This window comes from Xenopus laevis, chromosome 7S, assembly GCF_017654675.1.
Source record: "Xenopus laevis strain J_2021 chromosome 7S, Xenopus_laevis_v10.1, whole genome shotgun sequence".
NCBI classification, from domain to species: Eukaryota; Metazoa; Chordata; class Amphibia; order Anura; family Pipidae; genus Xenopus; species Xenopus laevis.
The window spans coordinates 2,807,421-2,879,509 of record NC_054384.1 but is presented as its reverse complement, the minus strand read 5'-3'; the positions used below and the strand labels follow the sequence as shown (position 1 = coordinate 2,879,509).

Sequence of the window (72,089 nt, the reverse complement as noted above, 5' to 3'; positions counted from 1 at the left end):
ACTGAGACTAAATTGCTCTTCCAGTCAGAAGCTTCTCAGCGTCACACGAGGAACGGCACCAGGAGGCGTCTTGACTTTCTCACCAAACCTGTGGGACGTGGGGAGGCTGGAGGGCTCCAACCGGGGAACTAGAGGTGGACGTGGTCTGGAAGCTGCTAAACACTAACTAGTTAATACTGTGGCTCTACAATCACTGGATAGCAGGGGTCCTCGACCTTTTTTACTCATGAGCCACATTCAAGTGTAAAATTCAAGTGTAAAAGTTGTACTTTATGTTTTGTGCTTCTGTACCAGCCCAAGGCAACCACAGTCCTTTAGCAGTAAAGATCTGTGTCTCCAAAGATGCCCCAGTAGCTCCCCATCTTCTTTTCTGCTGATTCACTGATTCACATGCTCTGTGCTGCTGTCACTTACTGAGCTTAGGGAGCCACTCACAATATACAGTACACATAGAATAGAAATGTCACAATATAAGGCTGATTAGTAATTAATACACATAATTACTACATGGCAGCACAGAAACCAGTGCAATTAGCATCAGAATTGAATAATCAGCAAACCTGTAGCATCAGCTTATATTACAGCCAGGGAAGCTCATTTTCTGCTGGATAATTAGTGACGAGCCCTAAGCTTAGCTTCTCAACAGCCAATCAGAGCCCACTGAGCATGTGAGTGTCACAGACACTTTCCAAGATGGTGACCCCCTGTGACAAGTTTGAAGTCCTGGATCATTGCTGCTATTGACAAGCTTTAGCCTCGTGCAATAAGTTCACTATATAAAATAGGCCTTTTTTAGCCACATTAATTTTTATGGTTTAGTTCTCCTTTAAGGTGGCCCCACATATTAGCTTGGGCACTCTGGAAGTGAGGCTTAGCTAAAAGTAGTCCCTGCATGTTCATGCCCCAGACCCAACTCTTTATATCAAAACCCCGTCCATGGTCCAAATCCCACCAACTTTCCTCCTCTATGACCCATAAATTGCACCTCCACATTTCTTGGGACCTTCCTCTGCCACAGGGTCTCTAAAACCACCAATGATGGTTCTGGTCATGAGCTCTTCAACATAAAAACATAAAGACCAAACCCTGTACCAGAGGCACCACAAGCTGTTACCCCTTAAATGAGCCCCCCTCTCCGTATTCTGTATCCCAACTGAACATGATGGCGAACCTACAAGTCCTCTGACCCCCTGCAAATTTTTGGGGTGACACTGCCAACAAGGGTAAAGGGTATTGGCAGCCCCGTCTAAACATTGTGCCCCAAATCCTGGGTAAAGTCATTGCCCTGGTACCCCCTGTAGTTATTGCCCATGTCTCTTGGCAAAGTATCCGCCATAGGGCAGCCCAGTTCTACATTCCTCTACCTGAATGAGTTTCGGAGAGAATTCATCGGCCTTTCAATCTATTTCTTCTCTTTGACAAACGAGCAAATTGCCGTCAGATCAGAAACAAAACCACCAATCGATTGTGGAATTAGAGAGGCATTTCTGTGCCCGGCAGTTGTGCTACAAAGTCGGCTCGGAAGTTCCCCTTTAATCTCCAGGCCGAGCTTCTGATTATGGGTCCAAATGAAAGGAACGTGAGGCTGAATATATACAGGGGGGCTTAAGAAACGGAACGGGTGGGTTGGTAATAACTGGCAGAGGGAACGTCAAGAGAAAGGGGATATAAAATAAAAACAAATTATAAAAAGGAAATAATCACCCACAAGGAAAGGGTGAAAGAACCCTCTGTTGTGTTTCGCCTGGAAAAGTCATGTGAGATCCTCTCGAGAGGAATGTTCATGTTCAACTGCAAATCCCATGCCCACAGCATGCCAGGCCCCATTGGGCACTTCCACTAAATGAGTCTCAGAGGGGTTGGGGCACCCGAGGAACAGGCTCTTACTTATTGCCTCTGAGTAAATGCAGAAATATAAAGGATTCCCAGTAATGTCCAACAATGACAGTGAAGGAAAGAATTGGACATATTATTATTTAATATAAAATACTCAACATATTTACTGTCAGAGGCAGCGGCTCTTTGGTTTCTCGATGGGATAAGGGGAAAAGCCCCTGATAAACGGATTCATTGGTTCCGCCTTCGTGTTCGTGACTCCATTCTATTGTGCAATTTGGGAGAATAAACACAGAATGATTGGCAGGTTCCAGGGATTGAAAGGAATAAACAGATATGAGAATAAAAGGGAAAATTCTACAGGTGTCGCTGAATCACAACCTAGAACCAGAGTCCGCTCATTGGGTGGGTTGGGGTAAAACAGAGGGGCCCTTTTTCCTGGGCCTTCACACACCAAAGGGGCCCTTGGGATTAATAATGTGGATACAAATACAAAGGGCCTTGTGTAAGTATTGATATTCTCAGTAGATGCGTGAAACGGTTGGCACCCTAAATCTGGAATGGATGCCAAGCACCCTGGTCCTGGCTCGTACTTCTGCCTGTAGTAGCCGCCTTTGGCCTCGGGAGGAGCCCTCAGCTACTCAGATGCCGCCAGGTCTTATAACGAGAGGTGCAAGCGAGGGGTTCTAAACAGGCTGAGGGGCACAACTGTAGGCTGAGTCTTTGGGCTGAAGGTCACAGTACAAGGCGTTAGGCAGAATCATAGTCAGATCAGGCCGGGTCAGGGCAGGCGGATAATAATTGTAGTCAGACAGGCAAGGGTCAAACCAGGTAGTCAATCAGAGGGTTAAGCAGAATCGGAGTTGGTAATCAGGCAAGGGTCAGGTTTCAGAAGGTAGAATAGTCAAAGCCAGACAGGGTCAAAAACAGATATGAAACAGGAACAGGAACAGGATCAGAATGGAATAGCTTAAGCTCAAAACACCACAAGGATAAACCTATCACGGGCAAAGTCTGGAAGCCCAAAATAGCTATTTATACAATTCAAATTACGTGCCATTGTGCCCTGGTGTCATCAAACCCACGCGCCTGCGCCTTTAAATATTGCAGAAGCCTGCTGTGCGCGCCCTAAAGACCAGGCGCCTGAGGCCTAACAGTGGAGCGGCCAGAACAACGCGGAGGGGGTCCCTCCCGTCCCCCCCACTAGACCACCAGGTACGATTGTTACAATGCGTCAGAGAAGTTCAACCTTTGAACAGGTCAAGGGAAGAACATCTATTATGAAAGGGGCTGTTTGCCTTTGTGTCAGATTTGAGTATGATGTAGAGAGGGATATTCTGATGTCATCAGTAAATATTGTATTATTTGTGGCTTTTGCTTTATTTAACTTTTTATTCAGCAGCTCTCCAGTTTGGAAGAGAACCCCCCTTACTCAGTCTGACCTCCTAAAACGACTGTGTCTCAATAGCCTCCCCCCCCCGACTCACTCCCACCCACATAAAGGCAATTTCCTATCCCCGGCACTCAAGAGCTGACAGTCAAGTAACTCATCAATACAGCAAGAAGCCAGTAATGGAATAAATACAAGGAGACCATCTAGTGGTCACACTTATAACTACACCCTGTGGCCAATTCATAATTAAACAAATTTTATTTTAAGGAGAAACTCTGTACAGGGGCTCATTTATCAACACTGGGCAAATTTGCCCACGGGAAGTTACCTATAGCAACCAATCAGCGATTAGCTTTTGAAAGCCAGCTGCAAGTAGAACAATGAATGCAGCAATCTGATTGGTTGCCATGGGTTACTGCCCATGGGCAAATTTGCCCAGTGTTGATAAATGAGCCCCACACGTGTGACTGACAGGGCCGCCATTGGGGGGGACAAGCGTACCGGGCCCGAGCCGTACGTCTTGCCTCTTGCATTGCCGAATGCGGAAGTGCCGAAAAGCCGAAGCCGATGCGCCGAAAAGACCCGAAGTCACGGAAAAAGCCGAAGTCACGAAGCGCCGAAAAGACCCGAAGTCACGAAAACAGCCGAAATTGAAGTCCTGAAGCGGTGAAAAGACCCGAAGTCACGAAAGGAAGTGAAGTTGAAGTCCTGAAGCCATGGGTTCAATTCTACTGAACACCAGTTTGTGTGGTTTTTTTTTTTAAATCCCCTGGCCACCAATGTATTATTTTAATATTCTATAGGCCCCTGCCACCAATCTTTTATTTAAAACATTTTTTTTGGGGCCCCAATTTGTTTTTAACTTATAAGGGGGCCCCTGCCACCAATGTTTGTTTTTTTTAGTTTTTTTTTTTTTTTTTGTAGGGGCCCCAAGTTTTTTTTTTAACTTATAAGGGGGCCCCTGCCACCAATGTTTTTTAAAAAAAAAAAAAAATTTACATTTTTTTTTGGGGTCCCAATTTTTTATAAGGGGGCCCTGACCATCAATAGCTTTTTATAACTTGTGTGTGTGGGGGGTTACTTATTAGCGCTAATGTCTGTGTGGTCTTTTAACTGCGATGTGGAGTGGGCGGGATATGGGGTGGAGCTTGGTCGTCAGTGTGGGCGGGGCCCAGGGGGCCCCAAAAATTTTGTTGTATGGGGCCCTGTGATTTCTAATGGCGGCCCTGGTGACTGATATTTATCTGCCTTTTCCAGGGAACCTGCTTCCCATGTCCCGAGGGCGGATGAAGTCTCACGGGGCACTTTTCCCCACTTGCCTCCTGCACTAACAAGCCAAAGCCAAAACATTTTATTTGAACACCGGTGGAAATATCTCCCACTTCTCCCATTAGTTTCCATGTTAGAGTCGACAGGGCATTAGAAAACAATAACTCTGTGTTAATAGTCAGGGAATTGCAGGAAATAAATAAAGTTTCAGCCACTTGAACAAAAACATTCAGGGGAAAGTTCAATACAGTTGTACCTGCTGCCGGAGGGGCCACTCAGGAATTTCAGATTTTAAGATAAGGGGCCCCCAAATTCATCCAATTTGTGTCTCTCAACTCCCTCTTCTTTGGGAAACATAACAGTGGGTTTTCCAGAATGGCCCTTATTATACATCACAGGTTCTAGTGAATATGATCCAATTGTGGGTCCAAATGACACTTTGAGCCAGAGATCTGCACTTGCCTCAGCCTTTAGTTACATCCCATTAGTTCTGCTCATTCCATTCCAACACCAGAACATGGGCCGACACAAAATCATCTCATTTATTGTAATATCTGCTGAATAAAATGAACGTAACCTCCCACTGCCTCAATAAAACTTACATCTGCAAACCATGGCTACTGAAGCATGCTGGGATTTGTAGTTCTCCAACCTGTATCCTGGGTTTCTCCCCATCATTCCTTCACCTTTTCTCTATCCCTGTGTAGAGGAATATTCCCTCCCCTGGAAATACCTTTTCTGGATTCACTGACCTGGAATTGGCGCTGAGCAGGATGAACTATGCGTCTTGCAAGTGGTCGCCGACCCGCTTTAACTTATTATGGCATCAGTTTGGGGGGCACAGTGGATAGAGATAAAGGGGAAATGACGGGAAGGTGAGAAACTTGGCTTTATATTGTCCAACAAGCATTTAGTGATGGGCTCCAATTAAAGGGGAAATAAATACTATAAAAATGCTGAAAAATAGGCCCACAGCTCTCTATGATCATCTGGCACAATCCTACTATATATTGTTTTCTGGAGTTCACTATATGAGGCATTACTTGCCCTTTATTTTGTTTTCTTGCAGCTCTGCATTCTGTGGCAGTGGAACAATGACAGAACAAGTTCTACAGAAGCTGGTACCGTGCTGAGACCCTACAGTCACTTACAGTATAAGCCCCATGCTGGACTCACTATGGCACCTACAGTGGTGCACCCCACTCTTCTCTATTATGTCTGCATGATGCCCACACCCCAGGAACCTCACCCAGCTTTCCATCTTTCTTTGCACCGGGAAGCTATGAGGGACTTCAACCTGCTCCCAAATGCACCAACATTCAAGATTCCCAGATTTCAGAATTAGACCTGCATTAGTTACTGATCTGCAGATCACTTGGATTTAGTTCCCCTTTAATGCAGAAGCAGTAAAGGAGATCTTATAATAAAATAACTGCCATTAACCAGATGTAGGGATATTGCATTGCTGCTCTGACAGCTGTTAGGAGTGTAATGGGCTTTGTTGTTGCTGGGCCCCCCAAATTCCACAGTGCTATGGAATATGGGGGGCCCAGTGGAATCGAAGGGACCATAGAGCAAACACATAGTTACACCGATACAGTGGGAACCTGCTCGGAGCTGGTCACAGTTGTCAAATACAAAAGGAGGCCCGGATATTTTTTCTGTATCATATCCCATAGACCAAAGTAGGTTTTTTGGGGGGATTCAAAAGTCATTTTTAGAAAATATTACTTCCTAGAAGTGGACACTAGAGGGCACCATCTCACCACATATGCCCAGTCGCAACCAAACTGCTGTTATATGTAACATATGTTAGAGCAACACTGCAAAACCTTTTCATCAGTCTTCCCCTGCAGAGCTCACAATCTAATTTCTTTATTACCGAAAAGAACGCCAAATATGCCCCTCCGTGTTGAGTTTTAGCACTGGAGGGCAGAGTTTTGTGATTAATGGATATTTTATCTGTAGAAAGAAAAGGTCAGCTGTACCAGAAAGAGAAAGGGTTGAGGGGAACAGACGTGTGGAGCAAAACTTTCCAGGATTCCATCAGTTTTCCATACAAATGATTTATGAAATAAAAACTCCATCATGATACAGAACCTTGAACTTGGGATCAGTCCACAGTAAAGATATATAAAGTGGCAGAGATGAGGCCGCACTCGCAGGTCTTATGAAGAGGAATCAGATTTTATGAGGCACGACTGACGTTTCTCACTTTGAGAAAGTTCCTAACAGGGACCGAAACGTTGGACATTGATGCAACAGAAATAAATGAGAATTTATTATAAGGGAGTGCTGGTTCTCTTGAATATTACATTATATATATCCTAACCACGCACCCCGGCTATATAAGCCGGAACAGTGTGTGACTTGGAGTGCGTATACTCACTGGACTGTGATATACAGTATATATATATATATATATATACAGTATATATACATACAGTATATATGATTTATATCAATGGGAAAAAATATGAAATAATATGTGTGTTTTATTTCATTCTTCTCTTAGAAGGTACTTATAAGGTCAAAGTGTCAGACTGGCCTACTGGGATCCCAAGAAAAGTAATGGAGGGCCCAGGTTTTCTGTACAACAAACGCGACCCTATGAGCAAGGTTCAACTCCAACTAGGTTTTAGCTTGTTCTCTCCACTCTGGTGGGTTTTTCCATCACCTTCTCTACCAAACATAACAAAAAGGTGAACCTAATTGTAGCACCCCCATGTCACCAAGGAAACCCCCATTGATGCCTAGACCAATAGGATGTGTCCATTGATATAGTCTAAACAGCCTTCCTGGTGTTTCCCTGCCCACACACAAAGGTGAACAAATTATCATGGGAAAAAAAGATGGAGGACTAAGTTAGTTCTTGTGCCTTAATGTCTTTAAGAATTGTAATAGAAAACGACTGAAATAAAATGTCCTGTTGTATCAAATCGATTTAATAGAAAAATAAGATTTGGGGGTTACGCTGGAGAATTACATTTGAAATTTTGCCACAAATCATGGAACTGAACATTCTTTCTTGTTCTGCTAGAAAGAGCTCAAGTAGCCGCTTCCAAAGTGCATGTTATTGGGCACAGTCTCGGGGCACACGCAGCGGGGGAGGCCGGGAAGAGGCATTTGGAGGAATTCGGAGAATCACCGTTATGTGATGGTTCTGTCAGTCCTTCAAGAAGCCCCAACCCCCCACTGCCCTTGTTGAGTTTCTATTTAATATTTCAATTCAGATTGATTCGGAGAAGGCCCCACCCTGTGGTCAATATTCTGTAGGATTTGGAGCAGCCTGGATGGTTTCCATACGGTCAGATAAAGCCTTGTGTTTTAACAAGTGTTTCCTGGTGAAAGTTCAGACATTGTGGTTCATCTCCAGTGAACGCTGAGCCCCCCGGGGGCAGTTTGATGGACAGGGGAACACAGCGCATGAGTGGAAACGTGTGTCTCTCTGTGTCTATGTGAACCCCTCAAACACACACAAACCCTCATTACCCCCAAAACACACCAACTTTCTGTGTAAAACTCCCATTCTGGTTTGCAAGAGAAGAACCTGGACTGGGCTTAAGTTGGATGTAGATAAAATGACCTTTCCCTTCTCAATTTTAATGGTGTATTACCCCCTATGGGGTCAAACTCAAACATTATTGACAAGGTTAAAGTACATAGACATTGTGTTTTACTTCCATTCTACCATGTTGTATTTGAATTCTGCTCAACAAGAATTGGTTTGCTCGGTTGCACAAAATATACCCAACTGCACTAGGGGCCATATTGCAGCCCATTGAAGTACAGACCAAAAATGTTACTTTGCCAGTTCTTTAATTCTCTTTCTAAATGATGTTCTTAGCCCACCCTACTCTTCATCAGTTCCATTGCTGCATTATAACCACATATTTTCTGGTAAACAACCATCAGGTATAAGGGTGCAGTGCGTGCCATTGACTTCATATGAGACACATTCATATGTCATATTCATTGGTAGCCAATCCATATTGCGGTGGGACATAGATTAAGGCAACACAGATGACAAACCCCTTGAGATTGTTAGTAGTGGAACTTGTAACATTAGAATTCTTATTAAAGGCTTAGATCCCGTGAGACAGTTCTTTGAAGACTCTCCACCGGAGGTCAGGCTGGACCCATCAGACGCAACTTTGTTGACGAGATACATGGACATACTCTCTCCTCTAGATAATGACACATCTCAAAAACTCTTCAAGGACTTGTTTAAATTTATTAAGACTGTGTTTCCTTTTGTACCTTGGAGCAAAACAATAGTCTAATTCCATATGGAGGTCATTTTACTATGGCCGTCCAGCTGTTCTTGTGTTGATCTGGCTCCTGCTATTCACTGAAGGGAGTTACAGGATAGACATCTCTATTTTATTCTGCCAAATCACTTCTTCCCATGAACCTCACCCATTGCATTGTGATCTGTAGGAGCCGGTATTGCAAAGCCTATTGGTCACTTCCATTTTTACTCCAACGGTGGAAAGCAAATGACTAGCTGAAGGAAACTAGCGATGAATGTGTTAAATTATGACTTGCACCCATTTCTAAACTTCCCTCGTGTTTTGATCTAAGGTTTAGCAACAAGGTGTAGTCTTTGGAACAATGGTGGGGGATAAAAAAAAAATGTACGGAATAAGTGGAGGACAGATGGTCGGGAGGAAGAGGTAGGGTGCCCTTCATCTTCACCACCAATACTGCCCAGTGAATGTTTCTTTGCCTTCATTTCAAAGGTAGATTTTGCACTCAACTGAACCGAAATCCTTGAGCTCTACCTTTGAGATAAGGACCAAAAAGCAGGCTCATTACTAAGGTGGCAGGTTCAGGCTAAAGGCCACCTCTCCAAACGTAAGACAGGAGCACAGTGTTGAACAATAAACCCAACCTGGCAATAAAGTGGTTCCTGTTTGGGGAGAACCTGAATATCCTGTATATACTCACAGCAGAACTCTTACTCCAAGAAGCTCTAAATTTCAGACAAAGCCGACTGGAAGAAAAAACACTAACAATCAGAGTAGAATTTATGGCGGGCCCAGGCTCACTGCTCCATTCTCAGTCCTACTCCTTGTTCAACCACTCACTTGCCTCTCATGCGCCTTTCCACTCCACAAAGTCATCGAGTGGGACAGAGTCAACAGCTCCAGTGATGGAGAGGGTTAAGTGGTGGGAGGCAAGAACCCGAGGCAAGGATACCTGGAAAATTAAGAGGGTTTTTTTTTTGTTAGAAAAGCAATAAAAATCTCAGCTACAAAAACATTTTTCGAAATGAAGGAACCTTTGTTGTCGGTGGTGGTAGTGAATGAGAATTGGATTCTGCTGGGAGAATAATGAGGAGCTCGACTGAGCTATTATCACTCTGATGTCGAATTGGTGAGTCCGTGACCCTCTCATATGGCCTCCCCAGGTAATGCTCCTAATAAAAACAGACTAAACAAAAGCTGCGAGCTGCTCCCTATTGTGCGGCAGCTGCTTTCAAAGAGCTCTGTGTTTACCTTGAAGTACCTCACCTTGCCCCTCAGAGACCCCATTATGAGTGGGCCAAGGGCCAAAATTCACACAACGAGCAGAGGAATTCGTTTAACATTCTGCTTTATAGTGAATATGTGTGTCTGTTACTCCCTGCGGTACAACTCACAGCTCCCAGTCCTCTAAGTCTGTCAGCCTTTTAGTTTATATGGAGATGAGAGGCTGGAGCTTTACATTCCCACCATAGATGTGTTTTCTGTATTATTGTCCATTGCTGTCCACTTCTCATTATACATTCATGGCTGGTGCATAGAGGGGGAACATGTGTTTAAACTAGCAGGGGTGCTGCCCTAATTAGGAACCCACAACCCATTTGCTAGGGAAGGACTTGTGGCTATTTGCTAAAGTGTGAACAGAACAATAATAATTGGAAACAAGAAACAGTGAAGCCACTAAGGGGTGGCCATTCTACTTATTGGGGCATTTTTGATATTATTCGGCAAAAATCCTTCTGGCACTACTTATTTCCCCACCGCAATGCAGTTAAGCACAGGAGGTTCCATCTTGAGACCTGTAGACACCAAGTTGTCATTGGACCTTATTGTCACAATATACCCCTTCTATACCCCCAATCATCAAAGGTTTCTTCATCCCTCCCTTCTTCCCACCCATGTCCTGTTCATCTGTGGTGTAAGAGTCAACTGATTTGTGCCCTTGAGCCCACTTAGGGCCTACAGCCAGATGAAGAGCAGAAGACAAACTGTAGTCAAGTTCTAAGTTCATAGTGTTGTTTTGGGATGCAGACAAAATGCAATTATGGACTAACACACCCTAATAGGATCCCATTTTCCCAGCATACTAAACGGGTCACTAAGTAAGTTCGTTACTGTAAGATTGCAAGCAAATGTAGAGGTGCATTGTGCCAGTTTTCTGAACTTGGGCAGATCACTTTGCAATTTATTCATATATTATGACTTGAGGCCAATTCAGTCTCCTACATGGATAGGTCTGCTGAACCTTAGAGGATTGCAGGTTACTCAGTAACTCTGGTACAAGAAGCCCCTGATTTGTTACCCATGGTGATATCCTTTGTGCTTTACAGGAATCCTAACGTTTTAAAGTAAAGGGCCCATGATCACCACCAATTTTCGATTCAGGCGAATTTATTCACCCATCACTAACCACCATCACTTACTCCCAGGCACAGTCTTTGGATGTACATAAAGGAAATTCAGTTATTAGGACCTATTGGATTCTTTGCCAGTGATCACTGTAAAGGTCTTTACAAATCTGTTTTTCTTCTAATGAACACCAAACCTAATTCAGTCTTTATAGACAACTAAAATTGTTAGTGTAGTAAAAGAACTTGGATGCCCTATTCCCTAATTCCTGGGTTAATTATATAGTGCAGTCTGGGGAATTCTATGATGGATTGTTTAAGTGGAGGGGCATGATGTTATTGTTGTTATAATTAGGTCAGAAATTCGTCAGACCAGTTGAAACCAGGCCCGGACTGGCAATCTGTGGGTTCTGGCAAATGCCAGAGGGGCTGCTATAAGGTGCCATAGAAAGTCACTATTTAGTTGGCTGGTGGGGGCTGTTTGGGTCTCTGTGTACCTGAAATGTCAGGGCCTATTTTAATTCTCAGTCCAGACCTGGTTGAAAGGTACAATTAGATACAAAGATAGATAACATATGTACCATCACTATGATTGATGCTGTTCTGGTCCCCGAACATACCGGGGGACTTATGAAACAGAGGATGTAGCCACTATTTCTGGTTTAGTAGTCTAAGATGATAACAGTAGGGTAAGAAGGTGACAGAGGTGACACAATGGAGACAGTGGGACAAGATGAAGAAAGTAGGATAAGATGTAGTCAGTAGGGCAAGCTGGAGACCGTAGGGCAAGATAGAGAAAGTAAAAGCAAGATGGAGACAGTATGGCAAGACAGAGACAGTAGTGCAAGATGGAGACAGTAGGGCAAGATGGAGAAAGTAGGATGAGATGGAGACAGTAGGACAAGATGGAGACAGTAGGACAAGATGGAGAAAGTAGGATGAGGTGGAGACAGTAGGACAAGATAGAGACAGTAGGGCAAGATGGAGACATTAGGGCAAGATGGAGACATTAGGGCAAGATGGAGACAGTAGTGCAAGATGGAGACAGTAGGGCAAGATGGAGATAGTAGAATGAGATGGAAACAGTAGGACAAGGTGGAGGCAGTAGGACAAGATGGAGACAGTAGGGCAAGATGGAAACATTAGGACAAGAGGGAGACAGTAGGGCAAGATGGAGACATTAGGGCAAGATGGAGACAGTAGGACAAGATGGAGACAGTAGGACAAGATGGAGACATTAGGACAAGATAGAGACAGTAGGGCAAGATGGACACATTAGGGCAAGATGGAAACATTAGGGCAAGATGGAGACAGTAGTGCAAGATGGAGACAGTAGGGCAAGATGGAGATAGTAGAATGAGATGGAAACAGTAGGACAAGGTGGAGACAGTAGGACAAAGTGGAGACAGTAGGGCAAGATGGAAACAATAGGACAAGAGGGAGACAGTAGGGCAAGATGGAGACATTAGGGCAAGATGGAGACAGTAGGACAAGATGGAGACAGTAGGGCAAGGTGGAGACAGTGGGGCAAGATGGAGACAGTAGGGCAAAATGGAGACAGTAGGGCAAGATGGAGACAGTAGGAGAGGATAGAGACAGTAGGATAAAATAGAGACAGTAGGGCAAGATAGAGACAAAAGGATATGTTTGAGACCACCAATGGTTTCTTCTGAACACCAGGTCTGCTGCAAAGTTCTAGTTCTTACACCCACAAATCTCTCTTCCCATTACTTTTAGAGTCTAGGAAGATGAAAGTAGGGACGGTTGGTAAGGGTGACAGTTAATTCAAGTGATTCCCAACTTGAGGTTATTTGGTAAAGTTGGCAAGGTACAACTCCCCCCACCCACTGGGGCTTTTCTAGAAGTTCTAGTTCAATCAACAGAACTAGAAACTGACCTTTTTGAAACAGTGCCAAGTTCCAACAGTTACAGATAACCCTGTGTGCACCTCTCTGGCCTCAGTAAATGAAACCAAGGACCCAGCCGAAGAAGCCAAAACGGATCACTGATATTTTGACAGAATCACAGGAAAGCAGAGGGTTCAACATCAATCTGTGTTTTTATTGGTTTGCAGAGAAAGGAATCGCAGCAGCAAATGTCAAGTTCACAGGCACAATGTGGTCTCAATTTGTTGTAACAAACAGAAAAAAGGGAATATTTTGTATCGGAAGCCCAGGCTGTATTGTTAGTTATATAACTGTACAAATCAGTAAAACTACAATGACGGTTAATTAGCAGCAACCTATGGAAAAGTGGATACGTTTGTAACATAAAGAGTTAAACATGTAATAAAGAGATATCTTTTATAAATCATCCTGTGGTCCTTGGATTAACCACTTAGCGAAAGACAAACAATCTTGTCCCATCTGTATTAGCCCTCACCTGGGTATATGGATCTAATCTCTACCTCAGCACTTGCGCAGTATATATAGTATAGTAGTCTCTGCTTAATATTTCCGGACTGCTCTCTTTCCCATGGTCAGGCAAAGGGCAGGGCTCAGAGATTGGGGATCTGCACTGATTTCTGTAATTCTGAACAAGAAGTGTCTCCCTCTAGTGGTTAAAGCTCTAGATTGCAATTGGAACATCCTCCAGTCAGCTCTTAAACTCCACCCCTTTTTCCTAACCATGGGAAAGAGAGCAGCCCCGGAACAGGAAATATTGAAAATCAAAGCTCTATACCTGGGTTTGTACTGGGTGAGACTGGATTCACCTAATCAGGGGTAGGTGCTATTATAAACAGGTGGAATGAGGTCTTCAAAGATATCTCCTTATTTTACTATTTACCATTTGTTATTAACTGTATCCACGTTGTGTATTAAAGCTTGATTGGTCAGACCCATTTCCTTGTTCCTTTGGCTCCATCATTTGCTAATAAAGTGAAAATAAAATGTAGGATCTTTCTATTATTGTTTCCAGGGAGTCAGTATCAGTTCTGGGGTATTATTTTCAATATAAGTTGTCCTAAAGGAGCCCAGAATGTTATTATAGGCACAGACTAACCTAGTCATTAGGTTTTTACCATTGGGGGGTATTACTCCCCCAATACTCAGCACAACTCAGGAATAAACTTTTAAAGCTTGATTTGCTGGTGTCACTTTAAAGGAGCAACTTGTATTATTTTTACATCTTTCCCTCACCCCAAGCTGTAAACGGAAAATGATATTGCGAGAATAATCCAAAAGAGAGACGGCAAAGCAATTTACTGCTGTGAATGCAAATAAACGGATAACGAAAAGCCTTCCCCAATCAGATAAATACGCAGACATGAGGAATACAAAAACAAACCGTTTTATACAACAAAGTAAACGTCTGTACAATATTAAATATTGTGTATATACAAAAATTATATTTATATAATGCCCAAAAATATGGAAGGCAAACCCAATGGAAAAAGCAGCTGGTCCCATGGACGGTGCAAAGAATCAACATTCTGGTGATGATATTCAGCCCATAATAAAAATGCAATGGGGGCTTGAGAAAAAAAACAAAATTAAAAAAAAACTCCAAATGCAAAATACATTTTTTCTAAAACAAAAAAAAGTTTCTAGGTTAAAAAATAAGAGCCTGGTATGGTTTCATCCATTAAAAATTAATTGAACTAATAACCACATACCGAATACTCCACCAAGTTTTGAGGAAACGTTTAGGGGCAGATGTATTAAGGGTCGAATATTGAAGGTTAATTAGCCCTCGATATTCGACTGGGGAATTAAAATCCTTCGACTTCGAATATCGAAGTCAAAGGATTTTGTGCAAATAGTTCGATTAAATCCTTCGAATCGTACGATTTTAATCCATCGATCGAAGGATTATCCTTCGACCAAAAAAAGATAGCCAAGCCTATGTGGACCTTCCCCATAGGCTAACGTTGAGTTCGGTAGCTTTTAGGTGGCAAACTAGGGGGTCGAAGTTTTTTCTTAAAGAGACAGTATTTCGACTATCGAATGGTTGAATAGTCAAACGATTTTTAGTTCGAATCATTCGATTCAAAGTCGAATTCGTAGTCGAAGTAGCCCATTCGATGGTTGACGTACCCAAAAAAACACTTCGAAATTCGAAGTATTTTTTATTTTATTCCTTCACTCGAACTTAGTGAATGGGCCCCTCAATCTTTACAGAAAGTGTTGACTCATTGAAATCTTTCGTGTGGCATTCGGTTTGGTCAAACTCTTATGATTTCAGCCAACTGGGATCGTTCAAAAAAATCATTTTGGTTTGGCTGAATCCCAAAATAAATCTTAATTTGATGCATCCCTTGTTTTTTTTAAATAGCACCCCTACTTTTTACCATTGATTTTTCATAAAATTTGGTGATGTTTAATTTATTTTTTGAAACTTTTCATACTTAACTTCCTTAATTTTTTTCTGTTTTTTTTCAAAATCACCAAAAATCACCTTTTTTAAAAAAAATCCTGGGATTTGGTCAAACTCCAAAACAAATCCTGAATTTGGTGTGGCCCTGGGTTTTTAATAACACTCCTACTTTTTTGCCGTAACTTTTTAAACTAAAGGGAAGTTTTAATTGATTTGGTTGAACATACACATTCAACCACTAGAACTCGGTTTTATTTCTGTATTTTGGGAATGTGCAGAAAATAATTAGTTTTTTGGTTTGCTGCAATAAAAAGGGACTGGGGATGAATAAGGAGACGTGTGAGTTATGGTGAGTTGAAGCGGGTCGGGTAATGTGCACAAGCACAGCAGTCTCTTCCTGGGGGTCTTCTTCTGTGGGTCTGGAGCCTTGACTTGGGATACTATGTGGAACCAAGAGCTCAGTGCGTATAGAAATGGTTGAGTGCATATTGGGTTGGGGGTCAGTGCCATGCTTATACTACAGCGGTCGATTGTGGTCAGATGGCCAAACATGCATGTGGCGTGTGCACTGTGACTACTACACGCTAAGATCAGCTCCTACCGAAGTCCATTCTGTTCTAGAAACTCTGTCCATCATCATAGGAATGTCTACAGTTGCTGAAATTCCACCAAATTAAAATATTTCAATTCTGCCTCACTCCTTCCAGTTGGTTGCTATGGTCCCGCTTCCATAACGACATATCAGCAGACAAATTCTGGCTACAAACTATAATACTGAGAGTTGACGAAAGAGGCACCAAAATATATCGCCACCCTCATCAAGTTTATCTTTTAAAATGGATGAAAAAAAATTCACATAAATCTCATTCATTTCACTAAGTGCACTTGGCTCGGAAACGGGACGACACAGTCGCACCCCAAACACCCTCATACCTGAGTGTTGTTCATTCAGTTTTGTTTTAAAACAGGGGTACTAATCGCAGGGAAACCAGCACTTAATAACTCAAAATATTTTATAAATTCGGCAAAATAAAAATTTATTTGAAATATTTTGTAAAGCAGCAGAAATTTTTCGTTTGTAAGACGCAGTAGAATCTTACAAAGACATTGTGTAATTGCTGGTTTACAAAAAAGCGAGTTCTTTTTTGGATTCCTCTGGGAAGTTCTAGTTACGACTAAATATACAAATTTAAAATTTGGGGGATTTATGTTTAAATGGGTGATATTGACACCTGCAGCTTTGTCAACATATTGACTTATTTTAGGAGAGACTTTTTGTTTGTTTGTGAGTCAAATATCTGGCAATGTTTCCTCATAGATTATAAACATGAATGTAATTTTTTTCCTGGCCTTTGTGTAAATTTCGCGTATGAAAAATCTGCAAAAACTGCTGCCTGTTTAAAAATATGCAGATTAGGAGAAAAAATGTGAGGCCCAATCCCTTTCAAAAAGAATTGTCAATTTCATTAATGAAAGCTCTAGGGGCAGATTTATCAAGGGTCGAATTTCTAAGTACAAAAAACTTCGAAATTCGACCATCAAATTAAAAAACTTCGAATTTGAATCTCGAATTTGAAGTTTTTTCAACAAATTTGGCAATCCTGCGGTCGAATAAAAATTCGAATGGTCGAATAGTCGAACGATTTTTACTTAGATTTTTAATAGTTCAAATCGAAGTCGAATATAGCCTATTCAATGGTCGAAGTACTCAAAAATTTACTTAGAAATTCGAACTTTTTGACATTCGAACCATTCACTCGAGCTTAGTAAATCTACCCCTTGTATCAGTAAATGATATTCCTTTGTGTCTTGTGTATTTTTTTAAAAATTTAAGCTCCTCCCAAAATATTTCAAACATTTTGCCCATCATCATGAATTAGCTAAAGGAGAACCTTGATATAAAGATGAAATTTTATCTATCAGAACCTGGTTTAACAGGATCATTAATGGGATCCTATATGGCACCAAATCCACCAAAAACAGAAAGACAACATTACTGAAGTTTTTTTTTTAGATGTCAATTGATGAAGTCCATATGAAACATGGGGAGGCCCATTTATCAAAGGTCGAATTTGAATTCATGTTAATTTTTAAAAAATTCGAATATACTCACAATTCGACTGGTAGGTTATTTAAGGAAAAAATTGAAAATTTGAATACAGGTATGGGACCTGTTATCCAGAAGGCTCGGGACCTGGGGTTTTCCGGATAACGGATCTTTCTGTAATTTGGGTCTTCATGCCTTAAGTCTACTAGAAATTTATTTAAACATTAAATTAACCCAATAGGCTGGTTTTGCCTCCAATAAGGATTAATTATATCTTAATTGGGATCAAGTACAAGCGACTGTTTTATTATTACACAGAAAAAGGAAATCATTTTTAAAAATTTGGATTATTTGGATAAAATGGAGTCTATGGGAGACAACCATTCCATAATTCGGAGCTTTCTGGATATTGGGTTTCCAGATAAGGGATCCTATACATGTATATTGAAAAAATTCGTATTCGATTCATACAAATTTTTCTCCCAAAAAAACCCATGAATGTCAAGGCTATTACCATCTCCAAATGGCTCACCAGACCTCTACCGTTGACTTGTACATGAATTCGGCAGGTTTTAGGTTGTGAATATTCGAATTAGGACTGTTTCCATGGTTGAGGTGTGATAAATCTCACATTCGAATTTACATTTGAATCGGGGGATTAAAATTTGAATGTGTGAATTTTTAAACTCTCAATTTCAAATTCGAATTGACTATTCAACCTTTGATAAATCTGCCCCTTAAAGTTTGATACCACTCATGAAACTAGGCATTAGGTAACTGAATTTGTTTCCAACAATTTTTTGAGAAATTTCAAATGAAGATCAATTCAATGTGAACCTGCGTTTGTAAGCTTCCAGATGAACATTCTGTTGACCAACTACATTTCTTGTGTACAAGACACATAATTAAGGATTGGGGCCGAGAGCTTCCCACTTTGAACTTGACCATAAACTGGCACTGCAATGTACAGGACAGAGTCCCAAAACGGAGTAATGGTGGCCATAGACGCACCGACAATATCGTATGAAACAAATTTCCGTATGATATTCGGGGTGTAAGGTGGGAGACAAGCCAACTGATCGGCAGAAGACTTGGATATCGGTTGGCTCGTCTATTGGGCTGGTCGTTAGAGCTAATGAGATACAGGAAAATACTGGAGAATTTTGATGGCGGAAATCACTTTCACACTTAAAGAAGGAATTCAGTTTTCCCTGGAAGAATTTTTTTTTTGGACTAAGATTTCTTTGGATCACATTTGTAATAAAGATCAAGGAATTTACACGTGCAAGTTCCACTTTTTTTAGGTGAGCTCATTGGATTTGATGTAAGTGAAGGTTACATTTTCTTTTAGGTATCGGCCCTATACTGACACTACAATGTACAGCTTATGGCTCAATAAAACAGGACAGGACTCCAGGTCCCAGAGCTGAGTTAGCGTAATGGGAGGGGATAGAGCAAATGAAATACAGGAGAATTAGGGAGAGCTGGAGGAACTTCTAATTGAGGAAATCAATGCTGACTTTCACATTTTTAGAAGTTGCTACATCTATTGCCGTTGCTTTAACCTCAGTGTCCCCAAACTGCATAACGGTCTGTATCTCCCTGCGGCTCGGAACGGGGGTTTTTTCCACGCCGGTCAGATCCAGCCTCAAGGTTCCGCACTTTCTGACTCCAGAATCAGTGATGAAATGAACGTCATCCTGCTCTGAGCTGTAGATATTAATGATGATGACAAGCTGGGATTGTTTGGCCGGCGTGTAGCTGCGTTTCACCGTCTCCCCCAGGGCCACCGATTGGTCGGAGAGAATGAATTTATCGAAGACGTCGGTGCACCACCGGGTGCCATCTTTCAGAAGCAACTTTTCAGGTGGGTGTTTGCCTTCCACGTAGCGATTTAAAACTCCTACTCCATAGGTCAGGGGGGAACGTCGGACCTTGATCAGAGCCGGATCCAACCCAAATAACACGGCTCCTTTAAGGATCGTTAATCCAACATCATGTGGGATAATAACGCGGCATTGATCACCAAACGCTCGCTGGACGGCCTGCTGGAGCAAAGGGGACTCGGCAAATCCACCCACCAAGAAAAGGAATTTTACTCCAGTGACCTCTGGCTTTTGGAAAAGATTTGCTGCGGAAAAGACGGGACAAAAAGGGACAAGTGGGTCAAAATGCATTTGTGGCTTAAAAATGTTGTGTATAATCAAGAACAGATTGACAAAAGATAGACAAGGTATAAATGACCCATATAGGCAGATGATAGGGCAGTTGAAGGATAGATAGATATATTATAGATAAAATGTGCTGAACTAGAGCCTTTTGGTCAGGGCCCCTTTTATCTCATAACAAGGTTAAATACATACGTAGGGGAACATTGGAGAACCCTCCTAGATACACCTGAAAGACCAGCCTCGGGGTCCTAATCCCACTACTTCTCCTCATTGGAGCCACATCACTAGCTACCCTGTGCTGACTCTCACTCCTAGAGTCACTATTATCATATTCACTATCACTAAATAACTCTTATCGAGCTTTCCACCGGCAGACCTGGACCTGTAATACCTCCCAGTGAGGCAAGGTCCCAGGACAGACCTTCAGCACATGGAGCTAAACCCCTTTAAACTACTGTCACCTAGTGGAGAACCCTTTGGACTAATATAGACCCAGGAAAAGGGACAAAGCTGCCGAGTTAACTAAAGGACCTTTAGGTCTCCTATTACCAAGGGGCTGTAAAATACACCCAAATCTCAGAGTCCCTACATTAGGCTTTCAGGTGTATCGAGGAAACAATTCAACCCATATCTGGCATTCATGATATTGATGTAGACAGATATTGAAAGAGAGAAAATGAAAGACTTCTGAAAACAGACAGTATTCCTATGCCTCGTGCTACACGTTTGCGGTACATTAGTATCTTCTCAAGGAATTATGGGTAGAGAGATGCAAATGACTTTATGTCCATAATTCATTAAGTGAGGGTTAAAGTCATGTTTGCCTCTAAGGCAGTGCTGTGTGTGTAGCATGAGACATGTCTGTATTAAGACTATTTCTGCATGTCTTGCATTGTGATGGGCTCTTCAGCACCTTTGAGTCCTTCTTGCCCTCACCTTGATACTTATTCTGTATATAGATAAGGCAGGTGATGGGCGGCTACAGCTGGAGGCCAAACAAAGATACAATGAGACCAAAGAGAATGGGAAAGTAAATACCATGTGGGAAGGACACAGGGATATTAAGGAGTCCGAGGGTCGCTAAAGGCACAAAAGCCTGACACTTACTTAAATGTTCAATTATGTGGTCAATGGTGGACTTGAATAGAGCGTTCATTGCGTCTGGATTCATCCGTAACATCCCCTGGGAGGACCACTTCACAAAGTCCACACTGAAGGAGATTCAAATAGCAGCAGCCCATTAGCACTCAAGGCAACATTTCATTACAAACCATATTTAATATTAATACACATCGTGCGGCTGATCAAACTCACTTGCTCTTGCGCAAGGCGTGTTCCACGCTGTGACCCCGGAATTTTTTGTAGTAATCAATGAAGGAAAACGGCAACGTGATGTTTAAGGGGTTGGTTCTGTCTGGGGTGGCTGCTCTCTTGCGCGACTCGAAGGCGATCATTAAGTCGACCCAGGCCGCCGGACGCTTCACTTTGAACGTGTCAATGAAATCATCTCCGAATATTTTGCATAGAAGCTTCTCAAACTCATAGTCAACACCAAGAGATCCATATGGTCCCCCTACATTGGGAATTGAGAAATCTTATTAGAACATACAAAGCCTAACCAATCACTAAGTAGCACTAATGAAGGGCGAGATAATATAAGCCATCATCTACCTGGGGACTCTAAATATATAATGTTATATAATGTATAATAAAGGTATGATAAAAATATCACTGAGGGATAATGTACCCCCTACTGTAAATGATAAGGATATTAGAAGTCACTGAGGGGTTGTTCTGTGACCATATAAAGGCACAAGGCTGCAGGCTGAGTTATACAGGGAACTCTGAGTATCACTCATGTATTATAAGGGATAATGTACCCCCTACTGTAAATGATAAGGATATTAGAAGTCACTGAGGGGTTGTTCTGTGACCATATAAAGGCACAAGGCTGCAGGCTGAGTTATACAGGGAACTCTGAGTATAACTCATGTATTATAAGGGATAATGTACCCCCTACTGTAAATGATAAGGATATTAGAAGTCACTGAGGGGTTGTTCTGTGACCATATAAAGGCACAAGGCTGCAGGCTGAGTTATACAGGGAACTCTGAGTATCACTCATGTATTATAAGGGATAATGTACCCCCTACTGTAAATGATAAGGATATCAGAAGTCATTAAGGAGCACTAACCGGATGCTTTGTAAAGTTCTTTCAAATGACCCTCTGGCAACCTGATCTGATGAACTGTCAGGTCTACTGTTCCTCCTCCACAGTCAACCACGACATATCGATCTCCTATATGAGCAAAACACAGACTAGATAAGTTCATTCATGTACAGCTTGTGTTACACTATACTGTGCCCAGAACATTCCTTCTCGGTAGATTTGTATTTATATACATGTGAGGAGGTGCCATATTGATTCCCCATTTACCATTATTCATGTAAGGGTTACAGAGGTACCTGGTATTTTAGTATCTGATCAGGAGCTGATTTAAGGGTAACCAAAACCACATCATGTTTGCAGCCATACCATCTTCAGCCACTGGGTGACAGTGTGTAACCAATCCATTTGGTACAAGGAACAGCTCTTTGTATCCAGTTAAAAGAATATTGTTTGTTTCCGTTTATTCTGTATATAATCAATAAGATATTGGAATCTCCCCAGTTCTCCAGCCCCCCCCTTGCTTGTTCCTTTCTTATGCAATAAAGTTAATTTATACCGACTTGTTGTCTGATTGTTACATACCAAAGGGGGCTTTCCCCAAGGGGAGGAGAGTTATTGGTGTTTTTTAATGTATAAGATTTAGAAGGGGGTCGGCTGAGTGAATGTAACTGACAGTTCCTGGAGCAAAAGATACTTATGGGGCATAATGAATTTTCTAAAGAGGCCACAAGGGGGCATTTGCACTCGTACACCCATGGAATGCTACTACCAAATTACCCCTAAATTAAAATCTGGAGTGAATAGAAATAAGGATTTGGGCATCCTTATATTGTTTGCAAAGGGGAATCCCAATTATAACAATGCTGCAATGTGCCCCTCTGAGTGAAGAGGGAAAGAGGACAATTAATGTGTATCCAAGGTCAGTGATGCTTTTCTCAAGCCAATGATGAGTTTCACAGGACAATAACACAATGATGAGTGTCACAGGATAATAACACAATGATGAGTGTCACAGGTGAATAACACAATGATGAGTGTCACAGGACAATAACACAATGATGAGTGTCACAGGTGAATAACACAATGATGAGTGTCACAGGACAATAACACAATGATGAGTGTCACAGGATAATAACACAACGATGAGTGTCACAGAACAATAACACAATAAAGAGTGTCACAGGTGAATAACACAATGATGAGTGTCTCAGGACAATAACACAATGATGAGTGTCTCAGGACAATAACACAATGATGAGTGTTACAGGTGAATAACACAATGATGAGTGTCACAGGTGAATAACACAATGATGAGTGTCTCAGGACAATAACACAATGATGAGTGTCACAGGACAATAACACAATGATGAGTGTCACAGGTGAATAACACAATGATGAGTGTCTCAGGACAATAACACAATGATGAGTGTCACAGGTGAATAACACAATGATGAGTGTCACAGGTGAATAACACAATGATGAGTGTCTCAGGACAATAACACAATGATGAGTGTCACAGGTGAATAACACAATGATGAGTGTTACAGGTGAATAACACAATGATGAGTGTCACAGGTGAATAACACAATGATGAGTGTCTCAGGACAATAACACAATGATGAGTGTCACAGGACAATAACACAAAGATGAGTGTCTCAGGACAATAACACAGGTTTACAAGGTCAGTAATGATGTTTACAGACCAACAAATGTCTACCCAAACCAGTAAGACCAATCTGACTGCCCTAGAACAATAATGAGTGTTATTGACCAGTAACGAGAGTCACAGGTCCATAGGAAGTATCACAGGTCTAGGAGGCATGACTTCTATATAATGTATGGAGTGGAAAGTAATGGTGAGCACATCTCCCTACCTTCCTCCAGCTCAGACCATAGCTCCCCGATAACATTCTCCACCAAGAAAGTGCGACTCTGGCGGTTCCGACGGACATGGTCCTTGGCTGGTTGTACATAAAAGAATAGGAAATTAGCTGTAAAGCAGAAGTTCCCAGGACTGTTCCCCGTAGGATGAGACTTGGGGGGACAATTCCAATTTGGTCTCCTATATAGACATTCCTTGAACCTTGGATGATCACTAATTTTCTGCCCTAGACATTCTTGGGTGATCCAACAAATGTTTTACTATATCTGTAATTAAGAGCCAAGAGGGGCCTTGAACAACTGTTGGATGTCAAAATGGGGATAAAAAAGCATAGAACCTCTGTTCTAAGGAACCCTGAATTAAAGATGTATCTCGTCCTACAGGGTGGTGACCCAAACCTAACTCAACAGCTAGTCCAGTATGATAGGCCAGATATTCTATAACTTTGGGTCTGCTCCCCCGCCAAAGAAAGCTCAAATGCAGTAGAGGGGAGACCAGTCTCAAGGTTAATTAGATTGAGATTTGGGTTTGAATATTAATTAGTGGGTCAATGTTACACCCAGTGGTGGATTTATATAGGGTCTGTAGTTTAAAGTAAACTCTGCAAATGGGGCAGTGCCAGGTCAGACTAGGGGTGAAGTAGGGGCAATGTCCTACTGCAGTTATACCCTTGTTTTTTAAAGATCCATAACCTTTGTTGTTAGGGTCAAAGTGTGTTGACCAAAAAAAGCAAAAGCCAGAACTTAGAGTCCAATATTGAAGCTTTATGATACCTTGGCTCGACACAACCAAACTATTGGCTTGTACAAGCCTAGGCACTTTATTCCCAATCTCTCTCCTATGGATGGAAAGTTCTCTCCGGCATCCCTTTCTACTACTGATACTTAGTCCTGAACCCCCAGGCGGATTGTTCCCCATTGTGCAGCTCAATAAAGTGTATTTGTAAGAAGAGCATTAAAATATCATGCGGTGCCTGCGGCCCAGCCCTGTTTATCTCAGCCTTCTTATCCCGTTCATTAAAGATGCGGAGAATTGATTGCACAAAGGGTTTATACATCTCAAGAACAAGATTCAGGTCAGAACATTAGAAAACAAAAGCATTCGGATGTTAGTAATCAATTCTTTGAAATAAATTGGCTTTTCTTGTTGGGACAGCCCTAAACGCAGGTTTAGAGTAACAATCACATTTTTGCACTTAATTGGGGTCTCAGCGTTGCTACAATGGACAATGCCCCCCACATCGAGACCCCTAGCCGTGCTCCTAACATATTTACCTGGGTCTGTCGGGCTGATGCCGTTAATAGCCGCTTTGTTGCTCAAGTCAATCATCTGGTGGAGGCGGAGTTTCCTGCAGTAAATAGAGGCCCCTTCTGGTTCTAGGGCAATAATCAGCTGATCTGGGCTCTCAGGTGAGGCCATTCCAGCCTATGGGAGGGAAGGAAAGTGGGGGGACTTTAGATGGGATGTTCCACATATCGAGGTGAGATTTGCCTTCACTGATTCATTTATAGCAGGTGATACACCTTATTGAATCCTGAACGCAACTGTATTTATCAGTTGGTTATTATTGTATTGGCCCCATTTTATATTGCTCTATAGTATAGTGCTAAATAAATATTTATACATAATTCCATTGTACAGCATTGTGGAATATGTCAATCAGGGTTTAACTACAGAGGAATGAGACCCTGCGGCCAGGTCCGGATATGTGGTCAAGGCCACAAAGGCTCAGGTCTAGGGCAGCAAAATTCTAGGGGGGCATCACCCAGTCAAATCCTAAGGAGCACTGGGGACTCAAAGATAGATACATGGATAGATAAAGATTGATAAATAGATACAGAAATAGAGAGAGAGAGAGAGAGAGAGAGAGAGAGAGAGAGAGAGAGAGAGAGATGATAGATAGATAGATAGACAGACAGACAGACAGACAGACAGACAGACAGACAGACAGATAGATAGATAGATAGATAGAGAGAGAGATAGATAATAGATAGATAGATAGATAGATAGATAGATAGATAGATAGATAAATAGATAGATAGATAGATAGATAGATAGATAGATAGATAGATAGATAGATAATAGATAGATAGATAGATAGATAGATAGATAGATAGATAGATAGATAGATAGATAGATAATACATGATAGATAGTTAGATAAATAGATAGAGAGCTCGATAGATAAAAAGACAAAGAGAGAGGTTGATAGATAGATATTTATATAGAGAGAGAGATACATAGATAGATAAAGAGATAGACAGATAGATAGATAGATAGATAGATAGATAGATAGATAGATAGATAGATAGATAGATAGATAGATAGATAGATAGATAGATAGAGATAGATATAGATAGAGAGAGATCGATATACAGTATATATAGAGAGAGAGAGACAGACAGACAGACAAACAGATAGATAGATGTACAGTAGATATATATATATAGACATACACACATACACATAAGTTTAGAAGAGATAAATAGATTAAATTACCAGCACACTGCTGGCTGTAAATACCTGTGACTTATTAGATAGGAGAGTGGAATAGGAAACAAAGTTTAGCTCAGACAGGGAAAAACAAATACTAGGCTTTTAGGTAATTAAAACCCATTCCCATGGTGCTTCATTTATTGTTTATGTCACTTTGCCTGATTCTGGTTTCTTTTAAATGTTAAACATTGTAAATTTAGTTCAACTGGAAGAAAAAGGTAAAACACTCGGCCTGTAAATTCCGGGCTCATTAATATCAGCCGGTGACCTTGGTATAATGAGAGCCAATCAGCAGAGAGTCCGCCGGCTGCTGGGAGGTGGTGAGACCATGGGTGTCAGGAATGATTAATGTCCACAGCTCACTCTTGTGTAGGACAAAGTAATTACACTCCTGACGACAAACTGCCTGTATTCAGCACAGATACTGCTGTCCAAGGGAATATGAATAATACTAAGTGCTTTCCTGGCACATATTCATGCCTTGTAATGGTCAGCCAAAGCCAGTCCTCCTTATCATTTACAGTAGGGGGTACATTATCCCTTATAATACATGAGTGATACTCAGAGTTCCCTGTATAACTCAGCCTGCAGCCTTGTGTCTTTATATGGTCACAGAACAGCCCCTCAGTGACTTCTAATATCCTTATCATTTACAGTAGGGGGTACATTATCCCTTATAATACATGAGTGATACTCAGAGTTCCCTGTATAACTCAGCCTGCAGCCTTGTGTCTTTATATGGTCACAGAACAACCCCTCAATGACTTCTAATATCCTTATCATTTACAGTAGGGGGTACATTATCCCTTATAATACATGAGTGATACTCAGAGTTCCCTGTATAACTCAGCCTGCAGCCTTGTGTCTTTATATGGTCACAGAACAACCCCTCAATGACTTCTAATATCCTGATCATTTACAGTAGGGGGTACATTATCCCTTATAATACATGAGTGATACTCAGAGTTCCCTGTATAACTCAGCCTGCAGCCTTGTGTCTTTATATGGTCACAGAACAACCCCTCAATGACTTCTAATATCCTGATCATTTACAGTAGGGGGTACATTATCCCTTATAATACATGAGTGATACTCAGAGTTCCCTGTATAACTCAGCCTGCAGCCTTGTGCCTTTATATGGTCACAGAACAACCCCTCAGTGACTTCTAATATCCTTATCATTTACAGTAGGGGGTACATTATCCCTTATAATACATGAGTGATACTCAGAGTTCCCTGTATAACTCAGCCTGCAGCCTTGTGTCTTTATATGGTCACAGAACAACCCCTCAGTGACTTCTAATATCCTTATCATTTACAGTAGGGGTACATTATCCCTTATAATACATGAGTGATACTCAGAGTTCCCTGTATAACTCAGCCTGCAGCCTTGTGCCTTTATATGGTCACAGAACAACCCTCAGTGACTTCTAATATCCTTATCATTTACAGTAGGGGGTACATTATCCCTTATAATACATGAGTGATACTCAGAGTTCCCTGTATAACTCAGCCTGCAGCCTTGTGCCTTTATATGGTCACAGAACAACCCCTCAGTGACTTCTAATATCCTTATCATTTACAGTAGGGGGTACATTATCCCTTATAATACATGAGTGATACTCAGAGTTCCCTGTATAACTCAGCCTGCAGCCTTGTGTCTTTATATGGTCACAGAACAACCCCTCAGTGACTTCTAATATCCTTATCATTTACAGTAGGGGGTACATTATCCCTTATAATACATGAGTGATACTCAGAGTTCCCTGTATAACTCAGCCTGCAGCCTTGTGTCTTTATATGGTCACAGAACAACCCCTCAATGACTTCTAATATCCTGATCATTTACAGTAGGGGGTACATTATCCCTTATAATACATGAGTGATACTCAGAGTTCCCTGTATAACTCAGCCTGCAGCCTTGTGCCTTTATATGGTCACAGAACAACCCCTCAGTGACTTCTAATATCCTTATCATTTACAGTAGGGGGTACATTATCCCTTATAATACATGAGTGATACTCAGAGTTCCCTGTATAACTCAGCCTGCAGCCTTGTGTCTTTATATGGTCACAGAACAACCCCTCAGTGACTTCTAATATCCTTATTATTTACAGTAGGGGTACATTATCCCTTATAATACATGAGTGATACTCAGAGTTCCCTGTATAACTCAGCCTGCAGCCTTGTGCCTTTATATGGTCACAGAACAACCCCTCAGTGACTTCTAATATCCTTATCATTTGCAGTAGGGGGTACATTATCCCTTATAATACATGAGTGATACTCAGAGTTCCCTGTATAACTCAGCCTGCAGCCTTGTGCCTTTATATGGTCACAGAACAACCCTCAGTGACTTCTAATATCCTTATCATTTACAGTAGGGGGTACATTATCCCTTATAATACATGAGTGATACTCAGAGTTCCCTGTATAACTCAGCCTGCAGCCTTGTGCCTTTATATGGTCACAGAACAACCCCTCAGTGACTTCTAATATCCTTATCATTTACAGTAGGGGGTACATTATCCCTTATAATACATGAGTGATACTCAGAGTTCCCTGTATAACTCAGCCTGCAGCCTTGTGCCTTTATATGGTCACAGAACAACCCCTCAGTGACTTCTAATATCCTTATCATTTACAGTAGGGGGTACATTATCCCTTATAATACATGAGTGATACTCAGAGTTCCCTGTATAACTCAGCCTGCAGCCTTGTGCCTTTATATGGTCACAGAACAACCCCTCAGTGACTTCTAATATCCTTATCATTTACAGTAGGGGGTACATTATCCCTTATAATACATGAGTGATACTCAGAGTTCCCTGTATAACTCAGCCTGCAGCCTTGTGCCTTTATATGGTCACAGAACAACCCCTCAGTGACTTCTAATATCCTTATCATTTACAGTAGGGGGTACAATATCCCTTATAATACATGAGTGATACTCAGAGTTCCCTGTATAACTCAGCCTGCAGCCTTGTGCCTTTATATGGTCACAGAACAACCCCTCAGTGACTTCTAATATCCTTATCATTTACAGTAGGGGGTACATTATCCCTTATAATACATGAGTGATACTCAGAGTTGCCTGTATAACATTTAATATAATAATCTAAGTTACAATGTATGAATGTGCTTAGAGTGGTCCTAGTGCCCCTGTTTATGCCCCACACTTCTCAGTATCATCAAGTAAAACAGTAGAATGGAGTGTGAATGCAGCAGAGAGTTACTACACCTTGTAGGCCGCCTGCCTCATGAACTGCTTGGCCGGCTGTTTCCAGATGGCAGGGACAGTGATTACCCATCTCACCTCGGAATTATCCATTTCGGTACCAGCCTGGTCACTGAGCTCCTGAGAATAAAAAATAAAATCATGAGGGATGTTACATACAAATATTGCAATGTCAGATAGTAAACGTGGCACATCAGTGGCAGTCGGGCAAATTAATTCTGCAGTGATTGTTTCATTTTATTTCTGTATATTCATTTAGTGCCAGATCTTAATGACCCGGACAGAGATATTGGCTACAGACCCTTCCAGATTTAGTTAATTGTTTTCTGCCCCCGACTGCCAAATACTGAGGCTGCTTTATACTGCAGGACACCTTTAGTCTGCGGTCCAAATAGGGTAGATTACTTGCAGGATTTCTTAACGGCAAAGTAAATAAAGCATTTAAAGGAGAAGGAAAGGCTAAAAGTAAGTAAGGTTTATCAGAAAGGTCTATATAAATACACCAGTAACCCCTCAAAGTAATGCTGCTCTGAGTCAGGGGAAGCAGACCCTGCGGCTGCAGGGGGGCCCAGGAGGTATAGGGGCCCCATGAGGCCCTAATTCATATACAATTTCAATAAATATTGGTCAACCCCTAAACATTTTGGGGGCCTGAAAAATAATTTGCGGGGCCCAGTAATATCTAGTTACGCCACTGCTCTGAGTCCTCTGTCAAACAGCACATTTCTTTCCTTTTATTGTGTACTCATGGGCTTCTGTATCAGACTTACTGTTTTCAGCTTAAACCTCCAGGGCTAAGGCTTGAGCATGCTCAGTTTGCTCCTCTCCCTTCTGTAATCTGAGCCCACAGCTATGAGTGAGCAGGGAGAGACTCAGGCAGGAAGTGATGTCACACCAAGCTAATATGGCAGCTCCTATCCTAAACAAACAGAGAGCTTCTAGAGCTGTTTACTCAGGTATGGTAAAACATTCTACAGAATAAATATAGTGTTATATTTGCACTATTGTGGCTAATCTATTGGCAATAAAAAGCCTCCGTGGCTTTCCTTCTCCTTTAAAGAGTAATATTCTTCACCCCAATAAAAGTGTTATTTAGTACTGTGTCTCTCACTAGATTATTGGTATAATCCCATCTGTGGTTCCTCATTCTGTATGTGCCCCTCACCCTTCCCTTTGTCTGGACAGGCTCCATCTATAGTCACTGATTCAGTAAATGAGCAGCAATAAGAGCATCACTTACCTTCAGAGCCTGTTCCCTAAAGTACTGGAGCGCATAGGCAAATATCTCTAGTGCTTTAACCCTCTTGCCATTGGCAGCCGTGAGTTCTGTCTCCATGGTGAGATCCTACAGTAGAGAACATAAAGCAAAAAGTATTAGAGAGGAATGAGTTGGGGCTGGGGGCATTCAGGTGGCAAGAGGTGAACGTCAGGCAACTGTAAATGTCAAAGGAGGACATGGGAGTAAATGTATTTTTATATTGTAAATCATGTGCAGAGATAGACTTGTACCATACTTGTTACTGGGTAACTTCAGCTTAACTGCCCCCTAGAACTCCAGCACTTGCACTGGTGGTACCCTCAATAAATGGGCATTGGAGGGCAATTCTGTCCCTTCCACCATGTAAGGCCCCTACAGAGAGAGAAAAACTATGAACTATGGCAGCATAGGTATTCCCTGTACTAAGCACAATTCAGCAGGAACAGTCCCCTAAGTTTGCTCATAGTCTGTACAGAGAGATCCCATAAAACTATGGCACATAGGTATTCCCTGTACTAAGCACAATTCAGCAGGAACAGTCCCCTAAGTTTGCTCATAGTCTGTACTGAGAGATCCCATAAAACTATGGCAGCATAGGTATTCCCTGTACTAAGCACAATTCAGCAGGAACAGTCCCCTAAGTTTGCTCATAATCTGTACAGAGAGATCCCATAAAACTATGGTACATAGGTATTCCCTGTACTAAGCACAATTCAGCAGGAACAGTTCCCAAACGGAATTTCATATAGGAGACTGAAACAGATTTCTTAAAATAAAACCAAACATACACATGGTCAGCAGTCTGATTCAGATGTACTCACGGTGCTGCTGTGCAACTTCATCTTAAACTTCTCAAAATACAGCCAGTGTTTGGATTCACTCGGGTCCAGGTCATGGTAAAAATCCCGAGCTGCAAAGCCAAAACTGTGGAACTTCCTATCCGGCATCAGTAACATGGTGGTGGGGGTCTTCTGGTTGGAAACTCCAGGATCTCCCCCTTCCCAGCGCCTGCAAAAGAATCTCATCTTCTCATTATTGTTGTCATTGTTATTAACCCTCTGTTGTTCCCACTGCCAAAAAAAGGATTCAAGAAATTCTCATTTATTAGTTGTAGTCGCAGTTGGACTAAAAAATCACCCGGTAATGAAAAAGAGAAAGTGTCTGTGCCCAGTTGTGCTCATTGTACTAGTGCCTGATATTATGTATAAAGATATTCTTTAATATCAATATATAAAACATTCATTGAAGGGTTTATTCTCTTTTAGCCTGAGCTGCATATTGAGCTTTATAGAGAGATGATATTGTCTTTGGATGGTGCCTGAATGTTGCAGCAATCACAATTTGTAGCTTTTACTATAAATAATGGATCGGCTGTTGTTGCCCAAGACGCGCACATAAATGTCCAACATAAAACCCAAATATGCAACAGCTTTTAATTGATTTCCCAGAAAATGCCGAGCTCATCGTCTGCCTTCTCCTCATCCTTTTATCGTTCCCCTTCTCTACAATCATTAGGTTTGTCCCCATCAGGGAAAACTCATTTTGATTTATCAGCCGGTCTTTAAACTGACAATTCTACACCATCAGCACGCAACCTTCATATAATGCTTTATTGGGTAGAAAACTACAAAAGATGAATGTCAAGCAGTGGCTTATGTTCTACAGGTATAGGATCCGTTATACAGAATCCCGTTATACAGAAAGTTCAGAATTACGGAAATGCCGACTCCCATAGATTCCATTATAATCAAATAATACAAATTTTTTAAAAATAATTTCCTTTTTCTGTGTAATAATAAAACCGTCGCTTGTACTTGATCCCAACTAAGATATAATTAATCCTTATTGGAGGCAAAACCAGCCTATTGGATTTATTTAATGTTTAAATGACTTTCTAGAAGACTTAAGTTATCCAAATTACAGAAAGATCCCTTCTATGGAAAACCCCAGGTCCCGAGCATTCTGGATAACAGGTCCCATACCAGTACTTGATCTTAACTAAGAAATAACTAATCCTTATTGGAAGAAAAAACAGCCTATTGGGTTTATTTAATGTTTAATGTTTACACGTGGCTTATGTTCTTCAGGTATGGGATCCGTTATTCAGAAACCCATTATCCAGAAAGTTTCGAATTACAGAAATGCCGTCTCCCATAGACTCCATTATAATCAAATAATCCAAATTTTTAAAAATGATTTCCCTTTTCTGTGTAATAATAAAACAGTAACTTGATCCCAACTAAGATATAATTAATCCTTATTGGAGGCAAAACCAGCCTATTGGGTTTGTTAAATGTTTACATGATTTTCTAGTAGACTTAAGGTATGAAGACCGAAATTATGGAAAGATCCATTATCTGGAAAGCCCCAGGTCCTGAGCATTCTGGATAACAGGTCCCATACTTGTACTTGATGGCAACTAAGATATAATTAATCCTTATTGTAAGAATCCTATTGGGTTTATTTAATGTTTTCATGACTTTCTAGAGGACTTAAGGTATTAAGATCCAAATTACAGAAAGATCTGTTATACTGAAAGCCCCATGTCACGAGCATTCTGGATAACAGGTCCCATACCTGTATTTGTATAGGAAAGGTTAACAGTAGGGATGCACCGAATCCACTATTTTGGATTCGGCCGAACCCCCGAATCCTTCGTGAAAGATTCGGCCGAATACAGAACCGAATCCGAACCCTAATTTGTATATGTAAATTAGGGGTGGGAAGGGGAAAACATTTTTTACTTCCTTGTTTTCTGACAAAAAGTCACATGATTTCCTTTCCCGCCCCTAATTTGCATATGCAAATTAGGACTCCGATTCAGTACGGCCGAATCTGAATCCTGCTCAAAAAGGCCGAATCCTGAACCGAATCCTGGATTCGGTGCATCCCTAGTTTATAGCTATTTGATACTCAGCAGTAACAATGTTCCACAGACTGTCACAGATCAAACATATTAAGCAAAGGCCACATGGGGGTGCAGGTTGGTAGCCCAATGTCACCCTAATTGAAGCGGCTCTGGGTATATCAAAGAGATAATCCAGCAAAATACTTTTTTTTTTGCATAATAAAAGTAAATATACTTTCAACCATCCATTCATTCCTCATTAAAGTTACGTGTAAATGTATTTTTTATTGAAAGTGATGTCTGTCTGTCCCTTTCTGTTGCCCAGTTCCTTCCCACAGTCCAACAACCTGCAGGCAGATTAATAGATTCATGAATTAATTAATAGAAGTAACCCTCCTGTGTAATAGGGAAATTAGATTGTAAGCTCCGCAGGCACAGGGCACTGATATGACCGATACATTCTGTGTAACATGTTGGCACAATATAAAGCAATGAGTAAAAGTCCGGTGCCCAGTTCTACAGAGTCTATTGGTCTCGGAGCTGATCAGGCTGCAGTCCCAGGGGGCACTACTCTCTCATTGATACTTTACTGCAGGGGTATCAGTCTCACTGAGTGCAAGCAGTTGGGGGAGACCACTAAGGGATTGTGGCATGGTGAAACCCTATCGGGCACACTGCAGAGAGAGACTTGAGCCTTCTCCAGCGCCTGCAGATGGTACAAATCATCTTCCCTTTCCCATCACAGCCTCCCCCCTCCACCCCAGCTCCACGCTGCATTGCACCACTTACCTCATTATGTGAATACATTCGGGCTCCTTTGCGAAGCTGTAGGCGTAGCCACTGGACGTGGTGCCAAAATCAATGGCAACGACTATGGAGAAGGTCTTCTCCTCGGCCTCGTTGGAGTCAGAGTCTTTCTGCAAAGGGATTGGACGAGGGAGAGTTAACTCTTCTACTGCTGCAGGGACACCCTTGTCATTGTGGGGTACAGGGAATGGTATAGAAGTCTCTATGTTTGATTATTAAAAACATGAAATTGGGTAAACAACAGAAACCCTGGCTTTCCATCCAGGATCAGAGACCATCAAATATTACAGGTACCTCTGACAATCAGCAGAGTTTACTGGCCAGGAACTGTTTGTAGGATCATGATACATTCTCATTACTTTAAATTAATCCCTGGTTTTGGTTCCGTCTGCCATTCTCGGTACATTCTGTCGCTGGTGAATTTATAGGCCCATAACCTGTAAGCCGGAAATGTATCCATGTAGTAGGGATGCACCGAATCCACTATTTTGGTTTTGGCCGAACCCCCGAATCCTTCGCAAAAGATTCAGGGGGGGCATAGATGTGTGGATAATAACAGGGGACACTTCAGATTTAGGGCTCTATTAACTAAGTAGTATGGAGCCCCATAATTTCTGTTGGTAGCCATGCAGAGATGACCTGTGACTCAATAAAGTTCTATAACGTGGCCTGTACCACTATTGCTCTATCTCAGCCCTTTGTAATGGAGAGTCGACGTGGCTGATGGATCCACTGTCTGAAGGAAACAATGGGAACTATTCCCGTGTAAGAAGTGGTATAAAAAGGGGCGCACACGTCTCATCTATGAGTCTCTCCCTGTCTCTAGTTCAGGGATCCCCAACCTTTAGAACCCGTGAGCAACATTCAGAAGTAAAAACTAGAGTTGGGGAGCAACACTAGCATGAAAAATGTTCTTGGGGTTCCAAATTAGTGCTGTGATTGGCCATTTAGTAGCCACATGTGGATTTAAAATCTACATTGAGACTCTGATTGGCAGTGCACCTGGTTTTTATGAAGCCAAAACTTGTCTCCAAGCCTGGAATTCAAAAATAATCACCTGCTTTGAGGGCAACATGTTGTATCAAAGCTACTGGTTGGGGATCACTGCTGTAGTTCAACTTTTACTTTGCCTGTTTTCTCCCTGAGTAAGATATTTATGTAAGTGAATTCTATATCTTCTAGTTGAGGTTTGGAGGCAGAATAGTAACTGGGTGGAGACACAGAACTGATCTTATTGAATGATAAATGAGCGGATGAGACTTTTGTAATCCAAATTGTTCCTCTGTAATAAATTGAGGCTTTTCGTGTTCCTTCATCAGATTAATGACCATATACTTGTGACATCAGCCTCAGTACATGAAAGAGGAAGACTCTGGTTTAGAGGAAGCCACACCCACAGGCCAGGGATGTATATATATATATACTGTATATACCCCACACATTCTTCTCTGCGGTGGCCTTTTCTACCAACAATTGGTCTTTCTTAGTATCACTGATAACTATAGATTTTCACAGAAAGTATAACTATATTTGCAAATACATTCTGGCTCCACCAATACAGTGGGCCCTAAGAGGGGAAACTAAGGGAGATTTTGCAAGAACATTATCTTACCGATGTTATGTGTGACGGAGAAAGAGGCGTAATCCCTGGGTCACCCAAACCTCTGGCCGGAGAGGAGCACGCGGAGGTGGAAATCCTCTCTGCAAAAGCAACACAAACCAACTGTGAGATTTCACTTGCACCACTTTTTTATGTGTCATCAAACAAAGCTCAGGAGATCTTAGATTTATCATTAGAATCTGGAAGTAATCGGAAGGTGCTTCAGTTTCAGCTGGCAGGTTCTGCCTTATACAAACACTGCATCCCTCTATATGCATTCCCCTGTACTAAGCACAATTCAGCAGGAACAGTCCCTAAGTTTGCTCATAGTCTGTACAGAGAGATCCCATAAAACTATGGCAGCATAGGTATTCCTCTGTACTAAGCACAATTCAGCAGGAACAGTCCCCTAAGTTTGTTCATAGTCTGTACAGAGAGATCCCATAAAACTATGGCAGCATAGGTATTCCCTGTACTAAGCACAATTCAGCAGGAACAGTCCCTAAGTTTGTTCATAGTCTGTACAGAGAGATCCCATAAAACTATGGCAGCATAGATATTCCCTGTACTAAGCACAATTCAGCAGGAACAGTCCCTAAGTTTGCTCATAGTCTGTACAGAAAGATCCCATAAAACTATGGTACATAGGTATTCCCTGTACTAAGCACAATTCAGCAGGAACAGTCCCTAAGTTTGCTCATAGTCTGTACAGAGAGATCCCATAAAACTATGGCAGCATAGGTATCCCCTGTACTAAGCACAATTCAGCAGGAACAGTCCCTAAGTTTGCTCATAGTCTGTACAGAAAGATCCCATAAAACTATGGTACATAGGTATTCCCTGTACTAAGCACAATTCAGCAGGAACAGTCCCTAAGTTTGCTCATAGTCTGTACAGAGAGATCCTATAGATAATAATATTAGATATTAATATTAATGCAAAAGAAACAGCAAACTCTGTGAGGTGATGCTGAGATATCAGTCAATATTTCTTTATAGCCAAAAAGTTCTTCATCCCAAGGGAAACACTGAATTAATCTTTAAATCTTTTAAAAATTAGTTTTCACCTAATGAAAGAAGATAAAACTTCCCAAAAATCATTTATTCTTCATTTTAGCAGGGTTTATAGATATGTCTATATGTAATTGTTATTGAAGGGGCAAATTCTCCTGAAGAGATGAGAAAGTTTGCGGCTGCACAATGAGCGCAGGATTACTATTATAACCACTATTTATTATTATTATGTAAGAGAAAGAAGCCTGCCAATTATTCTGGCACCATATGTTACGAAACGGCAGCCTTTTCCAGAGCTCTGTTGCCTAGGGAACAAGACCCCCCCCCCCTATACTTGCAGCCAGGAAATAGCAGATCCTCGGTTTTACAGATCTAAGCAAATATCCTGTAAAGATCATCCTGGGGGTGAAGGAACGGAATGCCATAAAGAGTTTTATCGGGCACCATACAAATGTAGTTACGCTTCAGTATGGAAATCGAGTGGGGGGACATATGTAGTGAGAAATGTAGGGAAATGACACCCCCTTACACACACTGGTGAATTCAGGGGTCCCCTTTTTAGGGAAGCCTGTTATAGACCCATGTAAAGAGCAAAGTTTTAGGTAAAGCCGAGTGCAGCTCCTCTAGTGGTAGGAAGTGGAATTTAATTCATAATAATATAAATAATATAAATAGCAAAAGTATGGAATCTGTGAATGAACATTTCCCATAGACTCCATGATAACCAAATAATTCATATTTTTTGAAAATGATTTCCTTTTTTTGTGTAGTAATAAAACAGTTACTTGATCCCAACTAAGATATAATTAATCCTTATTGGAAGCAAAACCAGCCTATTGGGTTTATTTAATGTTTACACAATTTTCTAGTAGACTGAAGGGATGAAGATCCAAATTACAGAAAGATCCGTTATCCAGAAAACCCCAGGTCCCGAGCCGTCTGGATAACAGGTCCTATATTTTTAGTTGAGGCAGAAAAATATATCCATTAAAGGGATACTGTCATGGGAAAAAAAAAATTTTTCAAAATGAATCAGTTAATAGTGCTGCTCCAGCAGAATTCTGCACTGAAATCCATTTCTCAAAAGAGCAAACAGTTTTTTTTATATTCAATTTTGAAATCTGACATGGGGCTAGGCATATTGTCAGTTTCCCAGCTGCCCCTGGTCATGTGATTTGTGCCTGCACTTTAGGAGAGAAATGCTTTCTGGCAGGCTGCTGTTTTTCCTTCTCAATGTAACTGAATGCGTCTCAGTGGGACCTGGATTTTACTATTGAGTGTTGTTCTTAGATCTACCAGGCAGCTGTTATTTTGTGTTAGGGAGCTGCTATCTGGTGACCTTCCCATTGTTCTTTTGTTTGGCTGCTGGGGGGGGGAGGGGTGATATCACTCCAACTTGCAGTACAGCAGTAAAGAGTGATTGATGTTTATCAGACCACAAGTCACATGACTTGGGGCAGCTGGGAAATTGACAAAATGTCTAGCCCCATGTCAGATTTCAAAATTGAATATAAAAAAATCTGTTTGCTCTTTTGAGAAATGGATTTCAGTGCAGAATTCTGCTGGAGCAGCACTATTAACTGATTCATTTTGAAAACATTTTTTTTTCCCATGACAGTATCCCTTTAAGTTCAATACTTTTATTGTGACAGTTGCAGAGGCCTACTATACCTGAGACACTTACATTGGCCCTATGTCTTTTCCCACAAGGAAAAATCCTCATAATAAACAGACGTAGTAATGTGATTTATACTTCAGCCTATTTGTCCTTCTCTAAGGCCTGACTAATAATGTAGGATACAATTTTTCAGACCTGTCTATCCAATAAGAAATAATCTGCACCAATATTTCCCTGTAGTGTTATTATAGGGCAGAAAGGCTGGGAATTAAAGGCTGCTTGCTCTGCACTCTCTCATGTAAAACAATCCACTCGCTGGTGGAAGGAAACAGTCGCTTTTTACATCCTCAGTAAAACAAGGTGACACCAAGGGAATAGATCTGAGTCAGCTGAGTCAGCCTGGCAGTGAGAGAACCAATAGAAATCACTGGCAATATAGACATTTATAGGTAATTATAAATATTGCTAATAGGTTCATATAGGAAAAGATGTTTAAAATTGACTTGCCAATGCCAAGTTGCACAGTGTCAGGAAATACAATTATTTTTTAGAGTAAAAGAAGAGCAGGCATTAACCCTTTCCCCTCTATATGAGGAAACCTATTAAATTAAAGAAAACCTCACAAGTACTCAGGAAGGTTAAACACGTGGGGAGATTGGGCAGGAGATAGATAAGGACAGTAACATAACTAGATATTACTGGGTCCCGCAGCAAATTATTTTCCAGGCCCTCAAAATGTTTAGAGGTTGACCAGTTTTACCAATTGTATATGAATTAGGGTCTCACGGGGCCCCTATACCTCCTGGGCCCCTCTGCTTCCTTTGTAGTTACACCCCTGGATAAGGAAGATCTTGTGGAAGAATATTCCCTTTATATTCAAAAAGAACATTCCATTAGCAGAAAGTGGAGCGGAAGGATGAAGCTCTCAAACAAGCCCTGCTGGAAATATATGGAGTTAAGGTCTGGTGGGGTTTTGCCCTGGCGACCCCCAGATGAACAGGAAGACGATTGTTTACAACCCCTGGGAAACAGCTGAATACGGGACACAGCCAAAAATATCCCGAGTTCAGAGCTACTATGGAATTCTGGCTCAATACAAAGGCAAAACTGACTGCGCAGGCCCCATTATTTATAGACAGACTTTCCATCCTAAGGCTGTTGTTTAACTACAACACTCAGAACCCCTCAAACAGCCTTCTATCTTGCCCCAGAACTGTAATTTGGACTTGCAATTATAGCTTCCCTGTGCCAAAATGTGCTATTGGGCATTTATAGAAAATAAAGTTAATATAAACCTTAAAGAATAATTCCTCTTTAAGTGTGTTTGTTAAGGGGGGTTGTAGCTTATTGTAGCTGTGGGGTCAATACAATAAGCCTGATAACCTGCTATAAAACTCTGGATTCATAGAGTGCGCCAATGAGCGTCGGCCTCAAGTCCCGTTGGCGTCTGGGTTTTTGCCTTCAGCACTATGGACAGCAGCCAACAATAAGCCAAACACTTGCCCCCCATGGACTAGCAATGCAGTAGTCACAGCAGCTCCTGTTCTTAAATGAAACAATAACTCCCAGCAACTTGCCATGAACTGAGCTGGTAGGAGAATGTCAGAACAGATCCTGGTTTATCTACAGGTATATTTTTGTTGTTTTAAAACTGATTAATGTTTAACAAAATTACCAGAACGAGTCCAAGGAATTCCAGGCATGAACGTTCCCTTTTCCCAAAGCTCTGCAGTACAACTGGCCCCTAATCCTGTTACCTGGAGATGCTGAGGGGACCTCGCTCTGAACATTTCTACTCCATGTGGGCGTCAGTGGGTTATATGATATACGCCTGGCCCTGTTTATTCAATTGGACCTGCATACTCTGCATTCCTATAAAATACTGAATTCCTCTCCATGAATGATGCAGTCCTGCTGGGAGGGAAAACCTTCTCTGCTAAGAGATTCAGCCAGTCTACTTTCAAGGAGTTTTAAGGTTGATTGAACCTATAGTAAGTTAGACTTTGTATCCTTTTAACCTGAGGTTCTGGATGTCCTGGCTTGGGTAATATATGCTCTTGTACAAGCAAACAAGTATAGATCTGACCGAAAAAATCAATGGGTAAAAATGGATAAGCTTTATTTATATATACATCTCTTGCCTAACGCATTTTGTGTCAGTGGGACACTTAGTCATAGGCTTGGACACATACTAAGGGGCACATTTACTAAGCTCGCGTGAAGGATTCGAATATAAAAAACTTTGAATTTTGAAGTATTTTTTTGGGTACTTCGACCATCGAATAGGCTACTACGACCTTCGACTTCGACTTCCTTGAACGATTCCAACTAATTCGACCATTCGATAGTCGAAGTACTGTCTCTTTAAAAAAACTTCGACCACCTACTTCGCCACCTAAAACCTACCGAGGCACAATATTAGCCAATGGGGAAGGTCCCCATAGGCTTTCTAGGCAATTTGGGATCGAAGGAAAATCGTTTGATCGATGGATTAAAATCCTTTGAATCGTTCGATTCGAAGGATTTAATCGTTCGATCGAACGATTTTTCCTACGATCGTTCGATCGAACGAATTGCGGTAAATCCTTCGACTTTGATATTCGAAGTCAAAGGATTTTATTTCGACGGCCGAATATCGAGGGTTAATTAACCCTCGATATTCGACCATTAGTAAATGTGCCCCGTAGTCATAGGCTTGGACACATACTAAGGGGCACATTTACTAAGCTTGAGTGAAGGATTCGAATATAAAAAACTTCGAATTTCAAAGTATTTTTTGGGTACTTCGACCATCGAATAGGCTACTACGACCTTCGACTTCGATTCGAACGATTCGAACTTCATTCGACTATTCGATAGTTGAAGTACTGTCCCTTTAACAAAAACTTCGACCACCTACTTCGCCACCTAAAACCTACCGAGGTACAATGTTAGCCTATGGGGAAGGTCCTCATAGGCTTTCTAGGCAATTTGGGATTGAAGGAAAATCGTTTGATTGATGGATTAAAATCCTTCAAATCGTTCGATGCGAAGGATTTTATTGTTCGATCGAACGATTTTTACTTCGATCGATTGATCAAAGGATTTGCGCTAAATTCTTTGAATTCGATATTCAAATTCGAAGGATTTAACTTCGAGGGTCGAATTCGAGTGTCCCACTGACACGAAAACGTGTTAGGCGAGAGATGTTTGTATAAATAAAGGTTATCCATCGATTTTTGGTCTGATCTATACGTGGTTTCCCGAGTGCCTTGAACCTATACTAGTTTGCTTGTACACGGATTGTCCGCTCCCTTGAGCTAAGGCCTTGGGGCAGGAGCACCCGGGCCACTGGTTTATTATGGTGAGTTATTCCTACAAAGATTCCCCATGTTTTGTGCTAAAAAGTTTTTTGATTTGGACTATTAATATTTGCTCTTGCCCCTTTTTAGCTCATAATAATGCCCTCCCCTCGTAGAGCCAACCCCTCCATTTGGGAAGCACTGCTTTAAAACAAGAACAAGTCGTACAATTCTTGCCCAATACAATGGAGATATTAACTACTTAGCAGGGTTCCAGTATTGCTGTCAGGGGATTTTGGGAGATGTAGTAAAGAAAACAACCCTAGAGTCAGAAATTGGCAGCAAAAAGAGCAATGAACCCCAGGGTTGTTGAGTCTGTAACATGACATGCAAAGCCCCCTAACCACAAATACATTCTCCAGTCTAACTTCATTCTAAGGGTAACTACACACAGGGACAATCTGTCCATTCTCCAAAAGCCCTGACCACTTTTTGACGCAAACCTTACACCTTTGTGTCTCTTGCAGCCCCCATCGTCTACAGGGCCCACAACTGGAGTATCCCCTATAGTTGCCCTTGTTCTAGAACCGGGCCAAGTTATACTGGTGCCCAAGACATAGAGATATGTGAGCTGAGTGTAAATAAATGGCTTATGGTGTCTCCACAACATTAATATGACTTGGAGATTATCCCTTTGGCCTGCAGCTCAGATCTGATCCCCATATCATATATGCTAAAATATTCCACCAGACTAGCAGATTATGGAGCCGGGCCTCCTGGAGGAATGTGAGGGGCTTAGGGGGGAAACAATCTGGCAGGAAAAAGGAGAGAAAGTCGTAGCATTTAATGGTACAAAAGTGCAGATCTGCCATTTATCACTGACAGGATCACGTACACAAATGTGTTAACTCCCCCAGAGCAGAGTCCTGGGAACACGCAACAGAATAGGGTGTCAGGTACCCCATAACAAATATATTGGGTAATATTTCAGCAGCAACAAGAGACATTGTATTTCCAGGGAGGGGGGAGAACGCAATACTTTCTTTTCTCATCTTTCTGCAGCCACATCAGGTCAATGGTAGGGGGCCATGAACCCAAAAAAGTTTGACAAATACTTCTCTATAGGGTTTTGTTCATTCTGCACCTCCAGTACCAGAGACTGAGCTGTGAGCAATGACACAGGAGCTGATACTTTATGTAGATAATCATAATGCAATACCCAGTAAAATGGAAGCATTAAAAGTCTCTGCTGATCCGACTCCGTACATTGACCGAAATGAGTTTCTAATGTCAGTTTCTATCTTCATGGCAGCCGGGGAGAGTTAATGGTTGGACAAAGTGGGTTTTATAAAAATTCAGTTCATTCTGGGCCCACGACGAGAAGCCATTAGAGAGGAACAATTCAGCAAACGCATTGACCACTGAGCGAGGGATAAGGAATGAAGAGCACGTAGGAGTGTGGCATTATGGAGAATAAAAGTGGCAAACAGTGAGTGGGACTAATAGGTGGGGGGGGGCATGCAGTCAGAGCTGAATGTGGGGGAGATGTACTGACAGGTTGAATGGGGGGGAGAGGTTTGAATACTGGTTTCCATCGTTACTCAGGATACATTTATTTTTCAATGGCTCCACTTAAAGGGCCCCAACCAAAGGTGTGGGCTCATAGAGCCAGCATTCCGGTTGGGGATAACAGTAGTTTGTTTTTTTTAAAAAATGCCCCCGCCAGCACTATGCTACCCTAAATTTTCCAACTTCCCCTACTGTCTCCATTTATCCCTACACTCTCCAACTTCCCCTACCATCTCAATCTTGCCCTACTGTCTCCATCTTTCCCTACGGTCTCCATCTTGCCCTACTGTCTCCATCTTGCTCTACTGTTTCCATCATATCCTACTGTCTCCATATTGTCCTACTGTCTCCATCTTGCCCTACTGTCTCCATCTTGCCCTACTGTCTCCATCTTGCCCTACTGTCTCCATCTTGCCCTACTGTTTCCATCATATCCTACTGTCTCCATTTATCCCTACAATCTCCAACTTCCCCTGCTGTCTCCATCTTGCCTACAGTCTCCATCATGTCTTTCTGTCACTGTATTGGCCTACTGTTTCCATCTTTCTTTAATGCCACCCTCTTCCACTACTGTCTCTGTCTTGCCCTACTGTCTCACTCTCTCCTTGTTGTCTCCACCTTCCCCTACTATATTAATCTTGTCATACTGTCTCCATCTTATCATCTCACGTTTCCCTTACTGTCTCCATCTCCCTTTGCTGTTTCCTACTTATCCTACTGTCTCACTCTTGCATTACTGTCTCTGTTTTGCCTTAATATCTCACTATTCTAGAGATTTACCAAACCCACTATTTTAGGATTTGACTGAAACCCGAATCCTTTATAAAAGATTCAGCTGAACACCGAACCAAATCTGAATCCTAATTTGCATATGTACTTCCTCGCTTCTGAGAAAACAGGATTTTTAGGGTTCAGATTCAGTTCAGACAGTTGGATTTAACTGAATCCGAATCCTGCTGAAAAAATGCAGAATCCTGAACCAAATGTTGGATTCGGTGCATCTCTACACTCTTCTTATATTGTCTTTATCTTCCCATAATATTGAAATTGACTCTATTCAACCCGCGGCTCCGGAGCCTCATGCGGCTCTTCATCCTACTTGCTGTGGCTCGGTCTTGCGGCTTTACCTGTTATGTTGTCTATACTGTCCTCACACCTGCTGGCGGCTTCTTCAGTGTGTGACCGCGGTAACTAAACTTTGGCTTACAATGGTCGCACACTCAGGAAGCCGCCAGCAGGTGTGAGGACTGTATAGATGTTCCAAGAGTGACAGGTAAGACCGAGCCGCAGCAGATGATTCATCATGGTCCTTACCACAGTCACACACTCAAGACAAGAGAGGGAAGATCAGTATGGAGCTTCAGAAACGGAAGTCACATTAAACAATATTTAATAGCATTTAGGGCTAGTCCACACGGGGAGATAGCGACGCGTTTGCGGTCGCGGCGACAAAGCGCCGCGACAGTCGCCGCGACCGGCGCAGGCGACAGTTTTGTATGGGCGCCTATGTAAAAACGCCTGTGCTAACCACACGAGGCGATGCGCTTTTCAACAGTCGCCTGAAAAAGCCTGGCGAGGCATTTTCAGGCGACTGTTGAAAAGCGCATCGCCTCGTGTGGTTAGCACAGGCGTTTTTACATAGGCGCCCATACAAAACTGTCGCCTGCGCCGGTCGCGGCGACTGTCGCGGCGCTTTGTCGCCGCGACCGCAAACGCGTCGCTATCTCCCCGTGTGGACTAGCCCTAAATAGGGCTATTCAGTGTTTAATTTATTTCAAAGTTTGCCTACACATGGACACTGCACTTTTGTTTGTATTTTTCTGTTGTTGTAACAGTTACAATGAAGAAAAGGTTCAAACTTTTAAACGTTTATAAACTGTGTTATGTTTTGCGGCTCCAGACAATTTTTCTTTAGTGGAAGAGGGGGGCAACATGGCTCTTCTGATAGTAAAGGTTGCTGACCCCTGTACAGTCCTAATCTTATCCTACTGTCTCACTCTTGTCCTACTTCTGTTCTTTTACTTTCCTTCATCAAATATTGGTTGCACAAAATCCACTAATTAAGGATTTGGATTTGACCCGGTGCAGCTCAATACACCTCCTTATTCGGCTCTAATATCCTTTTTATGATTGTGCATTTGTAACAGAAACTCATCGCTTCCCTGATAATTAAAGCCAGTCGTTAGCGGGATGCTCAGCTGAGATTGCAAGTCCGACTCTTTGCAGCGGCAGCTCTACTCTATATAGAGAGACAGACACGTGGCCGACTTACTGTAATGATCCTCTTTATACTGCAGTGCAGAGTCGTCTGACGCACCCCGTCCCTCCCTCCTCTCACTGATTCTGCAGGTTTCTAGTGAAAAGTGTCCAATGAAAAGCAGCAGCATCATCGCTTAATTGGGAATGTCACCCACAGACTAATTGTTTTGCCTAATATAAGAACGTATAATTCTAAGCAGTTTCTAAATATCCACTCATTTCTCATTTTGTAAATATATCAGCTGGTTTCTGCTACATTGTTGCAAGAGTCAGAATCAGAGTCAGAAGTGCAGAGTAGAAAGTTGCAGAAAGACGATGCTTTCAATAGCAATTACATTTACTTCATAACCAGTGAAGATCTTTCCTTTTAGACAAAATATGTGTGAGTTTCACAGCTGAGCCCACCTGGCTGATTGGGAAGGCTCCATTTCTCCTGTCACATTAAGTTCCACACAAACTTGCAGGGCTGTCTTTAGTAGCCATTGGACTTGGACAAAAGAGACTGTGGGATTTCACTATTAATATGAGGTAGGACTGTCATTATCTTGCCCTACACTCCCATTCTTGTCCTACTTTTAATATCTTGTCCTGATATCTCTATCTAGTTCAACTGTCACCATCTCGCCCTACTGTCACCATCTTGTCCCACCCTCTCCACCTGCCTCTACTTTGCCCTACTGCCGTAATATTGACCTACTGTCTCCATCTTATCCTATTGTCTCCTTCTTGCCCTACTGTCTCCTTCTTGCTCTACTGTCTCCCTCTTGCCCTACTGTCTCCCTCTTGCCCTACTGTCTCCTTCTTGTCCTACTGTCTCCATCTTGTCCTACTGTCTTCATCTTGCCCTACTGTCTCCATCTTGTCCTACTGTCTCCATCTTGTCCTACTGTCTCCATCTTGTCCCAACCTCTCCACCTTGCCCTACTGTCTCTACTTTGCCCTACCACTTTCATATTAACCTAATGTTGCCATCTTGCCGCACTGTCACCATCTTGCCCTACTGTCTCTGTCTAGGGTTGCCAGTATTTTACTGGCCTGGCCGGTAAAAATGAGGGTTGATCCCATCATTCTAGTATTTTTTTCCAGAAAAGGTGTCTTATCCCACCCTCTCAGCCTTGTCTTGCTGTCTCCATCTTGTCCTACCCTCCACCCTGCCCTACAGTCTCAACTTTGCCCTACAGCCTTCCTATTAACCTATAGTTGCTATCTTGTCCTACTGTCTCCATCTTGTCCTACTGTCTCCATCTTGCTCTACTGTCTTCCTCTTGTCCTAACCTCTCCGCCTTGCCCTACTGTCTCTACCACTTTCATATTCTTCTACTGTTGCCGTTTTGCCGTACAGCATTCAATTTGGCCTACAGACCCCATCTAGTCCTCCAGTCACCATCTTGCCCAAATATACTCTATTTAGCCTACCTAAACTTGCTTCTCTGCAAGACTCCACTATAGGAAAAAGCTCTGGGTGACACCTCTAGTTGGACCACTTATACACAGCTCATGTACAATTGTGTAAATTTTCAGTTGAACGCTCTCAGGGAGTTGACATGTTACCTGCCTAAGGCATGCTGGGAATTGTAGGGCTGCTGAAGACAAGCCATTGGCCTTTCACATAAAGTGATAATACTAATGACACCATTCCAATTATCTCAGTACATTTATATTGCCTCCATATTCACATATCTCAACTGCATGTTCCTTAATATATCTCCCTCTCATCAGCCTCTCTTATAATATGTGAGGTTATTATTATCATTATTACTAGATAACTTAAAAATGCAGAAGCACATCTAATAAATAAAGCACTGCGTATCTTGACAGCGCTATATAAATAAATGATGATGATGATAATAAATGCAACACTGGCTGCATTAATATGAACGGATCCCCTAGCTGCACTTTGTAGATCAGATAATCTGTTGATTAAATATTATGAATAATTACATTTTGAACATGTGGGTAAATAGCTATTGCAGATCTGTGAAGTTCCATGATGGGGTTTATTCCTAAAAACACTGGAAGAAATGAAATAACTGCACCTGTAGAAGCTCTGGGCGGTTTCTGGCCACACCCAGTTACATCCTGATCCCACCCCTTTACACCCATTGCTCTGCCCCATTCATAACCCTAGCTCCGCCTTGTACTGTATGTAAAACTGGAGCATTTACAGGCTGTTAGAATGGTCAGGTTACTTTTAATTTAGGTGGAGAGGCACATCCATACACACATACACCTGTCATAATATAAAGGGAAATGCTGGAAGTATAGTAGCAACCTATAAAATAAGTTATAAGGCTCAGTACATAGAGCATGTTGCATACAAACAGCTTTGCAGCAGGTCTATTAAGTTCCTTCAGGCTTTCCCATAGTTATCTCTCTATTAGCGCGGTCAATCCTATAGTAACCAGTATCTAGGAAACTCTATATAGTATTTCCCACAATTCCCTTGCTGAAGCCAAGGCCCCCTGAAGAGGCAGAAAGGGTCGTGGGAGGCAAATATAAGAATGAATGGAGATCAAAATAAAAGAAATAACGCATGGTGTAACATTTATAGACCCACAAGTCACTAAAAAGCAATAGGCAGGTGTCAGTATCCCTTTAATGCTGCCATATAGAATATTGGCTTTTATTTCTACCATTCCACCCTGTTCATCCCCCAATTAACCCAAATTTGAGTGTTAAAATTGAATATACAGCAGTGTTAGTCATACTGCCCAGTGACTAATGATGTAACAATTATATGGCCCTAATGTAGACACTAACTTCTTATAGTGATAGCATCAATCACTAGGGAAAATAATACTATTAGACCCCCCTGCACACCAGTGTGGGTGCTCGGATTTAAAATATTACCATTTGGGCAGTAAATTAGGTTTTGGCACAATAAAGGGCTAAATCCCCCCTAATTCTCTGTATAAGGAAATTGCTGATTTGGGAAAAGCCCTTTTATTTACTCTGGACCCTATTATAACAGAAACGACCAATCAGAGGTCTCTGATGTATTTAACCCTTGCTTTTCACCTAATCTATAGCACACTCATATTTCCCAAGAAGCTGTGGTCCTGCCTCTGCTAAAGGACTACAAGTCCCAGAATCCTCCCCCGAGGAAGCCTTTTATTGTAAATGCAGCTGCAGCAATACAGCCTGGACAACTGTTTATATAAAGTCTATAAATAAAGGGAATATATCACTATTCAAGCATTTTATTTAGGAGTAATGTAAAACTATAAGGGATCTCTGGAACTAGTGCTTCATATGACATCAATAAAGGAACCCAGGTGAGAACCCCTGTCACCCACATGGCATTTCCCTTCTCTAGTCTCAGGGTGACCTTGTTAGTAGGCAGAACAGTCGTGCACCCCACAGGGTGGTCTCCCCTGCAATGCAGAATAAATCTCCCCTTGCAATAATAGAAAGAGCTGCAGCTCCAAGCAACGTGCAGCTTCTTACCTGCTGCCTGGATGTCCTTAGCAGACATGGTGCTGCTGTGGGTGCTGCTGCGGGTGCTGCTGCGGGTGCTGCTGTGGGTGCTGCTGCAGGGAGAGAGAGCGTCCCAGTAACCTTGCTCACTGCTGATCACACACTGCCAGCCATTGCCCTGCACTCAGCCCAGTGACGTAGCAGTTCTCATCATCTCACACAAGCCAAGGCTCCTTCTTTGCTTTTTTTTTAATATTTCCTTTCCGCCCCTTTCCTGCCTCTCCCACAGACAGACATGAGACCCACTGGGATTTTTGCTTTTTTGTGTGAATTCCTACTTGTTCTGGGCTGCAGGATGCGCAGAGAGGCAAAAGCTGCAGTTCTACCCTCCCTCTCCCCTCCAGACACTGCTCTCCCCTGTCCTGCCTGCTCCACACCATTCCCCTTCCCCCGGGATATCCCACACATTTCATTGGATCCTACAGCAAAGCCACAGTGCTGCCATATGTGCTCAGCTTATTTCCCCTGGAGCTCACAGCAGCGACCACATTACAGTTACACATCAACAAGAAATGGACACAAATGTTATTTAGTGGTTCCCCCTTGATAAGCTGTAGTGATGGGCGAATTTGCCCCGCTTTGCTTCCTTGAATTTTGTGAAACACCGGCAGTTTTCGCGAATTTATTCGCCGGCAGCGAAACACGGAAATTCGCTACGAATTTGCGCCTGTCAAATAAATTCGCCCATCACTAATAAGCAACAATGTCTGAAATTAATTTTTATGCAGAGGGAGGCTCTGTTAGCATAAGTCACACGAGCAGATTTAGTGTAAGGGCATCGTGGATATTGATCCAGCCCTCAGCATTTTTGGGGTGAAAACATATCAGGTGGTGTGAAAGATTAACATCTAACCAGGTTTTCTCCCTAAATTGTAAGACATAGATTCTGTATATGTATCCCTAGAGCCGGGCCATATAGTATTGTCACCCAAGGGCCTGGGGTCCCTACTTGGTTTCTATCCCATGGTCTGCTCTACTTAGGGTTGCCATCTTTTCTGGAAAAAAACACTGGCCTTCCTACATATTTATCTTTATTCCCTATTAATAACATTGGGATCACTGACCTTCCTATATATTTATCTTTATTCCCTATTAATAACATTGGGATCACTGACCTTCCTATATATTTATCTTTATTCCCTATTAATAACATTGGGATCACTGACCTTCCTATATATTTATCTTTATTCCCTATTAATAACATTGGGATCACTGGCCTTCCTACATATTTATCTTTATTCCCTATTAATAACATTGGGATCACTGACCTTCCTATATATTTATCTTTATTCCCTATTAATAACATTGGGATCACTGACCTTCCTATATATTTATCTGGCCAGGCCAGTAAAATACTAGCCAGGTGGCAACCCTACCTCCATCTGGTTTATAATAAACTATAACTATAAATCTACATTTCAGACAAGGGGCTGAATCATAGGGTGATAGAATAGGCGGCTTATGGGTTAATCAAGGTTTTATGTACCTTAGGTAACATGTATAAGAAATGCACTTATGAATAATCAGTAACTAAATCACATTTAGTTATTTGCTAATTAAAGTCATTAGACAAAGTAACCATCAGTCTCTTCACTGCTCCAGTAGGGGCCTGTTGGCTACCAGTATAGGACTATCATTCCCATAATGCCTTGTACACGTCTGTGATTCTCCTTGTTTACAGACCTGTCAATCACAAAATGTGCAATGCATTGTGGGAATTGCAGTATTGGCTTGAAGGGAAGTGACTGCTGCTGCCTTGTTTTAATAGCTCGGGCAGTCAGGAGCAGCAGTGCAGAGCAGATGGAAATTATAGAGAGCAGCAGGGAGAGGGATATTTCAGCGCTACATATAACAATTAGACATAGCTTGAAAGTCAAAGAGCCTGCAGGTAAGTCTAAGGAGTGAAGTGGCAAACACTAGTGACAATTCTCCAACATTACCAACCGCAGGGACATCAGCAATTTACTAATGGCCGCAGGCGTCAATTTGCTAGTGAAAGAGATCGGCACTAGCGCTCATTTCAACTGTATCACCAGATGACAATTCGCTCTGGCGAATGGACTCTACTCCGCAAATTTTTACTTGTTTTACGTTAACTCTTTCGCCAGACTTGCCTTCGCCAGCTCAGACCAAGTGAAGTGCAATGGAGTGTAAAGATCTTCCTCAATCTTCTGTTACTTACATCATATTTTTTAGTGGAAAAAGCTTAGAAGTTCAAAAAACGCTGGCCAACATCACCAATTGCTGTTTATTTCAGCAAACTGCCCTTCATTGAACTGTCTGATTCATGTGACTTGTGGGCTGGGATATAGTGTTTCTCGATAGGACCACACACAGCTGACAAGTTCTAGTTTTACACTGAGTTTAATCTGTTTATTACCCTAGAGCCTCATACTCTCTGCTAAGTATCATCCTACAGCCTGGAACTGACATTATATTACTGACATTACTGTTCATTACAGTCTGGCACTGACAGCAGTGGGACTAGAGATCCACAGGTCCAGGGGCAAACTCTGACCCCACTGGAACTTACCCTCCATCTGCTTCTGCAGCCACTGCCACCATTGAGTCCCATGGGGGGCCCAGTGCACACCGACCTGCTGCCTTAGGGGCCCCACACCACCTGCTCTCTGCTCCAGCAGAATTCTGCACTGAAATCCATTGCTCAAAAGGCCAAACAGATTTTTTTATATTTAATTTTGAAATCTGACATGGGGCTAGACATATTGTCAGTTTCCCAGGTGCCCCCAGTCATGTGACTTGTGCTCTGATAAACTTCAGACACTCTTTACTGCTGTACTGCAAGTTGGAGTGATATCACCCCCCTCCCTTTCCCCCAGCAGCCTAACAACAGAACAATGGGAAGGTAACCAGATAGCAGCTCCCTAACACAAGATAACAGCTGCCTGGTAGATCTAAGAACAACACTCAATAGTAAAATCCAGGTCCCACTGAGACACATTCAGTTACATTGAGTAGGAGAAACAACAGGCTGCCAGAAAGCAGTTCCATCCTAAAGTGCTGGCTCTTTCTGAAATCACATGACCAGGCAAAATGAGCTGAGATGCACCTACACACCAATATTACAACTAAATACACTTGCTGCTTCAGGAATGACATTTTATATTGTACAGTGAATTATTTGCAGTGTAAACAGTGTCATTTAGAAATAAAAACTACATCATAAAAATCATGACCGAATCCCTTTAAAGATTTTGAAGGAAGCCCGTGACCTGTTCTGATTCCTGGAAACCTGCAGGTCTCAGATACTGAAGCCTCTGGGCATTCTCTATGCCTGTTTTTAGTTGGATACTGCCCTCTAGTGGTTCTTCATGATAAATATCAGCAAATAATTTTAGGCACTTGTGGAGCTGCCTTTTCTCTCTGCGTCTATTATCCCAAGGTCTCACTGAATTCATTGTACAGGGTTATTGGAGAGCTTGTTTCTAGTATCTAATAATTAAGCAGCAGATACATATTCAATAGACAGTGAACACTATGAACACTAAGTAAAAGTGTCAGACTTGCTGCCATCAGGCATTTCCTATACAATAAATCAGAAACAGCGGATATTACTGGGCCCCACAGCAAGTTATTGCTCTAATATGTCTAGAGGTTGAACTGTTTTACCCATATTTCTTGAAATTGTATATGAATTAGGGGCCCCTTTAAATCCTAGGCCCTCCTGCAGCCGCAGGGTCTGCTTCTTCTGTAGTTACGTCTATGAGTGGCTGCAAGAATAGATTGTGTGCATTCAGCCTGAGCAAGAACAAGATACGAGATCTCTGGCTGAAGCAGAACAACAACATCGATAAACGATAAAACACTAACGATACACTAAAACAGATTATACTTAAACCTGAACCTTTGATGAGGCAAGAAAGTTCTTATATCATGTGAAATTCTAAAAAATGTGATAATCAAATTCAGGTGGACTCATTTACTAACACTGGCCAAATGTGCACCTGGGCAGTAACCCATGGCAACCAGGCCCAGACTGGCAATCTGTGGGTTCTGGCAAATGCCAGAGGGGCTGCTGTATGGTTCCATAGAAAGTAACAGTGGGCTGGTAGGAGGCTGTTTGGGCTGGTTGGGGGATGTTTGGGCCTCTGTGTACTTGGAATGGCAGGGCCTATTTTGACTCCCAGTCCAGGCCTGATGGCAACCTATCAGTGGCTCAATTTTTTAAAGTAAAACAATCAAATAAAAAATGTGATTGGTTGTCATGGGTTACTGCCCAGTGTTAATAATGAAGCCGCGGTATTAAGGAGAGGGATGTAGTGATGGGTGAATTTATTCGCCAGGCGTGAATTTGTGCGATATGACGCCAGCGAATAAATTCGCGAAACGCCCGTGAAAATTCGCCCGCGCCCAAAAAAAGATTTCGCTGTGTCGAAAAAAACCAGACGCCGGCGTTAAAAAAGGCCGCTGGCGTCAAAAAAACGGGCACCGTTTCGCGAATTTCTCACCGTTTCGCGAATTTCGCAAATTTTCCGGCGAAGTGAAACGCCGCAAATTCGCCCATCACTAGAGGGATGGTCTCAGCCTATAGAAAAAAGATCTGGTAAAAGCTGAGAGTGAGGATCAATTAGGTTTTTAGCAGTGATGGGCAAATTTGTCTCCGAAACGGCGAAAAAATTTGCGGAAAAATAGTGAAAATTGAAATTGATGTCCGAATCCAATTTTGGACACACGTCTGAAAAGTCGCTCGTGTCAATTTTGACGCTGGCGTTAAAGTCAATGGGCGTCTGAATAGTGTTGACGCGTGACAATCTTGATGCAAGAGACTTTTTGGAGACTTGATGCAAGAGAGTTTTTAGTGAATACTTATAGTATGTGATGTCATATATATATATATAGTGAATAAAGTACCCCCTCTTGTAAAATATAAGATTATTATCATATATATGTTGTGATAATTAGTGTTCCATCCTGATTGGATAAGGGGGTTATTTAATGATGTGCCACACTTTCTGTCACTATCCTGACGACGGTTCCTTGTGAGCGAAACGCGTTGATACACTATACACAAATAAAACATTTGCTGATACACGCTTGATGGCGGCTATATATATATATATATGTATTTATATATAAGGGATGCACCGAATCCAGGATTCATCCGATTCCTTCTGCCGGGCCGAACCGAATCCAAATCCGAATTTGCATATGCAAAATAGGGGTGGGGATGGTAAATCACATGACTTTTTATCACAAAAAACAAGGAAGTATTTTTTCCCCCTTCCCATCCCTAATTTACATTTGCAAATTAGGATTCGGATTCGGTTCGGTATTATAAATATATAGTGCAGTGTAGAGTAGGCAGTCTGGTATATGAAATAAGGAATGCCTGGGGGCCAACGGAACCACATTCACAGGACATATGAAAATAAGAGAGGGGTTCACATAAATAAACTGTTATTTTTGTAAATCCTGACAGTGCGGCTCCTATTGATTCATTATATATATAAATATATATCATTGCTCAACACTCACTCAAAGCCAAGAATAAAAACAATGATGTCAGCATTTCTTTTTTATTTCTTTACGGTGGCAGAATAAAATATATTATAAAAAAGTGATTTGCTCCCAATTAATGGGAAGAAGGCAGAGTTGAAGGTCATTCGAGGTTATTGGTGGCCACTAAGAGACTGGGGGTGACTTGTCTTGTCCATTTCAGGAAACCTGGTGACATACGTCCAACCCCCCAGGCCACACACATTATTGTTATATAAATAAACAGAAATGCACTCAGGACCCCTCACTTACCCCCTCCAAGTTCACAATTTAAGGTGGGTGTTTGCTAAAGCCCCTGTGTGATTCCATGAATGGTCGGAGGAAGCAGAAAAGAACGTTGACAGATTTGTGGTTGGAATTGGAGGGGGGGGCTGAAAGAGTGGGTTGAAATTAGAGCAGATAAGTAAAAAGGATCCCAAAAAGCCCCATTCAGGAAACACCTGCACCTCACACACAAGATCAGCCCCGGTTTGACTTTGGAGCAATTGAGTCTGTCACTTCTCTACTTGTCACCAGCAGCATCAGAACAAGTGGGAGCTGAGCCCTAATTAAGTACAAATGGCCCTTGTGCTACTGACCTGCCGGGACCTTTAGCAACTTCATTAGTTAAAACATTTTCCTCTTTTTCTTTCCTCCTCCTGAAGTGTCAATACAAACGCACGGCCCGGAGTTGTGTGTGGCCCTTGTCCCTCGCCTCCCCCTGGGTCTTCTCCAAGTAAAACACAAAAAGGTCCCAGAAACGAAGCCCCTCTTTTTTGTGTTAGCGGAATAATGACAGGAATCCTCCTACACAATTTGTTGTGTGACTGTGTGTTAATATACAACCCACTCTGCCAGCGACAGCACAAACACCAACCCAACAATATAATTCTCCTGCAAAAGAGTTATTTTATTTCCTCCTGTAATAATGCACAATTCTTGCTTTATTTATCATATTATACCCATAGAATTTATCATTCTAAGGGTATAAGTGTGTATATGATATGGGGGTGCCTATATATTATACACTTACTGTCTGTGTGTATATGATATGGGGGTGTCTATATATTATACACTTACTGTCTGTGTGTATATGATATGGGGGTGTCTATATATTATACAGTTACTGTCTGTGTGTATATGATATGGGGGTGTCTATATATTATACACTTACTGTCTGTGTGTATATGATATGGGGGTGTCTATATATTATACAGTTACTGTCTGTGTGTATATGATATGGGGGTGTCTATATATTATACAGTTACTGTCTGTGTGTATATGATATGGGGGTGTCTATATATTATACACTTACTGTCTGTGTGTATATGATATGGGGGTGTCTATATATTATACACTTAGGGGCAGATTTACTAAGGGTCGAATATCGAGGGTTAATTAACCCTCGATATTCGACCCGGAACTAAAATCGTTCAACTTCGAATATCGAAATTGAACGATTTAGCGCAAATCCTGCGATCGAACGATCGAAGGATTATTCGTTCGATCGAACGATTAAATCCTTCGAATCGAACGATTCGAAGGATTTTAATCCAACGATCGAAGGAATATCCTTCGATCAAAAAAACACAGGCAAGCCTATGGGGACCTTCCCCATAGGCTAACATTGAGTTCGGTAGCTTTTAGCTGCCGAAGTAGGGGGTCGAAGTTTTTCTTAAAGAGACAGTACTTCGATTATCGAATGGTCGAACGATTTTTAGTTCGAATCGTTCGATTCGTAGTCGAAGTCGTAGTCGAAGGTCGAAGTAGCTAAAAAAACACTTCGAAATTCGAAGTTTTTTTAATTCGAATCCTTCACTCGAGCTTTGTAAATGTGCCCCTTACTGTCTGTGTGTATATGATATGGGGGTGACTATATATTATACAGTTACTGTCTGTGTGTATATGATATGGGGGTGTCTATATATTATACACTTACTGTCTGTGTGTATATGATATGGGGGTGTCTATATATTATACAGGTACTGTCTGTGTGTATATGATATGGGGGTGTCTATATATTATACAGGTACTGTCTGTGTGTATATGATATGGGGGTGTCTATATATTATACACTTACTGTCTGTGTGTATATGATATGGGGGTGTCTATATATTATACAGTTACTGTCTGTGTGTATATGATATGGGGGTGTCTATATATTATACACTTACTGTCTGTGTGTATATGATATGGGGGTGTCTATATATTATACAGTTACTGTCTGTGTGTATATGATATGGGGGTGTCTATATATTATACAGTTACTGTCTGTGTGTATATGATATGGGGGTGTCTATATATTATACAGTTACTGTCTGTGTGTATATGATATGGGGGTGTCTATATATTATACACTTACTGTCTGTGTGTATATGATATGGGGGTGCCTATATATTATACAGTTACTGTCTGTGTGTATATGATATGGGGGTGTCTATATATTATACAGGTACTGTCTGTGTGTATATGATATGGGGGTGTCTATATATTATACACTTACTGTCTGTGTGTATATGATATGGGGGTGTCTATATATTATACACTTACTGTCTGTGTGTATATGATATGGGGGTGTCTATATATTATACACTTACTGTCTGTGTGTATATGATATGGGGGTGTCTATATATTATACACTTACTGTCTGTGTGTATATGATATGGGGGTGTCTATATATTATACACTTACTGTCTGTGTATGTGAATATATATATATATGTGACAGAATACTCTTTGCATAAAATTAGAAACCATACCATTATTATTTAACTTAATTAGTCATATAAGGTGAAATAAATGTATTTTATATTAATCTTTTGGATTGATTTCCCTTTATATGATGTTTATGCCGTGTACTTGTTATCCCCAAATAAAAGAGCCAGAGGGCAGCATAGAATAGTCATGGAGAACAGTTGGCTCTTTACTCACTTGATCAGTCAGAAAGACAAAGAAAAGAAAAGGAATTTGATGAGTCCAGTAATTGGCTCCTTATTTTGTGGTGTCTGCGCTGACTCTTCCTCCAATCACATGTCAAATCCAAGTACAGTTTATTTCTGTCTGTTCCACTGAGAGCGACAATGATAAAGCTGAAATGCTCTGCAGGAGTTCAGTACAATTTAGCCCGGTGCTCCCACTGCGGGTGAAATGGGTCCCAGTTATGTCACAGACGAACAAGAGACCAGACATTGTGTTAAAGTGTCAGCTCTTTTGTCTGGGCTCCCAAAAGCTGCTCATCTACCCCATAATGTGACGAAAACTTTGTATCTCTCTCCCCCATCCACCTCCAAAGGCCGAGATCACTTGCTTTACTTTATCAGACTGCGCCAATGATCAGGGACTTATTGTCTGTAAAATCCAATTGTCTCTGCAACTCTTTCCTGAAAATGTCACAACAATTGGAAAGCTCTTAATAGTTTTGCCGGAGCGAGAAAAAAGATCTCTGGAGAGGGAACCTCACATGTGGGTCGGTGTGAACCTTCTGGGGGCGCAACACTTACAGGTCTCAGGAATATTAAGAGCTGTATGAGCCTAACAGATATACAGTCTTGCTATAGAAAAGGACATGGTCCCACTCTTAACCCTTTCACTGCTGCACTACTCATAATGCAGGGGGTTTCAGTGGCAAATAAATGATTTTCCACAAATGGTCTTTGTCAGAAACTGTCATAGTCTGACCCAATATCATATACACACAGACAGTAAGTGTATAATATATAGACACCCCCATATCATATACACACAGACAGTAAGTGTATAATATATAGACACCCCCATATCATATACACACAGACAGTAACTGTATAATATATAGACACCCCCATATCATATACACACAGACAGTAAGTGTATAATATATAGACACCCCCATATCATATACACACAGACAGTAAGTGTATAATATATAGACACCCCCATATCATATACACACAGACAGTAACTGTATAATATATAGACACCCCCATATCATATACACACAGACAGTAACTGTATAATATATAGACACCCCCATATCATATACACACAGACAGTAACTGTATAATATATAGACACCCCCATATCATATACACACAGACAGTAAGTGTATAATATATAGACACCCCCATATCATATACACACAGACAGTAAGTGTATAATATATAGACACCCCCATATCATATACACACAGACAGTAGAATGATATATTTTGTGGTATATTGCAGATACACCCTCCGAACCCCCTATAAGCCCCCCACTGTATTTCTGAGGATTGTTTTTTTGTGCTTTACACTCAGAGTTTGCAAACTGGGAGACTTAAACAGAAAACATCACTGATTATCTGTGAAGAGAGGGGAGAGAGAATATTGAGTCAGTCCTTTATAAAACTGCATTGTCTGGAAGAATCAATACTTGGCTTGATGGAGGAGATACTTGTATTAGGCAACTGATGTTTTAAAGATGGAAGCTTTCAGCTCCCACTTAGCAGAGTTAATGCTACAGAGAAACAATGGAGTTAAGTGCCAGACAAGACTCATGTTTTAATACAAAACATCAGTTAACTGATAAACACACAGTCCTTACTTAAACATGTGATACAATATTACATCTTTTCTGTCCTTTCACACATTCATTTTAGCCTTCACCAAAAACATCACTTTCACATTGATTGTTACGTGTGATTTAGAACTGCCTCAAACTGTGGACACAAGAGCTTTCATTAGGGGCCCAAATAGAGCCAACATGTCATTGGAACCTGCCAGGCAGCAGAAGGCAAGAAGAGTAAGGGGATAACAAAACAGTAGAACAAGATGGTGAATCTAGGACAACATAGAGATAGTAGAGCAAGATGATGAAGACAGGAAAATATGGAGACAGGAGAGAAAGATGAAGACAGTAGGAAAAGATGGAGACAGTAGGAAAATATGGAAACAGTAGGACAAGATGGAGACAGTAGGAAAAGATGGAGACAGTAGGGCAAGATGGAGACAGTAAGGCAAGATGGAGACAGTAAGGCAAGATGAAGACAGTAGGAAAAGATGGAGACAGTAGGGCAAGATGGAGACAGTAAGGCAAGATGGAGACAGTAAGGCAAGATGAAGACAGTAGGAAAAGATGGAGACAGTAGGGCAAGATGGAAACAGTAGGGCAAGACGAAGACAGTAGGAAAAGATGGAGACAGTAGGAAAATATGGAAACAGTAGGACAAGATGGAGACAGTAGGAAAAGATGGAGACAGTAGGGCAAAATGGAGACAGTAGGACAATATGGAGACAGTAGGGCAAGGTAGAGCTAGTAGGGCAAGATGGAGACAGTAGGACAAGATGGAGACAGTAGGGCCAAGTTGAGACAGTAGGGTAAGATGCAGACAGTAGGACAAGGACAGAGCAGGAAATACAGGAAAATATGGAGACAGTAGGGCAAGATGGAGACAGTAGGAAAAGATGGAAACAGTATGGCAAGATGTAGACAGTAGGGCAAGATGGAGACAGTAGGGCAAGATGGAGACAGTAGGGCAAGACGGAGACAGTAAGGCAAGATGAAGATAGTAGAAAAAGATGAAGACAGTAGCAGAAGATGGAGACAGTAGGGCAAGGTGGAAACAGTAGGGCAAGGTGGATACAGTTGGGCAAGATGGAGACAGTAGGGCAAGATGGAGACAGTAGGACACAAGATGGAGACAGTAGGGCAAGGTGGACACAGTAGGGTAAAATGGAGACAATGGGACAAGAATGAGACAGAAGTGCAATATGGAGCCAGAAGATGTAGGACAAGATGGTGACAGTAGAAGATGTAGATAGTAGGACACAAGGGAAATATTAGGAGTTTACATCAGTCTCTGCCACAAGGGCAGGAACTCTGAGGGCAATTGTTAACATTGGACTTGCAGCAAGGGCTCTGAATCTTGCTTCACAACTGCCCTTGCCCCAAAGAATTTCCAGTCTAATTTTTTTTTCTGAAAAATGTCATTATTACTCACAAAGAAAAACATGATGCATCTAATCTATAATACGGCGTTTGCCAAATACCACATTTTCCACAAATACTTCCACAGATAATTAACCAAATCTAAACCCTAGTCTGTATATTAAAATTTCAAATTTGTTAAAAATGCCTTTTTTTTAATTGTCCAGAGCTTTAGTCACTAAATACTTAGGATTTATCCTAATCAAATTCAGCTCAATCAAGAACAAAATTCTGAATTGGGCACAGCCCTGGTACTGGTCATTCCTAAATTTCTGCTCTCTGTTTGCTTCCCTTCCCAGCCTTACAGACAGACACAAGGAGGCAGTAATATCCCACAAATACCTGTAGAAAAAAATATCACGGATGAACTAGAAACAACCCAACTCTCCTGCATCCCACCAATATCTTCTCTCACATGTTCCAAGAGACAGAAGAGGCAACATATCCTTCAGTTTCTCTTTCAATCATTTCAGCAGCATCGGAGTGGGGCTAATGTCCCTCAAGGAGATATATGACTATAGAAATGCTTAGATCTTGTGCATGAATATTTGCCCACTGCACTGATTTATTTGCCCACTGCACTGATTTGTTTGCCCACTGCAAATTATAATCCATGCCATACACTGCAACCATGACTCCTTAGTCCTGAATCTCAAGGGTTTATATACTTATAGGGGGTTATTTATCAAGCTCAGAATATCCCAACCTCGAATAATTAATTGTTTTTTGAGCAAAAAAAAAAACTATGAATTATTCGAGATTTATTAAAGTCCAATGGTCTAAAAACTCCAAATCCGAAACCCAGCATCTAAAAGCTCTCAAGATCTTGTATAAGTCAATGGGGAAGGTCCCAGTGTCAGGGATTCGAAGCAAAAAACTCTGAATTTTTTGCAAAAACTCTGAACAATTCCGAGTTTTCAGGGAAAGCTCTGAAGTTTTCTGAGTTTTGCCTGACCCTATTTTTTTGGGCTTTTTTCTTCATAAATAAGGTCCATTCAGGAATTCGCAGTTGCTCAGAGTTGGATATTAGAAATAATGAGATAAATTCAGACCTTGATAAATAACCTCCATAGAGTTGTATCTTTTTAGCATTTTATAAGTAGTGCCATGGGTCTCTATCTTGCTCTGATATGAAATCAAAGCATATAAAAATTAAACTAAGATTCATCCTCAATCCCCTGTATTTATGTTTTTTGTCATAAAATTACAGCCTTGTATTCAATTCTGAGCTCTATGAGGCACAATTATCAAAGATCATACGGTCGCAGCAATTAAATCACACAAAATCATTGAATCTCTATTGCTGAGATCACAATTTCAATCAGACCTCAAGAAATTGAATGAACGGTTTAGTTGCAATTGCATTTCATTGCTGTAATTTTTGGTTCTATTCATTCTCAAGCTATTTAGAGTTTCTTAGGGAAAAAAACATGATTATTCACATGCAAAACTCAGAATATCCTCTTTTCATTGATATCTATGGCATCGCAGTAGAGTTGACAGAGTTGTGATCATTTTGAGATACAGGTATAGAATCTGTTATCCGGAAAGCTCTGAATTATGGAAAGGAAGTCTCCCATAGACTCCATGTTATCCAAATAATCCATATTTTTAAAAATGATTTCCTTTTTCTCTGTAATAATAAAACAGTACCATGTCTCCCATAGACTCCTTTATAATAAAATAATCCAAGTTTTTTAAAAACAATTTCCTGTTTCTCTGTAATAATAAAACAGTCGCTTGTACTTGATCCCAATTAAGATATAATTTATCCTTATTGGAAGCAAAACCAGCCTTTATTTAATGTTTATATGATTTTCTAGTAGACTTAAGGTATGAAGATCCAAATTATGGAAAGATCCATTATCCAGGAAAACCTCATGTCCTGAGCATTCTGGATAACAGGTCCCATACCTGTATTAAAAATCTTGAAAATTTGGGGTTGTGAAAACTTGAATCAAAATGTGTTGACCAGTGGACTGTTCATATATAAAACATGCTGTTGTTATGTCATGCGCCAACAGAAAATATGATTTTTGAAATTAAGCGGTTTTACAGCGTTTTTACGTTGCATTTTTAAAAAAAGAACAGCCAGGCGTAATTACGCCACTGAAACCACATGCAACCGTCAACATGTGTCTTTCAGCACTTTTCCCAACATGCACTTCTTATTGTTCTCATTGAATTTGGACGCCATATTTAAAATACGCTGCGTATTTACGTAAAGTGTGGTTTCAAATGTGCAGATCCCATAGAGTCTATTGATTTGGTAGGTTCTTGACGTATTGGCGTTTCTGCTAAAAAACGCCAATACTGTCGTCCTGTAGCGGATTTCAGCTTGCAAGCGCCCTGTGTGAATTGCCATAGTGCGTTTTCCATTAGTTTCAGTGGTAGTGCAGTTTATGCGTATTTACGCCTGGCTGTTCTTTTTTAAAAACGCAACGTAAAAACGCTGCAAAAACGCCACGTCTGGCATTGCCCTTAATAGATTTGCTAATATCTATGTAGAGATCTAAAATCGGTTTCTTCCACAGCCAAAACCTTATTGTGTATGTCTATAGGCTGCAGTGGGTCAGGAACTGTTTGTTTATTGAGAAACTAGGGAAATACCACATCCAAAAATGATGATACATTGGAATCAGAATCAACAAAGCTGGAGACCAATAGCCTATAAAATCACTGTCTTTAATGTATTACATTGGCTGCAGAAGGGACCTGTTCACTGGTGACTTTATAATGAATTATAATGAACATTACAACTGATCTTAATAACAGAACTTAAATTTTAGCTTAAAATTAAAAAGTAACAAAGTTTTTGTGGTCCAATCAGCATCTACTTCCAAAAGGCAAACTTGCACTTAATGACAGTGTGCATCTTCCTCTCGGAGATTCGACTCCCTAATCCTGAACTAATCTGTTAAACTTCCCATTGATTTCGGTGGTTGATTTCAGGGATAACACGTTCATGATCAGGGCGGAGCATCCTTACTAAAGAACATGCCAGATGTTTCCACCATTGGTAGATAAATTAATTAGACACGGCGGAATTGTTTCTGGCTCGATTCAGCCTACGTCTGCTGCATGTTATTGTCTAGGATTCTTTTCAGTAAGACAAGATAGGCCACGATCTGTTTTATGTGGTCGTGAATAGAGGAGATGCTTTTAAGGTCGCTAATTGTGCTTTAGAATAATTATGACAATATTCATGTCTATTATGAACAATTAACACGCGTTATCATGACCTTTCCATTTTCAGCCGTCTAAATAAATGCCTTCCCTTTTTTTTGCTCTGCCCTCGGCTAAAAAAAAAAAAAGAAAAAATTGAAATGAAAAATGCCCTCAGCAGGGGCTCTGCCAGTTTATAGTGGGAGAGAAAAAAAACTGAAGACCACTATTAAGTGAAAATCTTCAGACCATTTTGTGCTGCGTCCAGCTGTGAGCTTTCTGGCAACAAACACACTTAGGTTTCTAACGAATGAATCGTTTGCCTACAAATATTTAGTGGGTGTTTGTGTGCGTGGCTTTTGGATGGATTTTCTGTTTTGTTCTTTTCGCAAACCCGTTGTTTCTTTTACCACGCTGAGCAGACAATGAGTTGCTGGGCTGAAATCTTGAGAATTGGGATGTTATTTAGAAGTGTTAGAAACCTGTAAGGCTTCCGATCAAACATTAATAATTTGTTTAAATACACTGAGGGTAGAAACAATCATTCTACCTAAGACATAGGAGGCCCCAAATATATTCATATTGAGTCTAGGGGGCTTCAGATTCATTCAGTCTAACGCTAGGGTTGGACTATGTTTAAATTCAAGTTCATCTCAAGCTGAATTAATACTTGAATAAACACTAGTCTTTACCAGGGTCTTGTTAGATTTAGAGTTTTGGCGTATTCCAAATTTCTGACTACGCCAAATAAAAATGAGCTGAAATAAAAAAAAAACCTGTTCTCATTAAAGTCTAGGTATAACACATTCGGTCTGAACTGTATGATCTGTGGAAATTAAATCTAGAGATTGAGTTGCTAAAATTGTGATATTTTAAAAAGTCTTTAAAAAGAAGTGTTAGGAACCTGTAAGACTAGTACCCATCACACATTAATAATTTGTTTAAATGTGCTGAGGGTAGAAATAATCATTCTACATAAGACTAAGGAGCATGGGTGTCTGCAGAAAGGGACACGAGGGGGCAGTGGCCCCACCCTGACTTCTACAGCAAGTTTTAAGAAATTGTTTGTAAATTTAATTCTCAACAACACAAAACATTTTTTTTACTTCCCAACCCCAACGCAAGCCTTAGGGCTCTTACTGACGAGCGGTTGAAGCTGCGCTCCCCTGTGTTCCGTTTTTCTGCGTTCAGCTGCAGGGGAGTGCAGGGGTAGACGCATTTAGCTTTTTTCAATGGGGCTGTACTCACACAGGCGCGTGTAGGCGCCAAACACAGGTTGAGACACAACATGCTGCATTTTTCCTGCGTTCGCCTACACGCGCCTGTGTGAGTACAGCCCCATTGGAAAAAGCTAAATGCGTCTATTCCTGCGCTCCCCTGTGCTCAGTCTAATCCTTGTGCCCAGCCGAACCGAATACGATATGCAAATTAGGGTCTGGGAGGGAAATTGTGTGACTTATTGTCGCAAAGAAGTAAAATATGTTTTCCCCTTATCACCCCTAATTTGCAAATGGAAATTCAGATTAGGCTTGCTATTCGGCAGAATCTTTTGCAAAGGATTCGTGGCTTCGGCTGAATCCAAAATAGTGGATTCGGTGCATCCATAATATATTCATATTGAGACTAGGTAGGCCCCAGATTCAGTGTTTAAATTCTAGTTCATCTCAAGATGAATTAATACTTCAATTGAAGTAGGTTCTTGTTAGATCTAAAGTTTTTGGCGTATTCCAAATGAGCCTCAATAAAAAACCTGTACTTGTTCATTATGAATCTACGATATTCGCTCTGAACCTACTGTATGATCTGTGGAAATTAAATCGGAAACCAGGTAAGTCTGTATTCACTGAGTCTGAATCTTGCAAAGACTAATTCTGTTTCAACATTATTGAAATACCTTACACCCCATATTAGTTCTGTCAAAATCCTTCTAATTGAGCCAAGGGAGGCCCAAGGACTTCATCCAGAAAACCACCCCATTAATATAATTTTTATTTTTCCCTTCTGCAATAAACTTCCTACATACATTATACATGTGCTCAGTCTTGTTCTTAAAGATTTGAACTGACGGAAGATGCAGTTTTGGTTCTGAGCCACCTGTGTCTGTTTGTCAAGACTTTTATTCATTCCCAGGTGTCCCCAGTCATGTGACTTGTGCTCTGATAAACTTCAGTCACTCTTTCCTTCTGTACTGCAAGTTGGACTCATATCACCCCCCCAGCAGCCTAACAACAGAACAATTGGAAGGTAACCAGATAGCAGCTTCTTGATACATATAAGAACAGCACTCAATAATAAAAATCCATGTCCCACTGCGACTCATGAAGCAACTTCCAAACCTATCCCCCCGGCAATTCGTATACTTGCCGGTGGGCAGGCGGTATGGGGAGATTAGTAGAGAAGAATTATCGCTTGGCAACTAAACTCCCCGTCTGCGATAACCCTTAAACTTACATTTTGGGAAATGGTAAAAAATGAAAGATGGAAAGCAACTGAAAAAGCATTTGTTTATGGTGAACAATCAGAAAACAACTCCACTGAAAGAAGTGTTTGGAAGGTGAACAACTCCTTTAATGTTTACATGATTCTCTTGTAGATATAGGGGCAGATTTATCAAGGGTCGAATTTAAATTGAAAAAACATTGAAATTCGAATTCAAAAAGACCAACCGAAAAGAAGTCTAAGTTTTTTTTTGGTCGAACAGGTCAGTTTTAGATTGAATAGGTGCGTATTCGAATCACTCGAATCGAAGGAATAGCGCATTCGATCGAAAAAACTTTGATTTTTCAAAGTCCACCAATTGACTCTAAATAGGTTCTAGGAGGTCCCCCATAGGCTAAAACAGCAATTCGCCAGGTTTTAGATGGTGAATGGTTGAAGTCGAATTTTTAAAGAGACAGTGCATGATAAATTTCGGTATTCTGATTTTTGAATTTTTTTCAAAATTCAAATCGAATTTGGACTATTCCCTAGTCAAAGTACACAAAAACTAGCTCGAAATTCTAAGTTTTTTCATTTGAATATTCAACTTGACCTTAGATAAATCTGCCCCTTATGGTCCGATTACAGAAAGATCCATTATCCGGAAAAAGCCCAGGTCCTGAGCATTCTGGATAACAGGTCCCATACCTGCAGGGTTGGATTGGTGGGTGTAGGCCTGCCACCCCAGGGGCCCCAGCACCACCCTAGGGACCCCTGCTGCTCCCCCCCACATCCCACGTGAGGTGCTCTGTTGGGGCCCAAAAAAATCTCCACTTTTTAAAGGTCTTTTTCTTTCTGCTCAAGCCTGAATAACAGTGTATTTCAGCCCACGTCCCTATTTAGCATTTTTCTTTCTCTGTTCTTTTCTTTCTCTCATTTTTTCTGTTCCTAACCTCGTTTTAAACCTACTTAAATAAATAAAAGAAATGGGATGTCTTTGCATGAAGGTACAGGGAGTCTTTAAAAGTCAACTTTTCTTTTTGCAAAACATTAACAAAGTTCTTTTTAACGTCCATCGTGTGGCTTAAATATACATATTAGTTGTGAATCATTTTCATGCTGAACTCCAGCAATTTAACAACAGACTAATCTCCTCTTCTTCGGGGTGACTAATCTCCCCAAACTGCCTTGCCCCCAGCTAGAATAAAAATCGCCAGTGGGATGGCAATCGGATCGCTTCTTTTTGCAAAGTTGCCCGAAATCAGAATGCTCCAAATGCCAGGGGAGGCAGTTCAGAGAGATTAGTCGCCCTGAAGAAGAGGAGATTTGTAGCCGGCGACTAATCTCCCCAAATCTGCCTGTGTGCCCTGACCCTAAGACAGGGGTAAGTCTGTTATTCATTTTCATTCTTATAAAACACTATATAACACTATATATATATATACTATATTTGTATACTGTACTGGAATATCATTTTTTTGTTATAGAAAATTTTGAAAAAAAGTAAATTGAAAAATCGTTAGTTTTAGGGCTGAGAAACTGTCACACAATTTGCCATTCAGTGGCCTCCATATCTCCTAATGTTCAGGCCATCATTTTTTTAAAGGGGAAGTACAGTTTAGTTAACTTTTAGTTAGGCAGGCACTGACTCCTCAATTTTGGGATTGGGCTGAATCCTAAATCCTTCATGAAAGATTCGGCCAAATCTTAAACCGAATCCAACCCCTAATTTGCATATGGAAATTAGTGCTAGTAAGGGGGTTAAAGTGAACCGCATGCTAATAGTTCAACTTCCTTATTGTGTGACGAAAAGTCACAACATTTTAAGGATTTAGATTCATTTGGCCAGGCACTTGGATCCAGCCAAATCCTGCTGAAAAAGGCTGTATCTTAGCCAAAGCCCAAACCAAATCTGGACACAGTCTATCTCTACTTTTAGTATGTTATAGAATATCCTGTTCAGGCCCCGGATTTGTGGAAAGGACCAGGCCTAGGGCGGCAGAATTTTAGGGGCATGCCCCCCAACCACATCCACCTTGGTTCGGAACCTCTGGGGCTGCTCAGAAGATCCCAAGTGCCAATTCCCAAAGCTCCCGACCTGATGATGAAAATGTGTGCATGTGCATGAATGAAGGGGAGGGAATAGGGGTGAAGAATGGCAGAGGCCTAGGGGTGCCCACTATGTAAATCCCGTTCTTAGAAAATGATCATCTTCTGCCTGTTTGCATCTTTGGCAGCCAAAAAAAACGATGGCTCAGTAAGGCTACAATTTTATTCGCACTTTTTACTACTTCTGTCTCTGTCCTATGAATCTTCATTTCTCTCATTCAAACCACTGCCCAGGGTAAATTGAACCCTAGAAACCAGATATGCTTATATTATATTGCTTGTATTCCAAAGTTAAATCAAGGGTAAACTATGTTCTGAATTGGCTTTAGAAATTTAGATAATATACAAGGCAAATTGTATGCGTACACGCAATGTGTTAAAGGAGAAGGAAAGCTACCGAAGCAGTTTATTGCCACAAGGTATAACATTATATTTATTCTGCAGAATGCGTTACCATACCTGAGTAACAGCTCTAGAAGCTCTCTGTTTGTTTAGGATAACAGCTGCCATATTTTCTTGTTGTGACATCACTTCCTGCCTGCTTTTCCCTGCTCATTCATAGCTCTGGGCTCAGATTACAGGAAGGAGGAGAGGAGCAAACTGAGCATGCTCAAGCCCGGGGCAAGGAGGTTGAAGCTGAAAACAGGAAGTCTGATACAGAAGCCCATGAGTACACAATAGAAGGAAAGGGTGGGATTACTGGTGTATTTATATAGACATTTCTGATAAAACTTACTTACTTTTAGCCTTTCTTTAAAGTGACATTATTACCTCTGAGAGGTATGAAAAGTAAAGATCCTCTTATGTGCTTTAATCTATAGTTCAGAACCGTTTTCTTGTCAATGCCAATGATTGTCTGAATATCATTTGTGCATCCGAACAATAATCTGACTGACTGCTGCTCTGTGCCGGTTCGGAAGCAAATCTGAGTAAATGTTTTCATTTTATCTCATCCTCACAATCTGTAAAGGCCACATTGCATTGGCCTTTAATATCCACATGAATCTGCTCACGAAATGTCAGAATGTAAAATAATTTCCCCACCAGACGGTCTTTTCTAAACGGCATATAGCTTTTACATTGCTCCGGCCACGCTTTTTAAGGCACATTTCTTAACTCGCCATTTTTTCAGCCCACAATTAAGAACGTGACTCCGCTGGGCTGTTAATGTTAATAGGAGGGGATTTAATTTGTGAAGCCTCTCAACAGTTTGGCCTGGAACTGGGAACAAATCTTTATTTAGCCATAATTGCCCCTCCCATCAATTAATGGACTATGTAAGTAGCCTCTTAATACACTATGTCCCTAATTTAAAGGATTCTCTTGATTTTTAACACTTTTAATTAATTTATTATATGTGACCTATCTCCTGCTTTAATATTTCTGCCGCACAGCGATGGATTAAAATCCATTTTTATCATTTGATTTTTTTTCCCTCAGAATAAAGGTAAATATGAAGTCTTGAGTGGAACGTTCAAGAGCCCCGATGAAATGGTTGATCTGTATGTGATTTAATTAATTTGATTAATCGGCATTATTGGACCCCCTGAGAAAAGAGCTAAGGCACGGCTGGAAAAAAAGGGATCCGTGGAGGTTTCAGCATAATTCAAGGGAAGTACTAACTCTATTAATAGCACTTAATGACATTGTTTTGTTATGTCTGTTCCTTTGTCAGCTGTTGCTGTTAACTGAACAAGTAGCACAAAAGAAAGGTTACAATGTATAGTCCCTTGTATGGTATCTGTCCATTTAGCCTGTGGTCCAGTTAAAGTCTAACTAAAGAAGTAGGTAGAAATGTTGTACATGATGTTTTGTGCTTCTGTACCAGCCCAAGGCAACCACAGCCCTTTAGCAGTAAAGATCTGTGTCTCCAAAGATGCCCCAGTAGCTCCCCATCTTCTTTTCTGCTGATTCACTGATTCACATGCTCTGTGCTGCTGTCACTTACTGAGCTTAGGGAGCCACTCACACTATACAGTACACATAGAATAGAAATGTCACAATATAAGGCTGATTAGTAATTAATACACATAATTATTACATGGCAGCACAGAAACCAGTGCAATTAGCATCAGAATTGAATAATCAGCAAACCTGTAGCATCAGCTTATATTACAGCCAGGGAAGCTCATTTTCTGCTGGATAATTAGTGACGAGCCCTAAGCTTAGCTTCTCAACAGCCAATCAGAGCCCACTGAGCATGTGAGTGTCACAGACTAGTGATCTGCGGGCCGGCCTGAAACCCGTTGGACCCGCAGGTCGGGTGGGTTCGGGCTGACTCCTGCACAAAATCTTCAGGTCGCCCCGTCGGGCAACTTTTTAGCTGGCGGGAAGGCAGGGGAAGCAGTTTGGAGAGATTAGTTGCCCCGAAGAAGAGATTTGTTGCCGGATGACTAATCTCCCCGAATCTGCCTGTGTGCCCTGACCCTTAGCACCACCCAGATTTGGGTTAGATTAATTGGCAATGCATTTATCCCCCCTTATTTATAAGGGTTTATTAGTTTATCAGTCATTAAATAGTTCCAAAAAATATTAAAGTGGCTTGAGAAAAGACCGAGAGTGGTCTGAAACGTTGCCGGGTGTTTGGGGTCAGAGCCTATGTCCCAATAAAGGCATTTTAAGATAACAAATCGCTGACTGGTGCCGTCAATTACTATATTTGGCCAAAAAATATTAAAGGCAGGAAATGTATTTTAACCCCCATATTTCATCCTACATAAGGAATAAACAATAGCCTGTCATGATAAATATGCCATATTTTCTCTTTATCTTTTATTAATATGAATTGAAGATAGTAATTCTGAATATAATTATTATATACAAATCACTCAGCGTTGTAAACTAAAAGTAAAAATTAGGAAAAGATTTGAGATCCCCCTGTGCCCACTGCCGAAATAAAGGAACGGAATCTCTGGCTTCAGATTGTGCAGCAATTTTAGGAATCTTAATGTTTTCCAGTGTGACCTGCACAATTCATTTGTCTGGAGGAGCCAATAGCGTTTGCAGATTTTCTAACAAATTACTAACGGCAGTTTAGGAGCTTAAAGTGCAGCAGCCGTTCCAGGAATGTTTTAAGAGCCGACAAAATTTCAGTTATTCTTTCAGGAATGAAATTGCCGTTTGACCCCCTGTAATTGCATAATTTGTCATCAGCATTTTGATACTTCATTAGGCTTAGCAGCCTTGATTCAAGGGTCAGAATTTGCTTTAAAGAGCCATTTGAAAATCCGAACAAACACAATCAGATGAAAGACTCCGATTGCCGCGTTCCATAGGCTTTTGCTTCCAGCAATGTAATCATTTGTGGTTTTCCCCCAATTTTAAAGGAACAGTATCATTAAGAAATGTCTGCTTGCAAACAATTGAATTTCATTTTTTTATTTGTATTTATTGAACAGTTTGTTATGATGTTTCGCTCCTTTAGCTTACAAAGATTTTTCATTCCCAGACATTACTAGATGAGCTAAAATCGCAGCTGCCGTAAAGCAGGGCTTCTATTTTATATGAAACCAATAGTGATAGTTGTACTTTAATAATTTGTCTATGCATCCACAAACTATATTTTTTTCCAAAATATTAATGTCATTTTATTTTCCCTGATCTCGCAGTGTAGTCTAATGTCACACTTAGGAGCAGATGTATCAAGGGTCGAATTTCGAGGGGTTAAATCCCTCGAAATTCGACTGGGGAATAGAATCGAATAGGCAATTCGGGCGAATTTACGCGCCGGTGAATAGTCGAATGGGCGAATATTCACCTGCCGAATAGTTGCACGATCGAATATTCGATCAAAGGATTTTCATTCGATCGAATGC

At 41.2% G+C, this 72,089-nt stretch overlaps 1 protein-coding gene across 1 annotated transcript; it reads right to left on the bottom strand.

Annotated features, from left to right (window-relative positions):
* Positions 1 to 18,128: 18,128 nt before the first annotated feature.
* On the bottom strand, positions 18,129 to 49,505 carry hspa12a.S (heat shock protein family A (Hsp70) member 12A S homeolog). The gene is made up of 12 exons (XM_018227241.2): positions 49,115 to 49,505; positions 35,940 to 36,028; positions 34,310 to 34,437; positions 31,494 to 31,680; positions 30,655 to 30,759; positions 29,418 to 29,534; positions 24,956 to 25,106; positions 23,674 to 23,760; positions 21,824 to 21,928; positions 20,943 to 21,201; positions 20,736 to 20,839; positions 18,129 to 19,588 (listed from the first exon to the last, which is right to left on the bottom strand). The coding sequence occupies exons 1-12, from the start codon at positions 49,140 to 49,142 to the stop codon at positions 18,954 to 18,956; spliced, it is 1,995 nt and encodes a 664-aa protein (XP_018082730.1). The 5' UTR covers positions 49,143 to 49,505; the 3' UTR covers positions 18,129 to 18,953.
* Positions 49,506 to 72,089: the final 22,584 nt, after the last annotated feature.

What these genes read in the sequence shown, in the direction of transcription:
- hspa12a.S (XM_018227241.2), bottom strand. Translation starts at nt 49,142, where the DNA reads ATGTCTGCTAAGGACATCCAGGCAGCAG. An exon ending in CATCAGCCCGACAGACCCAG is followed by an intron (nt 23,761 to 24,955) that starts GTAAATATGTTA and finishes ATGTACAACCAG; the next exon opens with CCAAGGACCATGTCCGTCGG. An exon ending in ATGGTCTGAGCTGGAGGAAG is followed by an intron (nt 21,929 to 23,673) that starts GTAGGGAGATGT and finishes TTGCTCATATAG; the next exon opens with GAGATCGATATGTCGTGGTT.